This window comes from Phyllobates terribilis, unplaced genomic scaffold, assembly GCF_046119375.1.
Source record: "Phyllobates terribilis strain yellow unplaced genomic scaffold, ASM4611937v1 Scaffold_85__1_contigs__length_6476398, whole genome shotgun sequence".
Lineage (NCBI taxonomy): Eukaryota > Metazoa > Chordata > Amphibia > Anura > Dendrobatidae > Phyllobates > Phyllobates terribilis.
In genome coordinates, this window is record NW_027362845.1 from 2,142,823 (window position 1) to 2,214,911 (window position 72,089).

General features: G+C 46.3%; 1 protein-coding gene across 2 annotated transcripts; it reads left to right on the plus strand.

The window, feature by feature from the left end:
• The first annotated feature begins 2,678 nt into the window (after positions 1 to 2,678).
• LOC141197661 (uncharacterized) lies at positions 2,679 to 26,383 on the plus strand. Of its 2 annotated transcripts, XM_073662743.1 has the most exons (7): positions 2,679 to 2,745; positions 20,355 to 20,504; positions 20,634 to 20,813; positions 20,897 to 21,017; positions 21,101 to 21,198; positions 21,397 to 21,487; positions 24,726 to 26,383. In XM_073662743.1, the coding sequence occupies exons 2-7, from the start codon at positions 20,445 to 20,447 to the stop codon at positions 26,249 to 26,251; spliced, it is 2,076 nt and encodes a 691-aa protein (XP_073518844.1). In that variant the 5' UTR covers positions 2,679 to 2,745; positions 20,355 to 20,444; the 3' UTR covers positions 26,252 to 26,383. The 2 variants fall into 2 exon arrangements, with proteins under 2 accessions (XP_073518844.1, XP_073518845.1); XM_073662744.1 differs by lacking the exon at positions 2,679 to 2,745 and having other exon boundaries at positions 20,358 to 20,435.
• The last annotated feature ends 45,706 nt before the right edge of the window (positions 26,384 to 72,089 follow it).

Genomic DNA, 72,089 nt, shown 5'->3' on the forward strand with positions numbered 1-72,089 from the left:
TAAAAAAAAAAATTGCACCACTCAATTGCATAAAATGAGGGCAGAAGCCGCACGGCTATCCCGCAGCTTCGGGGCCGCAGGCGCCTCCTGAGCGTGGGCACATACCCTTAATGTGTGATTGATAAGGATGTGGTGCAGAAGTGGAGTTTTTCCAAGAGTGGGCGGTGTGACTGTGGAAGGTTCGAGGAGTGGAGGTGGAGCCTGGGCGGAGTCTCCAGGGTGCCTAAAAAGTTTTTGCCAGCATGGGGCCTGAAATTCCTGGTGCCAGCCCTGCACACATATACATACACTCATATACTAATCTTTTATGATATTGCTGTCTTCTGGAGAGGGCTGCAGAACCCACTGTGGAGGAGGAGGACACAGCAGACAGGACTGATTTCACCTTCCTGCCCTTGTGTGATGTCCAATGCTGTGGACTCTCCTCCCCAACCCTCTACTCTTAGAGGAAATTCTGCTGGGAAAGGAACAGCAGGAGACAGAAGACCCACTGTAAGACCCTGCAGGAGGACAGACACAGCAGTCAATGAGCACTCTTATCAGTCTGATGGGGAAGCGTTCATTGGCCAGCGGCCTCTCCTGCATGACATGCCCCATTTTTCAATGGCCGCACTCTGCCCAGGGTATCAAAAATCATCAAGAGCACTACCCTTCTTCCTGCATGGGCCCCCCTTCACCTCTGGGCCGGGGTGCGGCTGCATCGGCGGTGTGTCCACCCCTTGTTGAAGCCCTCGCTGCGGCTCTGAGGAAATGTAATATTATTTACACACAACCGAGTGGTAAAGAAATCAGTGAGACACCTGTGGGATAAGAACGTAAGAACGCCCATTAAACCCTCAGATGACTTCCCTCGTGGGTACAGTGTCCGAAATGGGGTCATTTTAGGGGCTCGTATGTTCATCACACCTCGAGGGCTTTGCTATTGGCCGCTCCGTACACCTTGCACATACATGGCTCCACTCCGTACACACAGTTCCGATCTGTACACCTCGTAAACACGCGGCTCTGCTTCCTACAGCTCGTACCCGCGCGGCTCCGCTCCCTACGCCTCGTACACGCGCGGCTCCGCTCCCTACGCCTTATACACGCGCGGCTCCGCTCCCTACGCCTCGTACACGCGCGGCTCCGCTCCGTACGCCTCGTACACGCACGGCTCGGCTCCGTACACACGGATCCGCACCGTACACCTCGTACACACACGGCTCTGGTCCGTACACCTCGTACACACACGGCTCTGCTCCGTACACCTCGTACACACGTGGCTCTGCTCCGTACACCTCGTACACACACGGCTCTGCTCCGTACACCTCGTACACACGCGGCTCTGCTCCGTACACCTCGTACACACGTGGCTCTGCTCCGTACACCTCGTACACACGCGGCTCCGCTCCGTACACCTCGTACACACGTGGCTCTGCTCCGTACACCTCGTACACGCGCTGCTCCACTCCGTACGCCTCGTACACACGCGGCTCCGCTCTGTACGCCTCGTACACACGTGGCTCCGTATGCCTTGTACACGCGCGGCTCCGCTCCGTACACCTCGTACACACACGGCTCTGTTCCATACACCTCATACACACACGGCTCTGCTCCGTACACCTCGTACACGCGCGGCTCCGCTCCGTACACCTCGTACACACGGCTCTGCTCCGTACACCTCGTACACACGCGGCTCTGCTCCGTACACCTCGTACACACGCGGCTCCGCTCCGTACACCTCGTACACGCGCGGCTCCGCTCCGTACACCTCGTACACGCGCGGCTCCGCTCCGTACACCTCGTACACACGCGGCTCTGCTCCGTACACCTCGTACACACGCGGCTCCGTACACCTCGTACACATGCGGCTCCGCTCCGTACACCTCGTACACACGCGGCTCTGCTCCGTACACCTCGTACACACGCGGCTCCGCTCCGTACACCTCGTACACGCGCGGCTCTGCTCCGTACACCTCGTACACGCGCGGCTCCGCTCCGTATACCTCGTACACGCGCGGCTCTGCTCCGTACACCTCGTACACGCGCGGCTCCGCTCCGTATACCTCGTACACGCGCGGCTCTGCTCCGTACACCTCGTACACACGCGGCTCCGCTCCGTACGCCTCGTACACACACGGCTCCGCTCCGTACACCTCGTACACACGCGGCTCCGCTCCGTACACCTCGTACACGCGCGGCTCCGCTCCGTACACCTCGTACACGCGCGGCTCCGCTCCGTACACCTCGTACACGCGCGGCTCCGCTCCGTACACCTCGTACACGCGCGGCTCCGCTCCGTACACCTCGTACACGCGCGGCTCCGCTCCGTACACCTCGTACACGCGCGGCTCCGCTCCGTACACCTCGTACACACGCGGCTCCGCTCCGTACACCTCGTACACACGCGGCTCCGCTCCGTACACCTCGTACACACGCGGCTCCGCTCCGTACACCTCGTACACACGCGGCTCCGCTCCGTACACCTCGTACACACGCGGCTCTGCTCCGTACACCTCGTACACACGCGGCTCTGCTCCGTACACCTCGTACACACGCGGCTCTGCTACATCCACACTGTAAACCCCTCCTGACCCCACACATAAACTTCAGCTCATCCAGCACCATGACAACCAGCACAGCAGAGTCCTGCATCCACTGAGGCCCCTGATCATGTGACCCCTGACTCCTCCCCTCCTGTGACCTCATCACAGCTCCTGTGCGCACAGAGCAGCCATATATGTGGTGGCGGCTCTGCAGGTGGAGGTATGTGGAGACCCCATTACTGGGCGCAGGGGGCATTAACCCCTTCAGCACGGAGACTCTTTTGGGGTCTTGTGTTGCCCTTTTATAAGAATCATAAGGTTTTTGTTCTGTTTCCTGTAATAGATACATACGACCCAACTATGGAGACAGGAAGGGAGGAAACGTATTGTTCTCATAGTACAGGACCCCTTTACTGCCCCCACAGTGTAATGCCCCCATTATGCCCCTTATGCAGGATGTATGATGCACCCACACAGTATAATGCCCCCATTATTCCCCTTATACAGGATGTATGATGCCCCCACACAGTGTAATGCCCCCATTATGCCCCTTATGTAGTATGTATGATGCCCCCCACAGTGTAATGTCCCCATTATGCCCCTTATGTAGTATGTATGATGCCCCCACACAGTGTAATGCCCCCATTATGCCCCTTATGCAGGATGTATGATGCCCCCACATAGTGTAATGCCCCCATTATGCCCCTTATGCAGGATGTATGATGCCCCCACACAGTGTAATGCCCCCATTATGCCCCTTACGCAGTATGTATGATGCCCCCACACAGTGTAATGCCCCCATTATGCCCCTTATGCAGGATGTATGATGCCCCCCACACAGTGTAATGCCCCCATTATGCCCCTTGTGCAGCATGTATGATGCCCTCACACAGTGTAATGCCCCCATTATGCCCCTTATGCAGGATGTATGATGCCCCCACACAGTGTAATGCCCCCATTATGCACCTTATGCAGGATGTATGATGCCCCCACACAGTGTAATGCCCCCATTATGCCCCTTATGCAGGATGTATGATGTCCCCACACAGTGTAATGCCCCCATTATGCCCCTTATGCAGGATGTATGATGCCCCCCCACAGTGTAATGCCCCCATTATGCCCCTTATGCAGGATGTATGATGCCCCTTATGCAACATGTATGATGCCCCACACAGTATGATGCCCCCATTATGCATCTTATACACACAGTGGCTTGTGAAAGTAATTGCCCCCTTGGCATTGTTCATGTTTTGCTCCCTCACAGCCTAAAATTTCACTGTTTTTTTGAGGATTTGTATCAGTTCATGTTAAGAACATGCTGACAACTGTGAACATTTGGTTTTATTTGTTATGAAGCAAACAACAAATAGGACAATGTGATGAGCCGTCCTTGTTCTAAAGACTATCAGACTTTTCCAGCATGGATCACCCGTGCCATCGATCTTGTTGTGTTTTATTAGTGATTTATTTACTTGCCAGTTCAGCCTTAGGAATCAATGCTTCCATTCAGTGACCGTATCTCAGGGGCCTTAAGCCATTATTTTCTCAGCCACTAGGCTCATTGTGTGGATGGGGAAAGTAGATCCAGGGGAGCCATCACCACAGGAAGTCGCAAATGCAGACCCATGTGATGAGTTCAGCCTGAGGAAAAATACCTCCACTAATGCACACTTAGCTTTGAGGGGGCTGATCCCAGTGAAGGACAAAAAGAAGCCACATTGTTCAGTGAGGTCTTGTAGCCCAAGGATGGATGGATGGTCTATGGAGTTTTGGAGATCAGTACCGACTGGGCTGGATAAACGTGCTACAGTTGTGGGATCTGTCGTTTGGATTTAAACTTTCTTAATGGACTGTTGCTACTAGATACCTGTGCTTCTTTCGTTTTATCTGTCGTCTGGAGGATCATGGAATATGAATACAGACTATACTGGCTGGAGATATTTAAGCTGTAGGCCAACAAAAAGTTGGGAGACAGTGGTTATCGCCTGGTACGAAGGCAATGGAACTACCGTCCCAGGGAAGGGATCTTGTGGACTGAGACAATTGTATTCTGGCCATTTACCTGGAGTTGTTGTAAAAACCTTGATGTAAGGAATACAATATTGATGAACCGTTAACCTGCCTAGATGAATCTTTACAATGCACAACCTCAAATCTTCACAAGTGGTGGCAACAGTGGGATCACCTATATCTGGACAGGATGCCAGGGAAATTTACTGAATGATGTCTTGGCAGAAGAGATGGCAGACTCAATCTACAAGAGGCTCAGGAAGGAATTGCTGAGAGCCCTTTGCTCTGAGTGAGAGCTAGAGTGGTTGCCGGAGGACAGCCGGGTGACCCTTATACAATGCTTGGACGACTGGGACCGGGAACAACCACAGGAGGAGGTCATTTCAGACGTGGAGGAGGGCATATCTGTGGAGGGACCACAGCCCAGGCCTGTCATCCAGATGGTGGAGGGTTGACTGACTGAGTTGAGGAGGATGCTGGACGTGCTAGGAGAGCGGGCCATGGAGATAGAGTGGGCGGCAGTGCTAAGCAAATATCTGGGTGTTCATTTAGCAGTACTCCCACACTCCCCAGCACAGAGGACAGTGGATAACAGGAGAGAGGGGCCTGCATCTTTAAGGTACAGGGATATACCACAGTTCAGTGAGGACACCTCGGATATTGATGAACATCTCCGGTTATTTAAGAACGTCTGCCTGCTGCATGAGGTGTCAGTTAGTGACTGGCCCAGATTTTTACACATTGAGCGCATTACTAGAGAGGTATACCGTCACACCTGAAAACTACCAGAAGGAAGTTTCAGGAGACTGAGAAGCTCGGTGCACACATGCCTCGGGAGTTTGCTAACACACTACATATGGCATGCACTCGGTGGATAGAAGGACTGAGGGCTCGGGAAGCAGAACATGTCTTGGATATATTCATGCTGGAGCAATTTGTCTAAACTCCCGGGTGACTTAAAAGAAATAGTGGCGGATTGAAAACCACTCAGCCTGGATGAGGCTGCAAGATTGGCTGATGAATGGTCTGATAATCGACAAGGGCTATGTGGAAGTACAGCCAACGAGACCCATGGATCGGCCAGAGGAGGAACTGTGGGGATTTCAAACTTCACAAAGATGAGGAAGTTTCCCAAGCCCCCAAGTACGGTCTGCGTCAAGGCGAGGGGGACTTAGTCTGCCATAATTGTGGATGTATGGGACACTTTGACAGGGAATGCCGGGAATGTTTTAGCCCACATCACAACCTAGGACAGGGGTCTCAAACACGCGGGCCGCATGCGGCCCCTGAGGCTGCTTTATGCGGCCCCCAGGCACAGACCCCTTGACGATCCCGACCTGGTCCAGGAGGAGCCGCCGACAGCAGCGCTGAATTGCCACACAGAGACTGTTTCCCAGCACTGCATTTCCAATGCCAGCCGCTGGCCAATCAGAGGCCAGCAGCTGATATCTGCGTGTCGGCGCAGCGAGTATGACGTCATTGCCATATGCAGATGTCAGCTGCTGGTCTCTGATTGGCCGGCGGCTGACATTGAGAATGCTGTGCTGGGAGACAATCTCTGTGCGGCAATGCAGCGCTGCTGTCGGCGGCTCCTCCTGGACCAGGTCGGGATCGTCAAGGGGTCGGACTCTGTGGTGCCTGCGGGCCACATCTGCAGGAAGGCCGCCGAGGGAACGGAGGACAGGTGAGAATCATCTTTTTTTTTTTTCTATTTTATGTGTGTGAAGAACAGCACAGGGGGCACAGAGCCACAACATGGGGACCGGGATGGGGCACAGAGCCACAAGAGGGGACCTGGATGGGGCACATAGGCACAAGATGGGGACCTGGATGGGGCACATAGCCACAGGATGGGGACCTGGATGGGGCACATAGCCACAAGAGGGGACCTGGATGGGGCACATAGCCACAAGATGGGGACCAGAGCCCCAACATGGGGACCTGGATGGGGCACAGAGCCCCAACATGGGGACCTGGATGGGGCACAGAGCCACAACATGGGGACCGGGATGGGGCACAGAGCCACAACATGGGGACCGGGATGGGGCACAGAGCCACAAGAGGGGACCTGGATGGGACACATAGCCACAGGATGGGGACCTGGATGGGGCACATAGCCACAAGAGGGGACCTGGATGGGGCACATAGCCACAAGATGGGGACCTGGATGGGGAACATTGCCACAGGATGGGGACCTGGATGGGGCACATAGCCCCAAGATGGGGACCTGGATGAGGCACATTAGTACAAGATGGGCACCAGGATGGGGAACGTTGCCACAGGATGGGGACCTGGATGGGGCACATAGCCACAGGATGGGGACCTGGATGGGGCACATTACTACAAGATGGGGACTTGGATGGGGAACATTACTACAAGATGTTTTCCATTATTACTATATGATCCTAATTGTAAGACAATATTACTGTATGTGGCCAATTGGGGGAAATAAAATTGTAAAAAAAATAAAAAATAAAATAAAGCATGAAAAAATATTGGGCACTAAAAATGCTGTTTTATATGTAAACTAAAGTAAACACAAAAAAGTGCACGTTTATTATCGCCACATCCATAACGACCCAAGCCATAAAAAAATAAACACGGCAAAAATGTTCAAAAGGTGTATACAAAAAAAATGGTATCACTAAAAATGTCACATTGAACAAAGAATGCGGCCCCCCAAATTCAAATTTTTTCCATGTGCGGCCCATATACCCAGCCGAGTTTGAGACCCCTGACCTAGGAGCAGGATTGGTGTGACACTGGCCCAATGTCGTAACCTGAAGCCAAGGACTGGTTCACACTTCATCAGCCAAGAATGAGCAGAGCAATCTCAACATGCAGACTAACCCCCCACCCCAGTGGTGAGTAATACACAAAATGTAATGACTGTTACCATGAAGGAATTTGACCTGGGTGAGGTAAATGACATTAGGGAGGAGGCCCAGAGACTTCGGGAAACTGACTCTCCCATCACCCTGGACAGCCCACATATTGTCCCCCCAGAACAATATTTACCTGGCCGCCAAGTGACCATCCCCCTAGCTGGTGGTCAGCACTCTGGGGTTGGTAGCAATGGATACAAATTTGGTTCTCATCGGGTACGTGTTGAGTTTCCCAGGACAAACCGGAGATCAAGGGGTGGATATGGAGGACCCTGCGGGAGGAACAGACACCTGCCCCAGCAAACTAAATACAGAATTCTTGTCTCAGGGCTTCCCCCCCCATTGGGGAGTTGGCAAGATCGGAAAGATCATTTGAGAGAAGCTGGAGATGTCTAGTATGCTGATGTACACCAGGGTGGAATGGGGATTGTGGAGTTTATTCACAAGGGTGACATGGAATATGCTTTGAGGAAACTGGATGATACAAAGTTTCATTGCCATAAAGGTGAGACCACTTACTTTCGTGTCCGTGCTGAAAATGTGGGGAAGAAGTGTGAGGAACTGGCCTTGTTCTAAACAGGGCTGTGGAGTCGGTAAGCCAAACCTCCAACTCCGACTCCTCAATTTCCATGACACTGACTCCCTCATACATGGCTCATGTTTAAGTGATAAAATTACTGTAGCACAGATTAATCTCAGCTAAAAGTCTAGACTATTATATCAGGAATAGGACAGACATTTATAGGACATTTCATAACTTTCCCAAATTCTTATGAAAAAATATTCCCCACAAAGTGCATTGAACTACTGTAACCAATTTATTATATACTTTAGGAGTCGGAGTCAGTCCATTTCATACCTACTCCGACTCCACCATTATGGGCTCCGACTCCACCACTCTGACTCCACAGCCCTGGTTCTAAAGACTATCAGACTTTTTCCCTCACGGAGCACCTGTGCCATTGATCTTATTGTTGTGTTTTATTAGTGATTTTTTTGCTCGTCAGTTCATCCTCAGGAATCAATGCTTTCATTCAGTGACCTTATCTCAGGGGCCTTAATCCATAGTTTTCTCAGCCCCTAGGCCCATTGTGTGGAAGTAGATCCAGTGGAGCAGTCACCACAGGGAGTTTCACATTCAGTCCCACGTGATGAGTTCGGCCTGAAAAAAATACCTCCACTAATGTACACTTAGCTTTGACAGGGCTGACTGATCCCAGTGAAGGAGAAAAAGAAGCCACAATGTTTAGTCAGGAGTTTTGTGGAATGTCGTCAAAGGGATAGGATCGAGACTAAGGTCTTGTCTTGTAGCCCAGGGATGGATGGATGTTCTATGCCAGTGGTTGTGAACCTATGGCACATGTACCGTAGGGGGCCCACAGAGCCCTCCCAATGGGCACACGTGCCATTTCCTCAGCAGTGCCACGGCTACCACTCTCCTGTCCTTAACAGCAATCTTCAAGTCTGACCACAGATTCTCAATTGGATTAAGGTCTTGGCTTTGACTAGAATGCTCCAAAATATATACACGTTTCCCCTTAAACCACTCGAGTGTTGCTTTAGTAGTATGTGTTGGGTCATTGTCTTGTTGGAAGGTGAGCCTCCATCCCAGTCTCAAATCACTGACAGACTGAAACAGGTTTTGCTCAATAAAATCCCTGTATTTTGCACCATCCATGTTCCCTTTGACTCGGACCATTTTCCATGTCCCTGCTGCTGAAAAACATCCCCACAGCATGATGCTGGCATCACCATGTTTCACTGTGGGGATGGTGTTCTTGGGGTGATGAGCTACAGTGAAGGAAATAATTATTTGATCCCTTGCTGTATTTGTAAGTTTGCCCACTGACAGACATGAACAGTCTATAATTTTAAGGGTAGGTTAATTTTAACATTGAGAGATAGCATATCCAAAAAAAATCAAGAAAATCACATTGTATAAATTAGATAAATGTATTTGCATTTTGCAGTAAGAAATAAGTATTTGATTCCCTACAAACCATTGAATTCAGGCTCCTACAGACCAGTTAGACGCTCCTAATCAACTCGTTATCTACATTAAAGACAATTGTCTTACATAGTCACCTGTATAATAGACTCCTGTCCACAGACTCAATTAATCAGTCAGACTCTAACCTCTGCAACATGGGCAAGATCAAAGCGCTTTCTAAGGATGTCAGGGACAAGAACGTAGACCTGCACAAAGCTGGAATGGGCTACAAAACCATAAGTAAGACACTGGGTGAGAAGGAGACAACTCTTGGTGCAATAGTAAGAAAATGGAAGCAATACAAAATGACTGTCAATCGACATTGACCTGGGGCACCATGCAAAATCTCACATCATGTGGTATCCTTGATCATGAGGAAGGAGAGAGATCAGCCTAAAACTACACTGGGGGAACTTGTTAATGATCTCAAGGTAGCTGGGACCACAGTCACCAAGAAAACCATTGGTATCACATTATGCCTTAAAGGTTTAAAATCCTGCAGTGCCCGCAAGGTCCCCCTGCTCAAGAAGGCACATGTGCAGGCCCGTCTGAAGTTTGCCAAAGAACACCTGGATGATTCTGTGAGTTATTGGGAGAAGGTGCTGTGGTCAGATGAGACAAAAATTGAGCTCTTTAGCATTAACTCAACTCGCCGTGTTTGGAGGAAGAGAAATGCTGCCTATGACCCAAAGAACACCATCCCCACTGTCAAGCATGGAGGTGGAAGTGTTTTGTTTTGAGAGTGTTTCTCTGCTAAGGGCACAGGACTACTTCACTGCATCAATGGGAGAATGGATGGAGCCATGTACCGTAAAATCCTGAGTGACAACCTCCTTCCCTTCGCCAGGACATTAAAAATTTGTCGTGGCTGGGTCTTCCAGCAAGACAATGACCCAAAACATACAGCCAAGGCAACAAAGGAGTGGCTCAAAAAGAAGCACATTAAGGTCATGGAGTGGCCTAGCCAGTCTCCAGACCATAATCCCATAGAAAACTTTATGGAGGGAGTTGAAGCTCCGAGTTGCCAAGCGACAGCCTCAAAATCTGAATGATTTTGAGAAGATCTGCAAAGAGGAGTGGACCAAAATTCCTCCCGACATGTGCGCATCCCTCATCATCAACTACAAAAAACATCTGACTGCTGTGCTTGCCAACAAGGGTTTTGCCACCAAGCATTAAGTGTTGTTTGCCAGAGGAATCGAATACTTATTTCTCACTGCAAAATGCAAATAAATTCATCTAATTTATACAATGTGATTTTCTTTCTTTATTTTTTTTTTTTGGATATTCTATTTCTCAATGTTAAAATTAACCTACCCTTAAAATGCCAGAGCCCTACAAAATGACCTCCAGCAGGCCACAAATGTGCATATGTCTGCACAAACTGTTACAAACCGACTCCATGAGGGTGGTATGAGGGCCTGACGTCCACAGATTGGGGTTGTGCAGGATGCTTGGCATTTGCCACAGAACACCAGGATTGGCAAAGTCACCACTGGCGCCCTGTGCTCTTCACAGATGAAAGCAGGTTCACACTGAGCACATGTGACAGACGTGACATAGTCGGGAGACGCCGCACAGCCCTCCATGTGCTCGCCAGAGGTAGCCTGACTGCCATTAGGTACCGAAATAAGATCCTGAGACTCCTTGTGAGACCATATGCTGGTGTGGTTGGCCCTGGGTTCCTCCTAATGCAGGACAATGCCAGACCTCATGTGGCTGGAGTGTGTCAGCAGTTCCTGCAAGATGAAGGCATTGAAGCTATGGACTGGCCCGCCCGTTCCCCAGACCTGAATCCGATTGAGCACATCTGGGACATCATATCTTGCTCTATCCACCAACGTCACGTTGCACCACAGACTGTCCAGGAGTTGGCGGATGCTTTAGTCCAGGTCTGGGAAGAGATCCCACAGGAGACCATCCACAACCTCATCAGGAGCATGCCCAGGCGTTGTAGGGAGGTCATACAAGCACGTGGAGGCCACACACAATACTCAGCCTCATCAGGAGCATGCCCAGGCGTTGTAGGGAGGTCATACAGGCACGTGGAGGACACACACAATACTGAGACTCATTTTGATTTGTTTTAAGGGCATTACATCAAAGTTGGATCAGCCTGTAGTGTGTTTTTCCACTTTAATTTTGGGGGTGACTCGAAATACAGGCTTCCATTGGTTAATAAATTTGATTTCCATTGATGATTTTTGTGTGATTTTGTTGTCAGCACATTCAACTTTGTACAGAACAAAGTATTCAATGAGAATATTTCATTCATTCAGATCTAGGATGTTATTTGAGTGTTCCCTTTATTTTTTTGAGCAGTGTATATATATGTGTGTGTGTGTGTGTGTGTGTGTGTGTGTTGTAAGCTGGACAGGTCGTGTCCTCAAGGTGCCAAGCCTCGGTGATGTAGAACTCAGAAAAGCAGGCTCCAGCACACATAGTGCTGAGAAGTTTTTAATAGGCCCGGGTTTTATGAGCAGCAGAGAGACCTGGGTGGGATCAGCTGCTCACTTACCTCCAGTCCAGATTTTGGAAGGACTGATTTAAGACAGCTGTGTCTGTCTCAGTCTGTCTGTGTGTTTTGCAAGGTGAGCAGACCTTGCATGTGCTGATCAGACTCTGCTGAAGGCAGAGAAAAGGACTTCATTTAAACGTCTGTGGCCGTTTTGTATGGACTTGTTATTTTTGAATTTTGTTTTGTTATACCTTGTTTTGTGCCAGGAAAAGGCTATTTTGTGTTTGTGTCCTGAGCTTTTTATGCAAGCAAAATAAACCATCCTGGATTTCTAATGAAAACGCTCCCTGTGCCTACCTCAACCGCAGCTGAGTGAATACTAAACCCTATAATTGGTGCTAGAAGCAAACGCACGAATCCCAAGAGGCAGTGTGACTGCTACAGGAAACCATATATGTCCTGGGTGAAGGCCGCCAGCCAGCAACAGTTATCCGGCAGCACGGAGGAGCTGTTAAGTTCTGGGAGTTGGAGGGTTCTGCGCATGATCTTACTTGTCCCCAGTACTGCGCTTTTCTGGACAGAGTGTTCAGATGTTGCTCCTGGGATCTGTTGTAGCCACTCTTCCAACTTAGGTGATGAAGTGACGAGACCCAGGTGAGGAAAACTGTGAGAGGGGCGTTGCAAAAGATGTCTCCGGGGGATGACGTTTCGTGTTCCTGGCCGTGTTTCAGAGAGTGGCGGACCGTGAGAGACTACCACCGGAGCAGTGGGCGGAGGTTCTAGCGCCATATCTGACAGGGGAACCACAGAAGGCGTACGTTGATTTGGCCCTGCAAGACGCTAAGGAATATAGCAAACTTAAGTCTGAGATCCTGGCACGGCTGGGCGTAACACTGGCAGTCAGGGCACAGCAAGTCCACCTCTGGGACTTCCACAGGGACAAACCTCCCTGGTCACAAATGTGTGACCTTCTGCACATGGTTCAGAAGTGGCTACAGCCAGAGACTTGTTCCCCAGCCTAGATAGTTGAGAGAGTGGTCATAAATTGGTTTATCCACTCTCTGCAGAAGTCGATTCAGTCCTGGGTTGCCCAGAGAGATCCCCAAAATACAGATGACCTGGTGGGCCTAGTGGAGAGGTACCGGGCGGTAGAGGGCTCCCTGACTGATCAAGCCGGGGTTAGGTCACCTTTCTGGGGTTCACAAAGGGGGGGATGGCTCCCAAAAGAAGGGGACTAAATCCTCACTGGGTGGGCGTCCAAAGTCCCAGGAGGTTGCTGAATCACAGCTGGGTAATCAGTCCCATACCATCCTCTGTTGGAGGTGTCATATCTTTGACCATATAGCTGCCCGGTGTCCCATGAACTCTTTTCCAATGGACTACAACATAGGCTGGCGTTGCTCCTATTTGGCCTACCCCGCCTGCATCGCGGTTCCTCAACATGGCGAGGGCCCTCAGGCGTGCTCAGTGTCCGTAAAAGAGGTGCAAGTGTCTGGACTGTTGGACTCAGGAAGTTTGATGACCCTGATAAGGGCCACACTCATTCATCGGTTGGTTCCTGGGAAGGTGGTGGGTGTCCAGTTTGTCCATGGGGATGCTAAAAACTACCCTGTTGCTCGGGTGGATGTAAACACGGACTGTGGCACCACAGCTCAGGAAGTGGGGGTCATTAAAGACTTGTTGCACCCGATAATAATCGGACGGGACTTTGCATTATTCTGGGACATGTAGGGGAAAGCGGGGACACCTGGTTGCTCGGACCACCGCCAGATCACCCCTGAAGAAACCTCACCACAGGCCGTAACAGACGAGTTTCCCATGTGTTTGTTTGTTGGCGATGAGGATGAGACTGCGTCCCCTGAAGCCAATATCCCTGAGCTGGAAGTGTCCGAGGGAAACTTCGGAACCGCCCAACTCAGGGACTTAACTCTGAAAGTGGCCTTCCAAAATGTTACCGTGTTAAATGGAGTGCCTCAGGAGCCGGGGGCCGACAGTCGGTTCCCTCATTTTGCTGTGAATGGGGATTTGCTGTACAGAGTAACCAAGCCAAGGGTTCAGGTAATAGAGCAGTTGTCGGTGCCAGGGCCCTATAGACGCAGTGTGTTAGACATAGCTCATTCCCATGAGTTAGGATTTTAGTTTTCAGGTGGAGCATAGGCCTGGGAAACAACATGGGAATGCTGATGCCCTATCAAGGGTCTATTGTATGTTGGCAGAAGGTGCCAAGCCCCCCGGTTTGTGCAGAAGGGGGGTATGTAAGGTTGCAGCCGGACAGGTCGTGGATGGGAGGTATATGTCCCCGAGGTGCCCAACCTCAGGGATGTAGGATTTTGAAAAGCAGGCTCCAGCACACATATTGCTGAGAAGTGTTTAATGGGCCCGGATTATGGGGCTGGGTTTTAGGAGCAGCTGAAAGAGCTGGGTGAGATCAGCTGCTAACTTACCTCCAATTCAGGTCTTGGAAGGTCTGATGCAAGCAAAATATACCAACCTGGATTTCTAATGAAAACGCGCCTTGTGCCTACCTCAACCGCAGCCGAGTGAGTACTAAACCCCACAGTTTGTATATATACATGCATGCATGCATTGGGAAAATAAGTATTTGATACACTGCCGATTTTGCAAGTTTTCCCACCTACAAAGAATAGAGAAGTCTATAATTTGTAATTTTTAACGTAGGTATACTTCAACTGTGAGAGACAGAATCTAAAAATAAAAAACAGAAAATCACATTGTATGAATTTTAAATAATTAAATTGCACTTTATTGCATGAAATAAGTATTTGATCACCTACCCACCAGAAAGAATTCTGTTTCACAGACCGGTTAGTTTTTCTTTAAGAAGCCTCCTACTCTGCACACATTACCTGTATTAATTGCACCTGTTTGAACTCTTTACCTGAATAAAAGACACCTGTCCAAACAATCAATTACACTTCAACCTCTCCTCTATGGCAAGACCGAAGAGCTGTCTAAGTACACCAAAGAAAAAATTGTACACCTGCACAAGGCTGGGATAGGCTTGAGAAAGGTCAGAAATCAGCCCAGAACTACATGGGAGTACCTGGCCAATGACCTGAAGAAAGCTGGGACCACAATCTCAAACATTACTGTTAGTAACACACTGCGCCGTCATGGATTAAAATCCTGCAGGGCACGCAAGGTCCCCCTGATAACGCACATGTCTAAGCCCGTTTGAAGTTTACCAATAACCATCTGGATAATCCAGAGGAGGCATGTGAGAAGGTCATGTGGTCAGATGAGACCAATATAGAACTTTTTGGTATCCACTCCATTCGCCATGTTTCGAGGACGATGAAGAATGAGTACAACCCCAAGAACTGTCTGATCTGTTTTGGACACACACATATCTATTAATCTCTTGATCCCTCAATCATCATATTGCTAACATACTAGATCTGTACAGCAGCCTATGTATACATTTACCTTTGATTGGTGCTATCTTAGATGTGGCCAATACTGATATTGCTATTTGAGCTATGCACATGTACTTTATAAACTGCTTTAGGACTGGATTATCCATATATAGCTATTGTGTATATCTTCTATAGCCACCTTGCGAGCATTTCTAGTGTAGGAGCTTGGGTTATATACATTACTGTCTTTATGATGCACTAAGCACGTTACATGTATTGCTGCTTCCCTGATTGATGCATTGGCACTTTATTATCTTATAGGATCGTGTTGTGTACCTATTGTGATCCTTTTGGGTGTACTGTTTGAGGAACCATGTTGCATTTGCATTAGGCTTTGCCTACTTAATATCGATTATTCTTTAGACCCTGGTTCTCCGTCTATGACACACAGTTCCCTGCCTTACTGACGTATACTCCCTGATTTATGTAGTACTTGGTGTCACCGTCTTCCTCCCTTTATTTTATTCCATTGGAAATTGCCTGTTTTTATACCTTTTCTGTAATAAAATTCTAATTTCATCTTGACACGCTCCTGATTCCTTTTCCTCTTTTGGGTTATATGGTTGTTGAAGAGCGCTTACTGAGACCAGTTCCCCCTATCTTTGGTCACTTGGGTGCGTGTTGAGGTATCACAGGGTTAGGGTTTCTATTTAAATGTCCAGGCTGGTTTATTGGTGCTTCATAAACCATGCCACAAGGAAAGGAAATAAACAGCCGTTCAGTGCAGGCAAAACAAAGTAAACAGTTCCAGCAATGGTACTTTAGAAATAGTCCAGAACACACAGGCTGTATAGCATTCAGTATACCAGCTCAGTCTTGAGACATCACACAGGATGCTCTACCATATGTGCAGGGGTATAGGACTCCAGCTGCAACCATTTTTGGGCCAGATGCAGCAGATCAAACATGTGGGAGCAAGGGGGTTTGTCTCGGTGGTACGCCCAGCGTTGAACCCGTTGTGGCCTGACAGTCATTGTCGCTCACAGGCTCACCAAAATTTCAGTTTTCAGTTTCACATATTCTTTGGCATCTTGTAAGGCTAAGTCATAGAACGCCTTCTGGGGCTCCCCTGGTAAGTAAGGTGCCAGCATTTCCACCCATTGCTCTCACTGGAGTTTCTTCCTCTCGGCGACCCTTTCAAAAACTTTCAAAAAGGTATCAATGTCGTCACCCGGGGTCATTTTCTCCAAAACTCTCCTCACAGCCTTACGGATGGAATAATTATCAGCTGACCTTGGAGTTGGAGCTGCCGCCGTGCCACAAACCGCCTCTGCGAGCAATTCAAACTGATGCTGCTGTTTTAGGTGCTGCTGTTGCTGGATCTGTTGCATAAGCAGCTTATTTGTCTCCTATTGTGCCAGCTACTGTTGTTGGTGCTACTGCTGCTGGGCTTGCACCAGGTGTTTAATCAGGTCCTCCATGCTGTCTGACATTGCTCTCTGGCTTATGACTGCCTTCACCCAGGAAATGCAGCACCTCTGTAGCAGTCACACATGTTCCCTGAGAACGCTGCCCGCAATTCTAACACCAAATGTGGTAAAACTACTCACTTGGGTGCGTGGTGAGGTATCACAGGAACAGTTTCTATTTAAACATCCAGGCTAGCTTATTGGTGCTTCATAACCCATGCCACAAGGAAAGAAAATAAACAGCCTTTCAATGCAGGCAAAACAAAGTAAACAGTTCCAACAATGGCACTTTAGAAACAGTCCAGGTCACACAGGCTGGATAGCATCCAGTATACCAGCTCAGTCTTGAGACATCACGCAGGAGGCCTTCTTACGTCCACACACAGACCATGTGTGAGAGAAACAGAATACATTTTACAATGTGAACTACACCCAGGGGTAGGGTGTGCGGGCAGCCAGACCCGCACATCTGTTCGGCTGCCCGTAAACCTGACCTGGATGCACAAACAAGCCTCTTACTACTATGTGCACTAGAGCAATGCTTATGGTTTATATCACAGAGAATAACCACCTCAGTGATACATACCTCCCATAAACTATGGGATCTGTGATTTCTATCTACACCACTGTGTATAGAATGTGTATAGGATAATTGAGTATAATATAGTTATTATGGACGTGAGTTAATTAACATAGGGATAACAGACTCATTGCACAATGTTACGGATATTTCTTGTTGCTAAAACTGATTTTTTTTTTCACTTTAAACATTTTTTAAACAACTCTGATTAGTGCAATCATACAGCATACAAGCCTCTGATTATTCAGGTGATGCACTGCACTACTGTAGTGTGGTGTATCATCACTGCCTGTCAGTGTAATACTAATTGCCCCATACACATGAGATAAGTGTTGGCTGAACCGTCATTTCGCAGTTGGCTATCTCTCCCGACTCCCCCATACACAGAAATATTCCAGCTTTCCTGTGGTCTGTATGAGAGAGTCGCCTCCAGACTCCTCTAGGTGAGGATTATCTACAGGAAGAACAAACGGATTAGCCTCTGAAATTCATGATGCCAGATCCTTCTCTACCTTGACATCATCTGTCAGGAGGCCCCCAAATACTTTATATAGTCGATCAAACCACCCAAAATCAGTGCTTTCATGCCACTTTACTCTTTGTGTGTATAGGGGTGTTAAAACGTAACTTATTGGACGCTTCCTCTTGCCCGACCTAATAGACTTTCATACATTGCAGGCCCAAACACCATTATTAGGTGCCGCTGCACCTATGCCATCTCTGCGGTGTTCATCGATATTCTGGTGCTCAAGAGTTACCGTATTTTTCAGACTATAAGACGCACCTTTTTCCACCAACATTTTGGAGGAAAGCGCGTTTTATAGTCTGAACTGTGGCCCATACTCTATACCTATGGCTGTGGGCTGTGGGGGGAGCGGCTGTGGGGGGAGCGGCAGCGGGGGATGAGCGGATCACAGGAGGCAGCAGCCGCCTGCTGCAGCCTACGCTGTGCCCGCTGCTAAAGAATATGAATATGCATTGCTCCCCACGCCCATGGGCGTGGAGAGCAATTAATATTAATTTTCCTTAATAGCGTGCACACTGTAGCCGCAGCGCGGCTCCTGCTGCCGTTCTACGGTCTGTCTGCCTGCCATTAAAGATCATGAATATTCACTAGAATCCACTCCCATGGGTTGTAGTGCATATTCATGGTCTCTAATATCGGGCACACAGACCGCAGAGTGGCAGCAGGAGCCGCGCTGCGGGTACAGTGTGCGTGCTATTAAGGAGAGTGAATGGTAACTGCTCCCCAAGCACACAGTTCTGGCGCGGGGAGCAGTGACTATTCCGGCACAGCATCTCACACTGTGTGACGGCGCATGGCAGTAATGCCATGCACGGCTCACACAGTGAGAGTGTCGGCAACCGAGCAGGACGCAGCGCTGGAGGAGAGAGGAGGTGAGTATAATTGTTTATTTTTGTGTGTGCAGCGTGATGGGAATCAGGGGGTGCCAAGCATACCAGGATGGGGATCAGAGGGTGCCAAGCATACCAGGATGGGGATCAGGGGTGCCATGCATACCAGGATGGGGATCAGAGGGTGCCATGCATACCAGGATGGGGATCAGGGGGTGCCATGCATACCAGGATGGGGATCAGGGGGTGCCATGCATACCAGGATGGGGATCAGGGGGTGCCATGCATACCAGGATGGGGATCAGGGGTGCTATGCATATCAGGAAGAGGGATGAAGGGTACCATACATACCAGGATGAGGGGTGCCATGCATATCATGAAGAGAGATGAGGGGTGCAATGCATATCAGGAAGAGTGATAAGGGGTACCATGCATACCAGGATGGGGATCAAGGGGTGCCGTGCATACCAGGATGAGGGGGGGCATGAATACAAGGATGAGGGGTGCCATGCATACCAGGATGAGGGGTGCCATGCATGCCAGGATGGGGATCAAGGGGTGCCATGCATACCAGGATGGGGGATTGGGGTGCCATGCATACCAGGATGGGGTATTTGGGTGCCTAGCCTACCAGGATATGAATCAAGGGGTGCCATGCACACCAGGATGGGGGATTGGGGTGCCATGCATATGAGGATGAGGGGTGCCATGCATATCAGGATGGGGATTAGGGGTTCCATTCATATCTGGATGGGAATGAGGAGTGCCCGGGATGGTGGCCACATATAACAGGAAGGAGGGGGCCATATATACCAGGATGGGGGATATTAACAGAATTGGGGGACATTGCCCCTATAACAGTGTCAGCAGACCCCCTTTCCTTAACAGTGCATCATGACCACATGTTTTGCTTAATTTTTTTTTTCTATATTCCTCCTCTAAAACCTAGGTGCGTCTTATTGACCAAAAAATACAGTATTTTTTAAAAATCAAATGTTTTAACGTGTTAAAAAATAAAATGTGTCTTTTGCTTTTTGCATGTTTTTTTCTTTTTACACAGAATTGTTGGTGCCAATTTTCTTTTGAAACATTTTATTATCTGCTTTTTTCTGGTGTTTTTCTTGTAATATAGGAAAGCCTAAGGCCAGAAATAAACCCCATAAACACTATACATGGAGACTTTGATATCAAATAATTTCTCTCTGTGGTGTTTGTACAAACAAAAAAGATTTAGAAATGCCTCAAACTTCTGTGTGTGAATCAGACATGAGATCTAATGTGATAGAAGATTACAGTCCGGGGAAGACGGGAAACATTCATATAGACGGGTGGTGATGTAGTCAGTGAAGAACTCTGGCCAAATATGTTTGTAGAGCCGTAGTAGAAGATGATGTCATCCTCGTTATGAAGTAGTTATTTTTCATGTCACGTGTAATGAATATCTCCTGCAGTATAGATAATGCCGATTCCAGTGTCTGTAAATGAGACGAGAATTAGCGTTATGGAAGATGAGTCTATGAGAAACGTATTCAGCTGCCGAGACGAGGAAGAACCTACTTGTTGTGTGTAGCCTAAAATATATAGGTTTTATTAGTAGATGTAAAGAAGAAAACTACTGTAAAATAATAAATCCCCTCATATGTTTCCCCTTATTATCTGCAGTAATTGTATGATGTTACAGCGACTCCCCTTCTTCTCATTCAGGTCCCTACAATATCGGATCCTCTCAGTGAAGATTTTCTATAGAAGAGAATCTTCCTGATTGTCCATGTCCATCTTTGATGGGTAAGAGACATGGTGGCAGAGAAAATATTACACCTCACCCTAGAGATCCTTTTCCGTCTTACTGGAGAGGTGAGAGCTTCTGATGACATCACATTACATCATTCTTATCTATGGGAATAACAGATGGACAGAACTGGAGAGGTGAGGACTCTGGAAATGTCTGGAGTGAGATTTATTAATGTGTCTCTCCATAACCAGGATTACACAGTAGTGAAGAAGACCTCTAGTGAGCGCTGTCAGGCCCCTGTGTCTGAGGGATGGGGAAGACCCCTGAGCCCAATCACAGGGCCTCCACCTCACCCCCTGATACATGACTACATCAATGACCAGAAGATCCTAGAACTCACCTACAAGATGATTGAGCTGCTGACTGGAGAGGTGACACTGCTGGGAATGCTGGGACATTATACATTAATGCTATGATGAGATAGGGGGGATGACAGTATCATTGTATGTGTCAGGTTCCTATAAGGTGTCAGGATGTCGCTGTCTATTTGTCCATGAAGGAGTGGGAGTATTTAGAAGGTCACAAAGATCTGTACAAGGACGTCATGATGGAGGTTCCCCAGCCCCTCACATCAGGTAATAGACAGGACTAAATACACACAGCCTATAAATATCTGTATGTAAAGAATGAATTCAGTCCCTGTATGTGTTTCCTGCAGATCTATCCAGTAAGAGGACAACACCAGAGAGATGTCCCCATCCTCTTCCTCCACAGGACTGTAAACAAGAAGATCCCAATGTTCCTCAGGATCATCAGGTAGATGGAGAGAAGGTGTCATGAGATCTCCCCTATGATGTGTAGACGACTGTGAAGGTCTTGTGTTCAGTCTTGTTTTATCCACCAGTATTATATGTTTTATACTTGTGTAATGAGAACGGTGGAGATGGCAGGATTAGAGATGATCATAGAGGTGACTTCTCCATCTGTCTGTGACTTTTACAATATTTGTTTCAGGGTGAAGATCTGCCCCATATTAATACTACAGAGACATATGTGAGGGGTGATGAGCGGTGTACAGAGGAGACTCCTACATATGACTATCCAGGTGAGTAGTAACCACTAAATGCAGAGAAGTCACAGATTCTTCTCAGTCACTGGCTGTGGCTGCTTTATTGGTGGTGTAGTCCAGCCGTATAACAATTATGTGATGACTATTTTGCCACAAGACCACAAAATTGTCCTACACCCAAAACTGTTGCAATGGCTTTGAGCATTGAAAGCCCTTTTCTATAGAACTTACAACCTGGGAGATCCACCTACCCCCTGGGATTAGAAGACACTGACCGGTACGTTCCCAGATCTGTAAACTACAAAGCTAAATGACAGCGTATGTAGAATGTGCTGACAAGTTAGAAAATCAGTTGAAGAAAAATAATGTGATGGGCCAGTAAGAGAAATCGGAGGGTAATGATGCTGTTGGCTTCCTAGAACCTTGATATCTTATTGGCTGATCTACCTTCTCTCGCTTCTGTGCTGCTGAATGTGCTCATATGGTCCCATATGAGCCACTCTCTTGTTGCCTTGGTTGTACGTTTTGGGTCATTGCCTTGCTGGAAGACTCAGCCACGACCCATCTTCATTGCTCTTACTGAGGGAAGGAGGTTTTTGGTCAAAATCTCGCAATACATGACCATATCCATCTTCCCTTCAGCACGGTGCAGTCGTCATGTCCCCTTTGCAGAAAAGCACCCACAAAGTATAATGTTTCCCCCCATGCTTCACAGTTGGGACGATGTTCTTAGAGTTGTACTCATCCTTCTTCCTCCAAACACGGCGAGTTGAGTTAATTTGTAAGAGCTCAATTTTTGTCTCATCTGACCACAGCACCTTCTCCCAATAACCCACAGAATCATCCAGGTGTTGATTGGCAAACTTCAGATGGGCCTGCACATGTGCCTTCTTGAGCAGGGGGACCTTGCGGGCGCGGCAGGATTTTAAACCTTTAAGGCATAATGTGTTACCAATGGTTTTCTTGGTGACTGTGGTCCCAGCTGACTTGAGATCATTAACAAGTTCCCCCTGTGTAGTTTTAGGCTGATCTCTCACCTTCCTCATGATCAAAGGTACCCCACGAGGCGAGATTTTGCATGGTGCCCCAGATCGATGTTGATTGACAGTCATTTTGTATTTCTTCCATTTTCTTACTATTGCACCAACAGTTGTCTCCTTCTCACCCAGCGTATTACTTATGGTTTTGTAGCCCTTTCCAGCTTTGTGCAGGTCTTTGATCTAGTCCCTGACATCCTTAGAAAGCTCTTTGGTCTTGCCCATGTTGTAGAGGTTAGAGTCTGACTGATTAATTGAGTCTGTAGACAGGAGTCTTTTAAACAGGTGACTATGTAAGACTGCTGTCTTTAATGCAGATAACGAGTTGATTAGGAGCATCTAACTGGTCTGTAGGAGCCAGAACTCATAATGATTTGTAGGGGATCAAATACTTATTTCTCACTGCAAAATGCAAAAAAAAATTATCTAATTTATACAATGTGATTTTCTTGTTTTTTTTTTTTTTGGGGGGGGGGGATATTCTATCTCTCAATGTTAAAATTAACCTACCCTTAAAATTATAGACAGCAAGGGATCAAATGCTTATTTCCCCCACTGTATGTCTAAGCTGTGCGTGGCTGATGGCTGTAATGCACATTTATTCACGCCTGCAGGAGATGTGTTGGCTCCAGCCCTGGTTTCATGGATTCACTCCACGTCATAAATTACATTATGTTTTCAATCCTAAAGAATTCAGATTACTGCACAATCTCTCCTGAAATGGGGGCACTAATACTTTCTCTACTCTTCTGCTCAGGAGTCATAGTAGCTCCAATGGTCCACCATAAACGAGTGCAACTCTGATTTAGTGTTGGACCTCTTCCCTCATACATATGTTGATATTTGGGGATGTAACATGTTTTCTTTATTCTATTTGTATGATTTGTGGTGGGATCGGCCTGCCTCACTTATGTGAGTCTGCAATTCCCTGGTAGTCTTTAAAAATAAGGTCTCCATTGCCTTTCCAAAATGTCAGAATCTAAATTTACAGGCTGTTCTGTGGTGTGAGATGGGAAGAAGAATAGTCAGGTAGCCGGGTCAGAACCAGGAGAGCAGAGAAAATACAAAATCAGAAGACACAAGAGTAGTCAGTAAACGGGCCGGGATCACAACAGGAAACAAATACACAAGCCGGGAGCTGAGCACAGAGGACTGACCCAGAGGAGAACAAGGCTGTATCTGGCAGCTTCCAGCAATATGCTTCCAGCTTTAGTAGGGTGCGGTGCTCTCCAAATGGCTGAAGCAGGGAGCAGATTACTCCAGCTGGACAGCACACACACCCATACTGCCAGACTGGATGGTACTACAGGTCCCAGGCACCCTAATCTTCCTGGTTAGTCAGAGCCTGCGCCACCTACAACTTCTGGTTCTGACGTCTCCTCCATCACCAGCGCCGCCTGCAGGATGAATAAGGCGGCTCCTGGTGACAGAAGCAGATGTCCCAAGAGCAAATCCAGATGAAATGGGACAAACCATTTGCGGAAGCTCTAATATGACAAAATGGCAGAAAACCAGAGCAGTAGAAATCCCCATAAAGTGACTCATTTTGGAAATTATAACCCTCAGTGAAATAATCTATAGGAGTAGTGACTATTTTGACTCCACAGTCGCTTTCCGGAAATTAGCACGCAGTGGATGATGGAGAGTGAAAATTACAAATATACTACTTTAACACCCATCACATAGTGCCCAGATTCTGCTCCAGGAGACACATCATAAATTAAGTGGGTTCCTCTCACTATAGTAGTGCCAAACACATGGATGCTAAATGTGGTTTGGGCACACTGCAAGGCTCAAAAGCGAGGGGGAGATCTGGCTTTTTGGAGAGTGGATATTGCTGGATTGGTTTATGGAAGCCATGTTGCTTTTCAAAAGCCTTTGAGCCACTAATAATGTGGAAACATCTGTTTTTCCATTGACAGATGATGGACCTGAGTGGGGACTTGTTTTTTGTGAGATGAGTAGAAGTTTTTATTGGTATTATTTTTGACTACATAACATTGTTTGGTGGCTTTTTATTCCATATTTGGGAGACAGAATGAACAAACAGTTTTACACATCATACTCCACTGGTTCATCCTATGAGGTTTTCTATTAGACTGTGAACTGTTATTGTTTTGGTGAATAATTCAATATTTTACATAACTTGCCATTTCACAGACGTTAAGTAGAAATTTTCAAAAATATAATATTGAAGGATATTTTTATTCATAAATAATTGTTTTTATTCTTGGCAGATGACTGTACCAGGAGATCAGAGGAACAGCTGACATCTTCAAATTTTACATCAAATGATCTTGAGATCCCACAGGATACAAATGAAGTGAATTCCATTACTCCAAATGTACAATCATCCCTTCACAGCAAAGATCTGTCATCTGATCCTTTGAAACAGGTCCTGTCTTCTGATTCATTGCTGACTACTAAGGAAAATCATAGTCACAAAATAAGCATTAAAAAACAAATTGCTCCTAAAGCAAAGAAGCCATTTTCACTTTCAGAATATGGAAATAGTTTTCCCTTCGAAAAGTCTTTTCTTAAATATCAAAACCTTTACCCAGCAGAGAATAGATTTTCTTGTTCCAAATGTGGGGAATGTTTTAACCAGAAAACAGATCTTGTTAGCCACCAGAGAATTCACACAGGGAAGAAGCCATTTTCATGTTCAGAATGTGGGAAATGTTTTGTGAAGAAATCATCTCTTCTTAGTCACCAAAGAACTCACACAGGGGAGAAGCCATTTTCATGTTCAGAATGTGGGAAATGTTTTAACCGGAAAGCACATCTTGTTATCCACCAAAGAAATCACACAGGGGATAAGTCATTTTCATGTTCAGAATGTGGGAAATGTTTTAGCCATAAATCAGCTCTTGTTAGTCACCAAAGAACTCACACAGGGGAGAAGCCTTTTTTATGTTCAGAATGTGGGAAATGTTTTAACCGGAAGGCACATCTTGTTAGCCACCAGAGAACTCACACAGGGGAGAGGCCTTTTTCATGTTCAGAATGTGGGAAATGTTTTGTAGATAAATCAAATTTAGTTGGGCACCAGAGAATTCACAAAGGGGAGAGGCCTTTTTCCTGTTCAGAATGTGGAAAATGTTTTACCCTGAAATTAACTCTCAATAAACATCAAAGAACTCACACAGGGGAAAAGCCTTTTTCATGTTCAGAATGCGGGAAATGTTTTGTGAAGAAATCATCTCTTTTTAGTCACCAAAGAACTCACACAGGGGAGAAGCCTTTTTCATGTTCAGAATGTGGGAAATGTTTTAACCGGAAAGCACAGCTTGTTATCCACCAAAGAAATCACACAGGGTATAAGTCATTTTCATGTGCAGAATGTGGGAAATTTTTTAGCCAGAAATCAGATTTTGTTATGCATCAGAGAACTCACACAGGGGAGAAGCCATTTTCATGTTCAGAATGTGGAAAATGTTTTACCCGGAAAACAAATCTAGTTAGCCACCAGAGAACTCACACAGGGGAGAAGCCTTTTTTCTGCTCAGAATGCGGAAAATATTTTAACCACAAATCAAGCTTTAATAAGCACCAAAGAACCCACACAGGGGAGAAGCCTTTTTCCTGTTCAGTATGTGGAAAATATTTTACCCTGAAATTAACTCTCAATAAACATCAAAGAACTCACACAGGGGAGAAGCCTTTTTCATGTTCAGAATGTGGGAAATGTTTTGTAGATAAATCAAATTTAGTTAGGCACCAGAGAACTCACACAGGGGAGAAGCCTTTTTCCTGTTCATAATGAGGTATGTTGTGTGAAGGAATAATCTCTTAGTCACCAGAGCAGTCACACAGGGGAGAAGCCTTTTTTATGTTCTTAATGTGGGAAATGTTTTACTTGGAAATCAACTCTTAATAAACATCAGAGAACCCATACACTGGAGAAGCCTTTTTCATATTCAGAATTTTGGAAATGTTTTAACTGAAAATTGCACCATGTTTGGCCTCATTGAAATGAAAACACTCATACTCAGATCCCGTGCCAGCGCCGTTCCAGCGGTGTCGGGACTCGCGTTCCCGCGGTGTCAGGACTCACGTTCCCGGAGCTCACATGAGGTTGTTACATCACTTGAGCCCTGCGCAAAATCAGTGCCAGTTTCACTGTCCCCGCCTTCAGACGTATTGAACATCAACAGGAAGCCTTTGGTTGTGGCTGCTCTCTGGCTCCTTTGTGATGTTCGATTTGTCTGGAGGTGGGGACTGTGACAACAGCGTTGATTGGGGTATGTTATTGACAAATTGTACAAAAACATATACCAGACAGTCATATAATTAAATGAGAAAGGGAATTACTTCAGAACTTACCATAATTTGTGGACTATAAGACACACTATTAGCAAGAAAAACATCTTGCTAACAAATGAGTACTTCTTATAGACTGGAGGCAGCTTCCAGTGACAGAGGAAAAAATCAGGCAGTGTCCTTCCTGGTCACTGAGAGAACTGCTCTCTGTCTCCTCCAGCACCACACTTCTCTAACCGATTGGTGTAGAGCAGAAGAGGAAGGTACCGGGACCTGCACATCCTGAGGACCTTCCACCTGACTAGCTCAAGGATCTTTCAGATGTAACACTGTTTTTTACATATTTTCAAAAGTTGTCAGGTTCATTTATGAAATGAGCCATTTCTTAATGATTTTGAACTCGTGAATTCAAATCTGACAAAGAATTTTTTTAGTTGTCTCTTGTTTCTATGATATCCGAGAGTTTTCCTTGTACTGCTACATATAATTAATGCATAAAAGTTTCAGGACTTTGAAACATAATTACTTTTGCAAATATAAAGATGCAGAATATTTTGTTATGCCATTTTTCTGATATTTATTTAGAGGAAACTTGGCAACAATTCAAGTAACTAAAATCTGTGTAAACACTATTGTGAATTATAAACAGTTACAGAAATTGCATTACAAAATTTGCTCCTCATTCAGTGACAACTCTTTTGTTTGTCTCTTGTACTTCTGCATCCGATCAACTCTTACAATTGTCCAACTCTAATCTGCAAGCATTGATGGATTCCATTTTCCTTGATATCTTTTCTCCATAGCTGCAATATCTGGGTGAAATCTCTAACCATTCTCGTCCCTCACTGCTCCACAGTTTGATGGAAAAAAGTCTAGAAGCGAATGTAAGAAATTAATCTTTAAAGGACATGTTACAACCCAGATCCTTATAGGTTTTGAGGAGACTTTCCACCAACGCTTCATAGTTATCTGCTTTTGAGTTTCCCAAAAAATTAGTTACCACTAATGCAAATGCTACCCATGCAGCCTTTTCCTTTCTCCGCAACAGAGAAACTCATTATCTTGGAGAAGCATATGAATCAATTAAGACTCTTTCCTTTATCCTTTCTTCGCTCAACTTTGGAAATTTATCAATGAGATACTTGAAAGCTCTTTAGGGAGGAGTAAGCACTGAAATACTCGGATGCTTGTTACTCACTGAGCAATTCCTAATTCTTGGTTGCTCGTCTATGGGAAATTTTAGCCGAAAGAGTTACAATACAAACAATTGTTACCGTCCACCTTTCGTGTCTCCCCTATCTCCTCATAGATAGTAAGCTTGCGAGCAGGTCCATCACTCCTCTTGACATCTGTAGATTTATGTGATTGTTATTCTGTAATGTCTTTTATTGTCTGTACAATTCTCCTCTACAATTAAAAGTGCTGTGAAATACAGTACAGACCAAAAGTTTGGACATACCTTCTCATTTAAAGATTTTTCTGTATTTTCATGACTATGAAAATTGTACATTCACACTGAAGGCATTAAAACTATGAATTAACACATGTGGAATTATATACTTAACAAAAAAGTGTGAAACAACTGAAAATATGTCTTATATTCTAGGTTCTTCAAAAGTAGCCACCTTTTGCTTTGATGACCTATTTGCACACTCTTGGCATTCTCTTGATGAGCTTCAAGAGGTAGTCACCGGAAATGGTTTTCACTTCACAGGTGTGCCCTGTCAGGTTTAATAAGTGGGATTTCTTGCCTTATAAATGGGGTTGGGACCATCAGTTGTGTTGTGCAGAAGTCTGGTGGATACACAGCTGATAGTCCTACTGAATAGACTGTTAGCTGTTTTTTTCTTGCCATAATACAAATTCTAAGTAAAGAAAAACGAGTGGCCATCATTACTTTAAGAAATGAAGGTCAGTCAGTGCGAAAAATTGGGAAAACTTGGAAAGTGTCCCCAAGTGCAGTTACAAAAACCATCAAGCGCTACAAAGAAACTGGCTCACATGAGGACCGCCCCAGGAAAGGAAGACCAAGAGTCACCTCTGCTTCTGAGGATAAGTTTATCCGAATCACCAGCCTCAGAAATCTCAGGTTAACAGCAGCTCAGATTAGAGACCAGGTCAATGCCACACAGAGTTCTAGCAGCAGACACATCTCTTCAACAACTGTTAAGAGGAGACTTTGTGCAGCAATCCTTCATGGTAAAAATAGCTGCTAGGAAACCACTGCTAAGAACAGGCAACAAGCAGAAGAGACTTGTTTGGGCTAAAGAACAGAAGGAATGGACATTAGACCAGTAGAAATCTGTGCTTTGGTCTGATAAGTCCAAATTTGAGATCTTTGGTTCCAACCACGGTGTCTTTTTGCGACGCAGAAAAGGTGAACGGATGGACTCTAGATGCCTGTTTCCCACCGTGAAGCATGGAGGAGGTGTGATGGTGTGGGGGTGCTTTGCTGGTGACACTGTTGGGGATTTATTCAAAATTGAAGGCATACTGAACCGGCATGGCTACCACCGCATCTTGCAGCGGCATGCTATTCCATCCAGTTTGCGTTTAGTTGGACCATCATTTATTTTTCAACAGGACAATGACCCCAAACACACCTCCAGGCTGTGTAAGGGCTATTTGACCAAGAGGGAGAGTGATGGGGTGCTACGTCAGATGACCTGGCCTCCACAGTCACCAGACCTGAACCCAATCAATATGGTTTGGGGTGAGCAGGACCGCAGAGTGAAGGCAAAAGGGCCAACAAGTGCTAAGCATCTCTGGGAACTTCTTCAAGATTGTTGGAAGACCATTTCCGGTGACTACCTCTTGAAGCTCATCAAGAGAATGCCAAGAGTGTGCAAAGCAGTCATCAAAGCAAAAGGTGGCTACTTTGAAGAACCTAGAATATAAGACATATTTTCAGTTGTTTCACACTTTTTTGTTAAGTATATAATTCCACATGTGTTAATTCATAGTTTTGATGCTTTCAGTGTGAATGTACAATTTTCACAGTCATGAAAATACAGAAAAATCTTTAAACTTTTGGTCTGTACTGTATGTTGGCGCTATAGAAATAAAATTATTATATTATAAAGGAGGGCCTCATACACATTCTGTTCAAATTGCGATGTCGTGGTACTCCTAGACTCATAAAGGCTATGCCCTAAGTGCAAATCCTGCCCAAAATTACAAGCAGGGTCATCCATACACCCTTGAAGGCACCAATTGTAGTGCCTCATTAAAATATTGTGAACAAAGTGTAGTGGCACTTCTACACTCAAAGTGCAAAGAAAGGAAAAAACTACTATAAGCAGGGTCATTCATTGACTCTAGAAGGCAACAACTGGCAGGCCTCATTCAAATATTGAAGATTAAAAATTCTTTATGTGCTGCTGTCATCTGGTGGTGTGGAAAAGTCAGGGCTAATCCTGGCTTTGTTCATTTTTATCAGAGTGAGCCTGTCAGCCAGGTACTGCTTGATCATCTTTAAAAACCTTTCCCTCCTTGTCATAAATACCCGGTCATCAGGGCATGGACACTGGTAGGGTGTCATGAAATTGGCCCAGGCCTTTGACAGTGTACCCCTGCCTCATCTGTACCTGGTGTGTGTGTGTGTGTGTCTCCCTTGCCTTTCCTCCTTGGTTGGGCAAGGAAGCTTGCCCCCTGTTACTAGCATTGTCTGATGGGAATTTTTTCAACATATTTTCCACAATGGCCTTCTGATAAAGCACCATTTTAGTAGGCCTCTCTACCTCAGGAAGGAGAAATGCAAGGTTCTCCTTGTACCATTTGTCTATCAGGGTGAACACCCAGTTCTCTCTTTTGGCCAAGATGAATGTAACACGAGGGTCACGGTAAAGGCCGAAGTACATAAAGTCTGCCATATGTGCCAAGCTCCCTACAATCAACATTCCCCTGTCTCCACCATGATGACTACTCTCCATTAAAGATGAGCGAATACTTCAATATTCGGTTCCGGTTACGATCACCGATTTTGCAATATTCACCGATTTATTCATCTAATATTCGCCGAACATAGCTGAACACCATTGGATTCAAGGGGAGGCAAAACCAAACGCATACACAACACTTTCAAACGGGCCCAAAAGCTGCCAAAACAGATCAAATTAGGCGCAGACACCAGGAAAGTGGCCTCAATTGACCCACAGTGCAAATTTTATAATGACACAGCAGCAATCAGTCATGGGCCATGCATGAGGTATCAGGGTCTGGGCCAGCATTTACAGCTTTGAATTGAACTTCAAATTCAGACAAGGTGGGTGAGGAATCGGTGTAGGCCTGCTGTGCTGAGAGCCCTGATAACACATGCAACAGCTCAACCTGCTTTTATGCTCAGCCACACTCAGAAGGCAGAAATATGAATTTCATAGATTAGTATTGGTACAAAAATTTAAGGAAGGCAGTTGACTGAAAGTAAGTGGAAGCCTGATGGTCTGGAAGGCCTACTGCGACAGGCAACACACATGAAGGAGACCCAAGCAGAAGTTTCCCCATTTCCAAAAATTAAAGGCTGACACCACCAAAGTGGCATCAATTTCACCAGAGTAAAAATGTTATAATTAGGACCGACACCTCTTCCACTTCAGCCAACCCAGCAGATGGAGACCCAATCAGGAGTCTTCAAATTAAAAAAATTAGGGCCTGACACCACCAAAGTGGCATCAATTTCAGTAGAGTAGAACTAGTATAATGGGGACCTACAGCCAACCCAGCAGATGGAGACCCAATAAGGAGTGTTCACATTTCCCTAAATTAGGGGCTGACACCACCAAAGTGGCATCAATTGCAGAAGAGTAGAAATAGTATAACGAGTACCGACACCTCTTCCACTACAGCCAACACAGCAGATGGAGACCCAACCAGGAGTCTCCACATTTCCAAAAATAAAGGGCTGACACCACCAACGTGGCATCAATTTCACCAGAGTAGAAATAGTATAATTAGGACCGACACCTCTTTCACTGCAGCCAGCACAGCAGATGGAGACCCAATCAGGAGTGTTCACATTTCCCTAAATTAGAGGCTGACACCACCAAAGTGGCATCAATTTCACCAGGTTACAAATATAATGGGGAGCGACATCTCTCCCACTACAGCCAACCCAGCAGATGGAGACCCAACCAGGAGTGTTCACATTTCCCTAAATTCAGGCCTGACACCACCGAAGTGGCATCAATTTCAGTAGAGTAGAAATAGTATAATGGGGACCGACACCTCTTCCACTACAGCCAACCCAGCAGATGGAGACCCAATCAGGACTGTTCACACTTCCCTAAATTAGGGGCTGACACCACCAAAGTGGCATCAATTTCAGTAAAGTTGAAATAGTAAAATTGGGACCGACATCTCTTCCATTACAGCCAACCAGCAGATGGAGACCCAATCAGGACTGTTCACATTTCCCTAAATTAGGGGCTGACACCACCAAAGTGGCATCAATTTCAGTGAAGTTGAAATAGTAAAATTGGGACCGACATCTCTTCCATTACAGCCAACCAGCAGATGGAGACACAATCAGGCGTCTTCAAATTTAAAAAAATGAGTGGCAGACGCCACCAAAGTGGCATCAATTTCACTAGAGTAGAAATAGTATAATGGGGACTGACACCTCTTCCACTACAGCCAACACAGCAGATTGGAGACCCAACCAGGAGTCTCCACATTTCCAAAAATTAAGGGCTGACACCACCAAAGTTGCATCAATTTCACCAGAGTAGAAATAGTATAATTAGGACCGACAACTCTTTCACTACAGCCAACCCAGTAGATGGAGACCCAATCTGGAGTGTTTACATTTCCCTAAATTAGGGGCTGACACCACCAAAGTGGCATCAATTTCAGTAGAGTGGAAATAGTATAATGGGGACCGACACCTCTTCCACTACAGCCAACCCAGCAGATGGAGACCCAACCAGGAGTGTTCACATTTCCAAAAATTAGTGTTAACATCTGCAGCAGCAACAGCAGGCACAGAAGCCATGCTAAAGATATCACAGACTGCAATTACACGAGATCAATGCAGCACACTAAAAACTAGAACATCGCCTACTCTGTACAGTCTGTGATTGGGGTGCAAAAGTCCTTGGAGATCCATGACTTGTTCATCTTGATGAAAGTTAGGCGGCCTACACTTTCATGGGACAGCTGGCTGCGTTTATCCGTCAGGACACCACCAGCAGCACTGAAGACACGTTCTGAGAGAACTCTGGCTGTTGGGCATAATAAAACCTCCAAGGCGTGACAGGCGAGCTCAGGCCACTCATCCATTTTTGAAGACCAAAATGTAAAAGGGTCCAAACCCTCCCTAATAGTATTGATATTGAGCACTAGATACTCCTGCACCATCCTCTCCAGTAGTTCACCAAGTGTCAGACTTGGATTCTGTTGTGCTGGTGCCCAAGCTGGTGCAAAAAATGTGTGAAATGATTCACAGAAATTGCTACTGCTACTTACACTGCTGCTGCTATTGTTTTGGCATTGCTGAATTGACATGCCGGAGGTTGAAAGTCTACAGGTGCGATGCACACAGTACGCCTCACTGCTGTCTTGGGGAAAACCTCTCTTAAGGTTGTGTAAAAGTGTGTTTCGATACTCCAGCATTCATGGGTCCATTTCCAGGGTGGGAAGCATCTGGCAAAATTTACACTTATAGCGTGGATTGAACAACCCAGTAGTCAGCACTATTTTGAATCATAACTATATGGGGATCCTGTTGCAGATAGTGGCACTCATATGTTGGGCTCTTCATTGAGGTCCAAGGCCATGCTGTGTTGGTGGCTGGGTAACACTGATGCTTGTTTCCTCCGTCGCCTCCCGCCAACCACGAACAACAGAGAGGAGATGATTATCCTCTTCATCTCCTGACTGTTGCTCGCCCATCACCTCTTCCTCCTCCATTTCTTCCTCGCCTCTTGCACCTTCACTAACAGTTTGACTTGTATCACCAGCCCCCCTCGATAGCAGTAATCCATCCACCCTTGGCACCCCCCTGTGTGATGACAGTCTGGATCTTTGAGACATTGTTATACCTTTTGCATCCTCCTCTTCTTCTGGGAAAACCACCTCCTGCCACAAGCTATTCAAAGTCTGCTCCAGCATGTAGATGACCAGAATAGTAATGCTGATGACGGTATCGTCAACGCTAACCATCTTAGTAGCCATTTCAAAACTGTGCAGAAGGGTGTACAGGTCCTTAATCTGTGCCCACTCCATGAATGTGATATGCCCCACGTCCGTACTGTGTTGGCTCTCGCTATACAACATGAAATACTGCGTCAGGACTCATTGCTGCTGCCACAGTCTTTGCAACATGTGCAGAGTGGAATTTCACCGTGTCGGCACATTGTATATCAACCTGTTAACTGGCATGGACAAAGACCTCTGTATCGATGCAAGTCGATGACCTGAGGGGTGCGAACGGCATAAGTGAGCACACAGCTTCCGTGCTTTCTGCAGCAGCTCATTCTGGCCAGGATAGTAGCGGAGAAATCTGTGTACCACCAGGTTGAGGATGTGAGGCATGCAAGGCACGTGTGTGAGCTTGCCTTGGCGTAGGGCCGCCACCAGGTTCGCACCTTTATCGCACACGGCCTTCCCTGGCTCAAGGTTCAGCGGAGACAGCCATTGCTCAAACTCAGCTCCTTAACTGTATGATGGCGATCTCCAAGGCATATTAATTTTATCTCTGCCTGACTGCAGTGAGCCCTGGCTGCGCAGTACAGAGGTGGTTTGGATACGCTCTGCACTGTTGGAACGTGTGTCTCATTAAGGCAGAGGTTGAGTGCGCAGGGGGAGGCCTTAGAGGAAGTGGAGGAAGCAGAAGCAGTGGAGGAAGTGGGAAATACAGAGATTTGTTCTGCAAGCCTTGGGGATTCCAAGACTTGCGGAGCAGCCCCTTCCCCGTCTGCCCTCACAGCCACCAGCGTCACCCAGCGCCCAGTCAGCGAGATGTAACGCCCTTGGCTATGCTTACTCGTCCAGGTGTCTATGGTGAAATGCACCCTGGCAGACATAGATTTAGTCAAGTAACGGGTGATGTTGTCTGCGGCATGCTGGTGTAGTGCAGGCACAGCTTTCTTAGAGAAGTAATGGCGACTGGGCAACGGGTACTGGGGGAGTGCGACGGCCATCAGCTTTCGGAAACCGTCTGTATCTACCAGGCGGAAAAGCAGTATTTCCGTGGCCAACAGTTTGGAGATGGTAGAGTTCAACCTCTTAGCTTTGTCATGTGTAGGAGGAAACAATCTTTTACGTGACCACAACTGTGGGACAGAGGGCTGGCTGCAGTGCTAATAGAGGGCAGAGTACGGTGAACCAGACAAACTGCTGGACCATGAGTGAGGTGCAGGCGGAGATGTTACAGTGGATTGAGAAATATGTGATGCGCTTGTTCTCTGAGATCTGTCAAAAACAGCAGGCATGTCCGCTTCCGTTACAGCTGACGGGTTCTCACTCAGCCTGACTGGAGTGGGTAAAGAACCAGAGGTTATAAAATCCTAAAATGGATAGTTAATGATAAAACTAATTTTGCATCTACCAGCAAGCCCCCTACATATGAGAGCAAGAGTCGTCCACAAAGGGAGAAATACTCTCAGAAATATGCATCCTAATCGGTCATAGGTAATTCCAATAATATAGTCAGAAATATAAGTCCTCCAGGAATTAAATCTGGAAAAAATAAAAGTAATTCTGAGAAAAAAACTGATTCTTCCAAAACAATGATTCCAACTAATCAGAGAGAAATTTAAAGAATCTAAGACTATCTCGGAGAATCCAAAAATAGCTAAAGACGCAAATGAGAATACAACTAGCAGCAACATTAGGCAACCAATTTTTACTTTTCCAACTTTTGATACAACTGGTTTTATGCAAATGGATGCGACTAATCCTCCAAACAACAAGCGCAAAGAACCAGAATCTTAGAGTATAAAGGGAATAGCTACTTTGTCCGAATCTGATAATGAATCTATCATTAATAATTCTTCTTTCTCTAAGGCTGTGTGCCCACGATGCATTTTTTAAGCGTTTCTGCAGCGGCAAAAACGCTGCAGAACCGCTTAAAAAACGCATGGTAGAAGGCCTGCAATGTTCCCCAATGATAATCCGCATGTGCTGTGCACATGCTGCGGAAATTTCCGCTGCGGATTATCATTGCGGAAATAAACGCAGGACTACCAATTATTTTGCGGAAGCGCGGCGTTTTCGCCGCCATTGACTTGCATTAGAACGCATGTATTCAGCTTCACTAGATAAGCACATGTGGAATGCATGCATTCAATGTGCGGATGGTACCCAGGTCTAGAGGAGAGGAGACTCTCATCCAGACCCGGGTACCATAGAAACTGTAAAAATAAAAAAGAATAAAAGGAAAAATAAATGTTATATTTACCTTCTGATGGCCCCTGCTGCGCTCGTCCTCCCTTGCCGGCAGATCGCGAAAGACTGGAGGACCTGCACTGACGTCCTAGTCATGTGACAGGTCACGCGACGCTGATGTCGGCAGGTCCTTCAGTGTACCGCGATCTGCCGGCAGCCAGGACGGAGCGAAGCAAGACTGCTGGGGCCATCAGAAGGTAAGTATAGATTTATTTTTTATTTTTAAACATTCTTTCAGTCACACTATATAAATCCATGCCAATTGTATGGATTTATATAGTGTGACCAAGTTGTCAAGCACTTTCCAAGTGATGCTAAAATCGCTTGGAAAGCGCTTGTCAACCCGCATGCGGAAATGCATGTGAAGAACGCTTCACATCCGCTTGTCCCTGGAAGGAAAAACGCATGTAAAATCCGCATGTACAATCCACATGTACAATCCGCATGTACAAGCCGCATGTACAATCCGCATGTACAATCCGCATGCATTTTTTTCTGCGAGGGAGATGCCGAAACGCTCAGGAAAAATCCAGAGCATTTCTGCATCGTGGGCACATAACCAAACAGTGTGAACTGAGGTCTAAGATGGTAGACATGCAAGAAATAGGAGCATGTTCACACTAGCAAAAAGAAGCAAAACCTACAAAAGACAAAAATATATCTCATACCCTACCATCATTATATATAAATGTAAAGCAAAGTTGCATAATAAATATAGGGTACTTAGTGAACTATTTTTGATCAAAAAAAGTATACAAGCCGTCCCACCAGCGGCAAGGTGACCCTAAATTGGGACGGTACCTATACTGCCTATATTAAAAACCTTACTGTATATCAAAGTTGAAGTAATGCATATAAAAGGGTAGACAAATAGGACCGGGTCCCAACTCCAGACCACCCAGGCCCGTGGTAAGCTACATATATACTAATCAGCTCAACAAAGGGGATGCCACACCCTTAAATTGCACAGAATGCAAACAAGACAAGAAACCAAACAATGTGAACTGAGGTCTAAGATGGTAGACATGCAAGAAATAGGAGCATGTTCACACTAGCAAAAAGAAGCAAAACCTACAAAAGACAAAAATATATCTCATACCCTACCATCATTAAATATAAATGTAAAGCAAAGTTGCATAATAAATATAGGGTACTTAGTGAACTATTTTTGATCAAAAAAAGTATACAAGCCGTCCCACCAGCGGCAAGGTGACCCTAAATTGGGACGGTACCTATACTGCCTATATTAAAAACCTTACTGTATATCAAAGTTGAAGTAATGCATATAAAAGGGTAGACAAATAGGACCGGGTCCCAACTCCAGACCACCCAGGCCCGTGGTAAGCTACATATATACTAATCAGCTCAACAAAGGGGATGCCACACCCTTAAATTGCACAGAATGCAAACAAGACAAGAAACCAAACAATGTGAACTGAGGTCTAAGATGGTAGACATGCAAGAAATAGGAGCATGTTCACACTAGCAAAAAGAAGCAAAACCTACAAAAGACAAAAATATATCTCATACCCTACCATCATTAAATATAAATGTAAAGCAAAGTTGCATAATAAATATAGGGTACTTAGTGAACTATTTTTGATCAAAAAAAGTATACAAGCCGTCCCACCAGCGGCAAGGTGACCCTAAATTGGGACGGTACCTATACTGCCTATATTAAAAACCTTACTGTATATCAAAGTTGAAGTAATGCATATAAAAGGGTAGACAAATAGGACCGGGTCCCAACTCCAGACCACCCAGGCCCGTGGTAAGCTACATATATACTAATCAGCTCAACAAAGGGGATGCCACACCCTTAAATTGCACAGAATGCAAACAAGACAAGAAACCAAACAATGTGAACTGAGGTCTAAGATGGTAGACATGCAAGAAATAGGAGCATGTTCACACTAGCAAAAAGAAGCAAAACCTACAAAAGACAAAAATATATCTCATACCCTACCATCATTAAATATAAATGTAAAGCAAAGTTGCATAATAAATATAGGGTACTTAGTGAACTATTTTTGATCAAAAAAAGTATACAAGCCGTCCCACCAGCGGCAAGGTGACCCTAAATTGGGACGGTACCTATACTGCCTATATTAAAAACCTTACTGTATATCAAAGTTGAAGTAATGCATATAAAAGGGTAGACAAATAGGACCGGGTCCCAACTCCAGACCACCCAGGCCCGTGGTAAGCTACATATATACTAATCAGCTCAACAAAGGGGATGCCACACCCTTAAATTGCACAGAATGCAAACAAGACAAGAAACCAAACAATGTGAACTGAGGTCTAAGATGGTAGACATGCAAGAAATAGGAGCATGTTCACACTAGCAAAAAGAAGCAAAACCTACAAAAGACAAAAATATATCTCATACCCTACCATCATTAAATATAAATGTAAAGCAAAGTTGCATAATAAATATAGGGTACTTAGTGAACTATTTTTGATCAAAAAAAGTATATGACTTTAGACAATCAGCAGCAGGACACACAAAAGAAATTCACTACCTTCGTACCAAACTAGCAGATATCGAAGATAGGAATAGAAGGAATAACATTAAGCTGAGAGGGATCTCTGAAAAAGTTACTCAGAACAATCTTCCTGACTATGTTAAAAACCTTCTTTCCAAGTCCATCCCATCCCTTACAGAACTTGACTTAACAATTAATAGGATCCATCGCTTGCCTCGCCCATCGTCAATTTTTTCTGAAGTGCCAAAAGACACAATTCTTCGCCTACACTTTTATAATGCTAAAGAAAAAGTGTAAAACTATCTAAAAGAAAAGAGTTTCCTGAGCCATACAATCATATTAAACTTTTTGCGGATTTATCAAAGGACACAATTCAACTCAGAAAGTCCTTTAAAGATATCATCAGTGATTTGCGCCAAAGGGGGATAACTTACAGATGAGGATTCCCTACAAAACTTTTGGTCTCCTATAAAGGGAAAATAGTCCCAATATTTTTGCATGAAGAAGGAAGAAACTTTTTATTATAAATTGGAGACAGCGAACATCCTTCCTCCAGTCGTTATTCTCCAGTCTGACTTAAGAGGGAAAAGATCATCTACATTTTCTTCTTTAGGTTTCCAGTTGTTACCATTACGCATCTTATTGAAGGTTTATTTTTTATTTTTTTTTATTTTCTTCGCAAGACTGTCTCCTTTCACGGAATTCTAACTGTTTTTCTTTTTGGTTTAAAAATATATCTTCTTTTTTTTTTTTGGAGATGTGACTTGGGAGTTTAATCCCACAAACTTTTTTTCCCAATTAGGAAGGAACTTCCTGAAGAGTAAAGCCCCCGTCTCACATAGCGAGATCGCTAGCGAGATCGCTGCTGTGTCACGGTTTTGGTGATGCAACAGCGACCTCACCAACGATGTCGCTATGTGTGACACTTTGCAACGATCAGGCCCCTGCTGTGAGGTCGCTGAACGCTGCAAAGTGTCCTGGATCATTTTTTGGTCGTTGCCCTCCCGCTGGTCAGCACACATCGCTGTGTGTGACCAGCGGGAGCAGCGATCAGGCTGGTAACCATGATAAACATCGGGTTACTAGGGGCACACGCGCACCTAGTAACCCGTTGTTTATCATGGTTACGAGCCTGCTAAAGTGAGCGGTAACCTCCCCCTCACCGTGGCAGAGTGGTAACCATGATAAACAACGGGTTACTAGGTGCGCGTGTGCCCCTAGTAACCCGCTGTTAATCATGGTTACCAGCCTGTTCCTGCTTCAGCAGGCTGGTAACCAGGAGCAGGACATCGTGGAAAGATTCTTTCCACGATGTCGCTGCTCCCCTGATCGTTGGTGAGCCTGCCTGTTTGACAGCTCACCAGCGACCACATAGCGACGCAGCAACGATCCCCGACAGGTCATATCGTTGTCGGATTCGTTGCAGCGTCGCTAAGTGTGACGGGGCCTTAAGTTTCCTCCTGGAGAACTTTTATGTGTTTATGTATTTTATTTAGGTAGACTTCAATCGTATATTTTACTGCATTTCTTCTATATTTGTGTACTATAAGTGATAGGTAAATATATATAGTATAAGTAAGTTTAATAGTAAATTTATTACAATCTAACCTTTCAAGAATAACTCTTTAACATCCTAACATACTTTTTAATATATTAATCAGTGGTTTAATATTATTCTCTTTCAATATGGACATAAAACTGCTTACATTAAATGTGAAAGGTCTTAACAGTCCTAAGAGACGATTTTTAACCTGGAGGGAAATAAAAGATAGTAAAGTCAACATAATTTGTTTAACACAACTAACCAAGAATACTATACCATATATATAATGGAATATTAATTTATCATAAATACAAAACACACTCAATAAACAATGAATAACCATAAAATTATTTTAAAATATTTATTTAATAGATTTAAAAAAAAAAAAAATACAAATATAAATAAAAATACACATAAATTAGAAAACAGACTCAAGAATATATAATAAATACCCAAATTCATTAACTGTGGGGCATAAATCAATAGGAATCAGATTGAAGTCAAATCCAGACTATGTTTTGAAGTGAATAGTGCAATAAATATGTATAGCAGCAGCTAGAATTATAAATAAGTAAATCTCAGTGGATATATATAAATTAGAGTGCTAAACTAAATACTTAATATGACTAAATAGACACATAGAAGGGAATAAATACCATATAAATAGGCCCCACAACCTATTTATGGTATTTATATGGTATTTATTCCCTTCTTCATATTGTGCCGGCTATGAAGGAGAGTGAAGTCACTGCTCCCCGCGCACACAGACCCGGCGTGGGGAGCAGTGACTTCCGGCAGCTGATCTCTCCTTGTGAGCCGCGCATGGCAGTGACGTAATGTGCGACTCACATGGAGAGATCAGTGCAGGCAGACAGGACGCAGCGCTGGAGGAGAGAGAAGAAAGGGGAGTAGGAGTGTTTATTTTTTTTTTAATGTGCAGCCTGATGGGGATTAGGGGGACCATGCATACTAGGACAGGGATTAGGGGTGCCATGCATACCAGGACAGGGATTAGGGGTGCCATGCATACCAGGACAGGGATTAGGGGTGTCATGCATAGCAGGACAGGGATTAGGGGTGCCATGCATACCAGGACAGAGATTAGGGGTGCCAAGAATACCAGGACAGGGATGAGGGGTGCCATGCATACCAGGACGGGGATGAAGGGTGTCATGCATACCAGGATAGGGACGATGGGTGCCATGCATACCAGGATAGGGATTAGGGGTGCCTGCATACCAGGACAGAGATGAGGGATGCCATGCATACCAGGACAGGGATTAGGGGTGCCATGCATACCAGGATAGGGATTAGGGGTGCCATGCATACCAGGACAGGGATTAGGGGTGCCATGCATACCAGGATAGGGATGAGGGGTGCCATGCATACCAGGACAGGGATGATGGGTGCCATGAATATCAGGATAGGTATGAGGGGTGCCATGCATACCAGGATAGGTATGAGAGGTGCCATGCATACCAGGATAAGGATAAGGGGTGCCATGCATACCAGGATGGAGGGATGCCAGGCACACCAGGATGGGGATGGGGACCACATATAAAAGGAAGGGGGGCGGCATATATACCAGGATGGGGGATATTGTCAGAATTGGGGGACATTACCCCTATACCAGTGTCAGCAGAAGACCCCCTCCCCCTTAAAAGTGCATCATGACCACATTTTTTGCTTAAATTTTTATTTTTTTATTTTCCCCCTCTAAAACCTAGGTGCGTCTTATGGTCCGGTGCGTCTTACAGTCCGAAAAATACGGTAATTCTTTTCTCCAACATTCCCCTAAATATAAAAAATATATTGAAAACAACATTGAGAATTACTTTAAAGAAAATAACGTAGAAAACATATGCCCATTTATGTTATGGAATGCACATAAGGCAGTTCTGAGGGGAATACTAATACAAATTTCACCCAAAAATAAAAAAGAGAATAGGGGAAAAAAAAATTCAGTCAAAGCTTTTTGAGAAAGAAAAAATTCAGCAAAATCTCACTACCCCATCCTCAACGATTCATAAGGAAATCCTCAAGATTAGACTAGACCTAAGAAATGCATTATTTTCTCAATATGACAGCTTTACAAAAAGAATAACAGCAAATTTTTACACTTCTTATAACAAACCTACAAGAATTATGGCACAAAGTGTTAAAACTGCCAGATTCAAACATAGAATCAACAAAATGAAAAAACTAAATGGCTCTACAGCTATTCATCCAAAAGACATTGTTGACTCTCTTGCCGATTACTATGATAATCTATACAATTTAAACTTTGACCCACAGACATTCCAACCTTCCAAAGAAATAATAAGTGCATTCTTATCACAAATTAATCTCCCTTCAGTAACTCAGACACAATTGACTAATCTTAACAATAGTTTCACAGAAGAGGAGATACATGAGGTAATTAATTCACTTAAACCAAAAAAATCCCCTGGACCAAATGGGTATATTAATGAGTACTACAAACTCTTTGCTCCTTTATTAACGCCATATTTACAGTGCATTATGAAAGTATTTGACCCCCTTGAACTTTTCTACCTTTTGCCACATTTCTGGCTTCAAACATAAAGATATAAAATTCTAATTTTTTTGACAAGAATCAACAACAAGTGGGGCACAATTGTGAAGTGTAGCGAAATTTATTGGATATTGTAAACTTTTTTTAACAAATTAAAAACTGAAAAGTGGGGCGTGCAATATTATTCGGCCCCCTTGAGTTAATACTTTGTAGCGCCACCTTTTGCTGTGATTACAGCTGCAAGTCGCTTGGGGTATGTCTCTATCAGTTTTGCACATCGAGAGGCTGAAATTCTTGCCCATTCTTCCTTGCAAAACAGCTCGAGCTCATTGAGGTTGGATGGAGGGCGTTTGTGAACAGCAGTTTTCAGCTCTTTCCACAGATTCTCGATTGGATTCAGGTCTGGACTTTGACTTGGCCATTCTAACACCTGGATACGTTTATTTTTGAACCATTCCATTGTAGATTTTGCTTTATGTTTGGGATCATTGTCTTGTTGGAAGATAAATCTCCATCCCAGTCTCAGGTCTTTTGCAGACTTCAACAGGTTTTCTTCCAGAATGGTCCTGTATTTGGCTCCGTCCATCTTCCCATCAATTTTAACCATCTTCCCTGTTCCTGCTGAAGAAAAGCAGGCCCAAACCATGATGCTGCCACCACCATGTTTGACAGTGGAGATGGTGTTTTGAGGGTGATGAGCTGTGTTGCTTTTACGCCAAACATAACATTTTGCATTGTGGCAAAAAAGTTCGATTTTGGTTTCATCTGACCAGAGCACCTTATTCCACATGTTTGGTGTGTCTCCCAGGTGGCTTGTGGCAAACTTCAAATGAGACTTTTTATGGATGTCTTTGAGAAATGGCTTTCTTTTTGCCACTCTTCCATAAATGCCAGATTTGTGCAGTGTATGACTGATTGTTGTCCTATGGACAGACTCTCCCACCTCAGCTGTAGATCTCTGCAGTTCATCCAGAGTCATCATGGGCCTTTTGGCTGCATCTCTGATCAGTCTTCTCCTTGTTTGAGTTGAAAGTTTAGAGGGACGGACAAGTCTTGGTAGATTTGCAGTGGTCTGATACGCCTTCCATTTCAATATGATCGCTTGCACAGTGCTCCTTGAGATGTTTAAAACTTGGGAAATCTTTTTGTATCCAAATCCGCTTTAAACTTCGCCACAACAGTATCTCGGACCTGCTAGGTGTGTTCCTTGGTCTTCATGATGCTCTCTGCACTTGGAACAGAACCCTGAGACTATCACAGAGCAGGTGCATTTATACGGAGACCTGATTACACGCAGGTGGATTCTATTCATAGAATCATAGAATGGTAGAGTTGGAAGGGACCTCCTGGGTCATCTGGTCCAACCCCCTGCTCAAAGCAGGATTCACTAAATCATCTCAGACAGATGTCTGTCCAGCCTCTGTTTGAAGACGTCCATTGAAGGGGAACTCACCACCTCTCGTGGCAGCCTGTTCCACTCATCAATCACCCTAACTGTCAAAAAGTTTTTTCTAATATCTAATCTGTGTCTCCTCCCATTTAGTTTCATCCCATTGCTTCTAGTCTTTCCTTGTGCAAATGAGAATAAAGATGATCCTTCTACAATGTGACAGCCCTTGACATATTTGTAGACAGCTATTAAGTCTCCTCTCAGTCTTCTTTTTTGCAAGCTAAACATTCTCAAATCCTGCAACCGTTCCTCATAGGACATGGTTTGCAGACCAGTCACCATTCTGGTCGCTCTTCTCTGAACTTGCTCCAGTTTGTCTATGTCTTTTTTAAAATGTGGTGCCCAAAACTGTACACAGTATTCCAGATGAGGTCTGACCAAAGAGGAGTAAAGACCGATAATGACTTCACGTGATCTAGACTGTATGCTTCTGTTAATACATCCCAGAATTGTATTTGCCTTTTTTGCTGCTGCATCACACTGTTGACTCATGTTCAGTCTATGATCTATTAGTATACCTAAGTCTTTTTCACATGTACTGTTGCTTAGCTCTATTCCTCCCATTCTGTATATGCTTTTTTTATTTTTATTGCCCAGATGTAGTACTTTGCATTTTTCCCTGTTAAAAACCATTCTGTTGGTTGCTGCCCACTGCTCCAGTTTATTTAGGTCTTTTTGAATCCTCTCTCTTTCTTCTCTAGTATTAGCTATCCCTCCTAGCTTTGTGTCATCAGCAAATTTAATCAGTTTACCCTCAATTCCTTCCACTAAATCATTGATAAAGATGTTGAACAATACAGGTCCCAGGACCTATTTATCATTACCAGTCATTTAGGACAACATTGGATCATTCAGAGATACTCACTGAACTTCTGGAGTGAGTTTGCTGCACTGAAAGTAAAGGGGCCGAATAGTATTGCACGCCCCACTTTTCAGTTTTGAATTTGTTAAAAAAGTTTAAAATATCCAATAAATTTCGTTCCACTTCACGATTGTGTCCCAGTAGTTGTTGATTCTTCCCCAAAAATTAGAATTTTATATCTTTATGTTTGAAGCCAGAAATGTCGCAAGAGGTAGAAAAGTTCAAGGGGGCCAAATACTTTCACAATGCACTGTAGCTAAGATCTTTAATAAAGCATCTATAAACAGAATTTCCTCCAGAAATGCTACAGGCTACTATTTCCCTAATTCCTAAGCCCAAAGGAGATCTAGAATTAGTAACAAATTATAGACCCATTTCACTCATTAATTGTGATTAGTGTTGAGCGATACCTTCCGATATCAGGAAATATCGGATCGGATTGGATCGGGCCGATACTCAAAAAGTATCGGATATCGCCGATTCCAATACCGGAAACCAATGCAAGTCAATGGGCACAAATATCGGAATGAAAATAAACCCTTTCTTTCGTTGTAGGTAGTGTTGAGCGATACCTTCCGATATCGGGAAATATCGGATCGGATTGGATCGGACCGATACCGAAAAAGTATCGGATATCGCCGATTCCGATACCGGAAACCAATGCAAGTCAATGGGACATAAATATCGGAATTAAAATAAACCCTTTCTTTCCTTGTAGGTTAATTCTACATGAAGGAAAACAACTAAGAATAATGTAGAATGTATTGGGGGAGGTAGGGGAGACAATAAAGGCATAGAGGTTTAGCCCAATCAAATGGAATAGCAGGAATTACTATTTTTTTAAGATGTTCTGAGTTACGGAAATATTAACTATGTTAAGTATTTTTATATTTTGTCAGATATTTATGTTTCACTACTTCCATGCTCTTCACCTTCTTTTTTACTTCTCCCACACTTTCTCCTTCATCATCCTCAGCATCTTTTTCATCCACTTCTTCTTCACCTTCTTCTTCTTCACCTTCTTCGTATTATTCTTTTTTTTTACATTCTTCATATTCTACTTCTTCATCTTCTTCATATTCTTCTTCTTCATCATATTCTTATTTGTGACAGGCATTCCTGTAGTTGTTATCTATAAAAGGTTGGACATTACACCTTTCGTTCTGCCCGTCACAAAAGATTCACAACAGGATTTGTCCGCGTTCAGTTTGGCCTGCAGCAGCAGGTCTTTTCCAGGGGCACCACGAGGAGGAACGGACTCACCCCCATACACTGCTTAGTCATATTCTGCTTATAATTTAGATATTATCTTTTGCTCTGAATTTTAATCTTATGCTTAATGTTCTTCCGCTTTTTGTTCTGCAGCTTCTTGTATTTCTGCTTCTTGGTTTTCTGTCTCTTGTTCTTCTGTATCTTGGTACTTGTCTTCTCTTCTTTGTCCTCTTGGTCAACTTCTTCAGGGTCATCTTCTTGGTCTTCTTCAGGGTGGTCTTCAGGGTGGTCGTCTTCCGGGTCCTCGTCTTCGGGGTCCTCGTCTTCTTCGGGTTGGTCTTCTGGGTCCTCGTCTTCGGGGTCCTCGTCTTCTTCGGGGTGGTCTTCAGGGTCCTCGTCTTCTTCGGGGTGGTCTTCAGGGTCCTCGTCTTCAGGGTCGTCGTCTTCGGGGTCATCGTCTTCTTCGGGTTGGTCTTCAGGGTCCTCGTCAGGGAGATCCAGAGTGATTACCAAGAACCATTTCAAAAAGCTTGAACTTGGAAATGTAGCAGAAAGTACAAGAAGGCTGAGGAACTACCGAGGACCAGCTGACGGTACTGGAACCCGGATGGGTAGCAGAAGGTACAAGAGCCAATGGAACTACCGAAGACCAGCTGATGTTACTGGAACTCGGTTACTAAGCAGGAGGTACCTGTGCCAGAAAGCACAACCAAGGACCAGCAGACGTTGGTGGAACTTGGATACCGAGAAGGAGGCACCTAATCCAAAGGCACTGCCGAGAACCAGCTGACGGTACTGGAACCCGGATGGGTAGCAGAAGGTACCCATGTAAAAAAAAGTTCAAGTCCGCGAGCCGGCCGCAGTTACCAAAACCCACAGTCCTACAGGGGGTGCTTGTCCTATTGGCACTATGGAACCAGCCTTCATTGCCAGATCCCGCAGCCCACATAGGAGTCACCTAAACTGCAGGCACCATAGAGTCGGCTAACCCGACCGCATCACGACAGGACAACGCATTGGAGGCAAAGTGACGTTGACACTACCCGGAAACAGCTGGCGTGCTGGAACCAGCCTGGGCAGGAGGGAGTACCCGTGCCAAAGACACTGCCGAGAACCAGCTGACGGTACTGGAACCCGGATGGGTAGCAGAAGATACAAGAGCAAATGGAACTACCGAGGACCAGCTGACGGTACTGGAACCCGGATGGGTAGCAGAAGGTACAAGAGCCAATGGAACTACCGAGGATCAGCTGATGTTACTGGAACTCGGTTACTAAGCAGGAGGTACCTGTGCCAGAAAGCACTACCAAGGACCAGCAGACGTTGGTGGAACTTGGATACCGAGAAGGAGGCACCTAATCCAAAGGCACTGCCGAGAACCAGCTGACGGTACTGGAACCCGGACGGGTAGCAGAAGGTACCCATGTAAAAAAAAGTTCAAGTCCGCGAGCCGGCCGCAGTTACCAAAACCCACAGTCCTACAGGGGGTGCTTGTCCTATTGGCACTATGGAACCAGCCTTCATTGCCAGATCCCGCAGCCCACATAGGAGTCACCTAAACTGCAGGCACCATAGAGTCGGCTAACCCGACCGCAACACGACAGGACAACGCATTGGAGGCAAAGTGACGTTGACACTACCCGGAAACAGCTGGCGTGCTGGAACCAGGCTGGGCAGGAGGGAGTACCCGTGCCAAAGACACTGCCGAGAACCAGCTGGCTGTGCTGGAACCCAGGGTAAATAATAAAAACAGAGTGGAGACAGAGGCCTAATTGGAGCAAGTTTTAAATAAGTAGCACAGTGAATGTGGACAGAGCAGGAGAAATTGCCGTGAACACAGCAGGGGAACAGCTGACGTTACTGAACCCCAATAACACCGCAGCAAGTGTTGACTGTGCAGACGGCACTTCCGAGCTCCAACTGGCGGTGTTGGAGCTCAGGGATAATACTGAAAACAGAGGAGCCAGAGGTGTAATTGGAGAAACTTTCAAATCAGTAGTAGTGAGAATGTGGACAGAGCAGGAGAAATTGCCGTCCGCACAGCAGGGGAACAGCTGACGTTACTGAACCCCAATAACACGGCAGCAAGTGTTGACTGTGCAGACGACACTTCCGAGCGCCAACTGGCGGTGTTGGAGCTCAGGGATAATACTGAAAACAGAGGAGCCAGAGGTGTAATTGGAGAAACTTTCAAATCTGTAGTAGTGAGAATGTGGACAGAGCAGGAGAAATTGCCGTCCGCACAGCAGGGGAACAGCTGACGTTACTGAACCCCAATAACACGGCAGCAAGTGTTGACTGTGCAGACGGCACTTCCGAGCGCCAACTGGCGGTGTTGGAGCTCAGGGATTACAGTTCAGGTGGTAGAAACATGAACAGAACAGGAGACCTGGATACTGTTGCCAACCAATTATTTATTCTGGAAGAGGACTGGCAAATTCATGAGAGATCCAGGCCTTGTTCATTTTGAGAAAAGTAAGCCGGTCAACGTTATCGGAGAATAGTCGCATGCGACGGTCTGTTAGTACACCACCTGCGGCACTAAAGACGCGTTCCGATAATACACTAGCAGCAGGGCAAGCTAGCACCTCCAATGCATACTGACTAAGCTCTGGCCATGTATCCAGCTTACAGACCCAAAACTTGAAGGGAGAAGAGCCGTCTGGGAGTACACTAAGAGGGCAAGACATGTAGTCTGTCACCATCTGACGGAAACGTTGCCTCCTGCTGACTGGAGCCGTCTGTGATGGTGTAGACATTTGTGGCGGCGGGGACACAAAACTTTGCCACATTTCGGCCATACTGGTCTTGCCTTGTGCTGAGGCGCTGCTTCTGCTCCCTCTTTGTGCAGAGCTTCCTCCACTGCCTCGACGCACTGAGCTGCTTTGTAAAGCACTAGCAGCACTGCTCTCGGTTGGAATGGAGAACATGATGGAATGCACCAGTGCGTCTTGGTACTCCCGCATTTTACGCTCCCGGTTCAACGGTGTTATGAGGCTTTGTAAGTTGTCCCGGTAGCGAGGATCTAGGAGGGTGGACACCCAATAATCAGCCGTGTTGAGAATGTGGGCGATGCGGCGGTCGTTTCTCAGGCACTGCAGCATGAAATCAACCATGTGCTGCAGACTGCCAACTGGCCAAGAAACGCTGTCCCCTGCTTGAGGCGTGATCTCTGCCTGCTCTGCATCACCCCACCCTCGCTCTAGATACTGACTACTAGAGCATTGTGTACCTCCCTCCTCTGGACAGATGTCTTCCTCATCCATTGACTCCTCCTCATCCTCCTCACAAAGTGTCCCCTGCCTAGGCCTTTGTGAGGAACCACGTTGCGCAGACTGTAGAGAAGCAGATGGCATTTGTGACTCCTCATCCTCCACCTCTTCCAAAACCTCGTCCCTTAGTGCTTGCAGTGTTTTTTCAAGCAGGCAGATAAGGGGGATAGTCATGCTGACTAGTGCATCATCTGCACTCGCCATCCGCGTGGAATAATCGAAGGCACGCAAAACGTGGCAAATGTCCTTCATAGAGGCCCACTCAGTGGTGGTGAAGTGTGAACGGCGCGCACTGCGACTTGTTTGCGCCTGCTGCAGCTGGTACTCCATTACTGCTGCCTGCTGCTCACACAACCTCTCCAACATATGTAACGTTGAATTCCACCTGGTGGGTAGGTCACATATGATGCGATGTTCCGGAAGACGTAATCGGCGCTGCAGAGCTGCAATGCGTGATCTTGCATTGCTCGAACGCCGCAAGTGAGCGCACTCTATGCGGACCTTGTGAAGCAATGCATCAAGATCCGGATAGTCGCTCAAAAAACTCTGCACGACCAAGTTGAGCACAAGTGCCAGACATGGGATGTGAGTGAGGTTGCCTAGGCCCAGAGCTGCCACCAGATTTCGGCCATTGTCACACACTACCATGCCTGGCTGGAGATTCGCTGGCACAAACCACACGTCACTCTGCTGCTTGATGGCATTCCAGAGCTCCTGCGCTGTGTGGCTTCGATTCCCCAAAGAAATTAATTTTAATACGGCCTGTTGACGTTTGGCCACGGCTGTGCTCATATCGGTCATCATAACAGGTAACCGTTCACGGGTCGATGTGGAGGTAGACCGTGACGGCTCCTGCAGCGCTGATTCAGAGGAACTGGAGCATGAGGAGGAGTCAATGTGTACAGACTGGATTCCTGCAATCCTTGGAGTTGGCAGAACACGTACAGCGCCACTCTCAAGATTTGTACCCGGCTCCACAACATTTACCCAATGGGCAGTGAGGGAAAGGTATCGTCCCTGTCCATGCTTACTGGTCCACGCATCGGTGGTCAGGTGGACCTTGCTACTGACGGCGTTTTGTAGCGCATGTTTAATTTTTCCCTCCACATGATGTTGCAGGGCAGGGACGGCTTGCCTGCTGAAATAAAAGCGGCTGGGCACGTTGTATTGTGGGACTGCCAATGCCATAAAGTTACGGAATGTGTCAGTCTCCACCAGCCTGAATGATAGCATTTCAAGGGCCAGTAGTTTAGCAATGCCAGCATTCAGAGCCTTTGCTCGGGGGTGGTTTGCCGAGTATGGGCGCCTTTTCTCCCATGCCTGTGCTAACGATGGCTGTAGACTGGCCTGGGAGTGTGAGGATGACTGGGAAAGTGGTGCTGTGGGTGGAATTACACTGTGTCTCTGTACAACAGTGCCAGAGATTCTTCCATGGCGATCCTGTGAGGAAGCCGAACCAGCTGTGTGTGAGCTGGAGGAAGAGGCTACAACACGAGCTGAAGAGGTGGTAGGTGGCGCTGTAGGTTGGCCTAGGTCTTCAGTGTGTTTTTGTAACTCCACCACGTGCTTGGTCCGCACATGTTTCCACATATTTGTGGTATTGAGGTTGCTGACACTTTTCCCTCTTTTCACCTTCTGATTACACAGCTTGCATTTGACAAAGCAAATGTCATCTGCAACTGTGTCAAAAAAGGACCAGGCACTGCAAGTCTTGGGAGCGCCCGCTTTGGATTTTGGAAGAGCCATGCTCCTAATGGGTGCCGAAGTGGAGGCTACAGGCAACCAAGTCTGCCCCCTCCCTCTCCCTCCTTTTTGGGCCGTTCGGGGAATCTCTTCCTCAGAGCTGCTCCCACCACCTTCCTGTCCCTCACGCCATGATGGGTCAAGGACCTCATCATCTACACCACCCTCTTCAAACAACTGCTTCTCCTGGGTAGTCTCGATAGCACAGTACGCACCAGTTGAGCCGACAATGAACTCAGCTCACCTCATGCACGTCACTGACAGCGTGGGAGAATTCTCCTGCGCATGCGGTGAGCGTGAGAGACTCGGCTCATCTGGATGCCGTCACAGCCTGACAATGAAGAGCGCAAGCATGCCTGCGCTTCTCAGTGTGTGCGGGATGACAGGCTGGATGGCAGCTTTCTGCTGCGATCCTGTCACGGGTGTGTCGCCACGAAGATCGTCACGATTACACAGCCTGACTTCTCGCAGCATTTCATACAGACTTACAGAGCGGATCGTGGTATTTGGAGTTTCTGAGATAAGTGTATTTGGAGTGTATTTTCCCTTCCTCGCTTTAGCATTTATCTCCTTTCCCGTTCGTGTTCCCTCTGTTGTAGTTGTGTAGTTTTTGTATGCAAGGTGGTTTTGGTTTTTCCCTTGTACTGTCTCGTTCGTCTAAGTACTGTGTGTGGGCATATTATTACTTGTCCTCTTTTGTTGTGATCGGGGTCCTTCTCAGGACTAGATTACTTAGGTGCAGGGATCCTCAGGAGGTAGGGGTTACGCTGGCGGCCTGGACCTCTGCACCTTTAACAGTACCTCCAGGTTGAGGGATTAGTCAGGGCCCCAGCTTAGGGTCAGCTTAGGCCCCCTACCTCCAGTATACAGAGACAGCGTGACATTTTCACCGACCCACTTAGTTTTTCTCCAGCTACCATGGATCCAGTAGCCGGTCTAGCTCGGCAGTTGCAGAGTTTGTCCATGGAGCTGGCGGACGTTAGGTCCAAGGTTTTGCATCCTCAGGAGCAAGCCGGACCAGAACCTAAAGTAGCTCTCCCTGACAGGTTCACTGGGGGGCGGGACAAGTTTTTTGTTTTCCGGGAGGCATGCAAATTGTACTTTCGGCTGCGGCCTCGGTCATCGGGGAGTGAAGAACAAAGGGTGGGAATTGTCATCTCGCTCCTACAAGGGGACCCACAATCTTGGGCGTTCTCTCTTCCCCCGGGCTCCCTGGCTCTCCAGTCAGTGGATAGGTTTTTCGCTGCTCTGGGACTCGTATATGATGACCCAGATCGGATCTCCCTTGCTGAGTCTAAGTTACGTAGGATCCAGCAGGGAGATCGTCCGGCGGAGGAATTCTGTTCGGAGTTCCGTAGGTGGGCCACGGACACCCAGTGGAATGACCCGGCTCTTAGGAGCCAGTTTTGTCAAGGTTTATCCGACAAATTACAGGATGTGTTGGCACAGTATGACTCTCCCGCGTCACTGGAAGCCGCTATGGCCCTGGCTATTCGCGTTGACAGACGGCTTCGGGAGAGGTGCGGGATAACTCGACCACCTGTGATGACTCCACCTCTTACAAGGTCCCCTCATATGGTGGTTCCCCTGGTCAGGCAGAGGAGCCTATGCAATTAGGAGGGACATCATTTCGGGGGAGGGGACCGGTGGTGCGCCATAAGACAGGAAGGTGTTTCTTCTGCGGGAGAAAGGGACATTTTATTGGGGGGTGTCCATCCCGTCCCTTGCAAAGTGAAGAATCGTCGGAAAACTGTTGATCCCAGGTTGTGTGGTGGACGGCAATCTGGGAGTAGGTATTTCGTCCCTAGGTTCGTCTCAGTTTCTCGTACCGGCGGAGGTGGTGGTGGGTACGAGAACTGAGAGGATATCTGTTCTTCTGGATAGTGGGGCCGGGGCTAATCTGGTTGATGCTCGGTTTGCCCGGGTTCAAGGTATGCGATTGAGTGAGTTGGCTAAACCCATCCCCATATTCTCGATCGATGCCAGGCCTCTCGGTCAGGGAAGTTTTTTGCAAGCTGTGCATGACGTAAAACTTCAAGTGGGGGCGATACATAAAGAACTGTTGTCTTGCTACGTGTTGGAGGGTCTTCCCACTCCTATAGTGTTGGGCCTTCCTTGGTTAACTAAGCATAACCCGGTTATTAATTGGCAAACCAGAGAGATAAGCCAATGGAGTAAATTCTGTAATAAAAACTGCATGAACACGGTCATCGGTGCGGTTACTCCTTGGGTCTTACCTCCATTTCTGGCGGACTTTGAGGATGTATTCTCGGAGAAAGGGTGTCAGGAACTACCTCCTCATCGCGAGTATGACTGTTCTGTAAAACTGCTCCCTGAGGCCAAGTTACCTAAAGCTAGGTTGTATAACCTTTCTGGTCCTGAGAGGCAGGCCATGAAGGATTATATTTCAGAAAGTCTGGCTAAGGGGCATATTAGACCTTCATCTTCACCGGTGGCTGCGGGGTTCTTCTTTGTTAAGAAGAAAGATGGAGGCCTACGCCCTTGCCTGGATTTCCGTGAACTTAATCGGATTACGGTCCGAGATCCGTATCCACTCCCACTTATTCCCGATCTCTTTAATCAGATCGTGGGCGCCAAATGGTTCTCTAAGTTGGATCTCAGGGGGGCGTACAATCTGATTAGGATGAAGGAGGGGGATGAGTGGAAGACGGCGTTTAACACTCCGGAGGGGCATTATGAGAACCTTGTCATGCCATTCGGTCTGACTAATGCCCCGGCGGTGTTCCAACACTTTGTTAATGACATTTTTCGCCGCCTGGTGGGACAGTTTGTTGTCATATATCTGGATGATATCTTAATTTACTCGCCGGATCTGGTGTCTCATCAGGAGCACGTTAGGCAGGTGTTACAGATCTTGCGGGATAATAAACTGTATGCCAAATGGGAAAAGTGTGTGTTCGCCGTACAGGAACTCCAGTTTTTAGGCTTCCTGGTTTCAGCGTCCGGTTTTCGTATGGACCCTGGGAAAGTGCGGGCAGTTCTTGAGTGGGATCGGCCAGAGAATCTTAAGGCACTACAACGTTTCCTGGGGTTTGCTAATTATTACCGGAAGTTCATTCGTAATTTCTCGTCCATGGTTAAGCCTCTCACAGACATGACTAAAAAGGGGACGGATTTTTCTAGGTGGTCTGACAAGGCATGTCAAGCTTTCTCCTGCTTGAAAAAATGTTTTGCCTCGGCACCCATACTCATTCAACCTGATGCGTCACAGCCATTCATTGTAGAGGTAGACGCTTCCGAGGTAGGGGTGGGAGCAGTATTGTCACAAGGTTCGTCCCCTGGTAAGTGGCATCCGTGCGCCTTTTTCTCTAAAAAATTGTCGTCCGCTGAGAGGAATTACGATGTCGGCAATAGGGAACTCTTGGCCATTAAGTTAGCTTTTGAGGAGTGGCGCCATTTTTTGGAGGGGGCAGTCCATCCAGTCACCGTCATCACCGATCACAAGAACCTGCTATATCTGGAGTCCGCGAAACGTCTGAATCCCAGACAAGCTAGGTGGTCATTGTTTTTTACCAGGTTTAATTTTGTCGTTACATATCGTCCTGGGTCAAAAAATGTAAAGGCGGATGCCTTATCTCGTAGTTTCCCTGGGGCCGGGAATACGGACGACCCGATTCCTATCCTTCAGGAGGGGGTGGTGGTTTCGGCAGTATGCTCTGAGCTGGAGGAGGAGGTATTGGAGGCTCAGGGGGACGCCCCTGTTGGACCTCCGGGGAGACTGTTTGTTCCAGATCAGTTGCGACAAAAGGTGATCGAGGCACACCATAACTCAGTTTTGGCAGGACACCCGGGGAGTAAAGCAACTGTGGATCTTCTCTCGCGTCGGTTTTGGTGGCCTAACTTACATAAGGAGGTGGTAACTTTTGTCGCGTCCTGTGGGGTTTGTGCGCGCTCTAAGACCTCACATACCCGTCCGTCTGGGGCCCTCTTACCTTTGAAGATCCCGGAGCGTCCTTGGACTCATCTGTCTATGGACTTTATTACGGACCTCCCTCCGTCTTCGGGTAAAACGGTCATACTCGTTGTAGTGGACAGGTTCAGCAAGATGGCACATTTTATCGCTCTTCCGGCTCTCCCTAATGCTAAAACTCTTGCGCAGGTGTTCATTGGGGAGATTGTGAGGCTTCACGGGGTACCCTCCGATGTGGTGTCTGATCGGGGGTCTCAGTTTGTGTCCAAGTTCTGGAAGGCGTTTTGTGCACGGCGGGGGATGCATTTGTCATTCTCATCGGCTTTTCACCCTCAGACCAATGGTCAGACGGAACGTATGAACCAGAGCTTGGAGACATATCTCCGGTGTTTTGTGTCAGAGAACCAGGAGGACTGGGCTTCTTTCTTACCTCTGGCAGAGTTTGCTCTTAATAATAGGCGGAGCGAGTCCACTGGTAAGTCCCCGTTTTTTGGGGCATATGGTTTTCACCCCCAGTTTTGTACTTTCAGTAGGGGGGGCTCTTCGGGGGTTCCTGAGGAGGAACGATTTTCCTCATCACTCGCTTCAGTATGGAGAGGGGTGCTGAAGAATCTGAATACTATGGGGAACCGATACAAACGTATGGCTGATAGGAGGAGAGTGTCTGGTCCGGACCTAAGTGTGAACGATCGGGTATGGTTGTCTACCAGGAATATTAAACTTAAGGTTCCCTCCTGGAAACTGGGTCCCAGGTTCATCGGGCCATACAGAATCAGTTCTATTATTAATCCGGTGGCATTCCGTCTTGACCTCCCCCCTACGTTTAAAATTCACAACGTGTTCCACAGATCGTTGCTTAAGAGGTATGTGGCTCCGGTGGTACCGTCACCTTTACCTCCCCCTCCAGTGGTGGTCAATGGTAACTTGGAGTTCCAGGTATCAAGGGTCATCGATTCACGTTTTAATCGCCGGTCCCTTCAGTACCTGGTTCATTGGAAAGGGTATGGTCCTGAGGAGAGGATGTGGGTTCCTGCGTCGGATATTAACGCAGACCGATTAGTTCGGGCCTTCCACACGACTCACCCGGATAAACCTGGCCCTGAGGGTCCGGAGGCCCCTCGTAGAAGGGGGGGTACTGTCATGGGTGTGTCGCCACGAAGATCGTCACGATTACACAGCCTGACTTCTCGCAGCATTTCATACAGACTTACAGAGCGGATCGTGGTATTTGGAGTTTCTGAGATAAGTGTATTTGGAGTGTATTTTCCCTTCCTCGCTTTAGCATTTATCTCCTTTCCCGTTCGTGTTCCCTCTGTTGTAGTTGTGTAGTTTTTGTATGCAAGGTGGTTTTGGTTTTTCCCTTGTACTGTCTCGTTCGTCTAAGTACTGTGTGTGGGCATATTATTACTTGTCCTCTTTTGTTGTGATCGGGGTCCTTCTCAGGACTAGATTACTTAGGTGCAGGGATCCTCAGGAGGTAGGGGTTACGCTGGCGGCCTGGACCTCTGTACCTTTAACAGTACCTCCAGGTTGAGGGATTAGTCAGGGCCCCAGCTTAGGGTCAGCTTAGGCCCCCTACCTCCAGTATACAGAGAGAGCGTGACAGATCCAGCCTGTCATCTCGATGTAGCAGAGCTGGAGCTGTCCTGGGAACCATCGAAAGGTAAGGATGATGTTGCTTTATTATTTTTCTTTTATTGCAGGAGATCGTTGGCTTCAGCTGGAATGGGCGTGATGGTAAGTATGGTTTAATTTAGAACAATAAAGAATTGTGTGTTTATTTCAATTAAAGGACTTTATTTTGGGTGTTGTGTTTTTTTTTAAATACTTTACTAGAAATTCATGGCGGTCATGTCTAATATTGGCGTGACCCCATGAATTTCGGGCTTAGGGCCAGCTGATAATACCAAGCAGGCCCTAACCCCTTTATTACCCAGTGAGCCACCGCACCAGGGCCCTGGAATAGGCGTGATGGTAAGTATGGTTTAATTTAGAACAATAAAGAATTGTGTCTTTATTTCAATTAAAGGACTTTATTCTGGGTGTTTGTGTTTTTTTTTAACTTTGACTATGGGGTTAGTAATGGGGGTGTCTTATAGACGCCTCTCCATTACTAACCTGGGCTTGATGTCAGCTGGCATTATAAGCTGACATCAACCCCAACCCTATTACCCCACTGCCACCGCTACAGGGCAGTGGGAAGAGCGAGGCTAAGTGCCAGAATTGGCGCATCCTATGGATGCGCCATTTCTGGGGCGGCTGACGGCTGGTGTTTCTAGCCTGGGAGGGGGCCAATATTCATGGCACCCTTCCTGGGCTGTTAATATCAGCCCCCAGCTGTCTGCCTAGCCTTTGCTAGCTATTAAAATAGGGGGGACCCCACGTCATTTTTTGGGGGGGTCCCCCATTTTAATAGCTAGTAAAGGCTAGGTATTCAGCTGGGGGCTGATATTAGTAGCCTGGGAAGCTCCATGGGTATTACCCCCTTCCCAGGCTTCAAATATCTGCCACAGCCGTCTGCTTAACCTCCGCTAGAGACTAAATCCTTTATTTTAACAGTAAATGACAAGTACAGTAACCAACACTGTCACTGTACTTCATATATATGTGACTGACATGTTTATATCTTTCTAATCTATGTGTGAATCTCTATTCTTTCTGTTGTAAATTGTCGGGTACCGCTGCTGAATTGCCGGTCGGCTTTTTTAAAGAGACGGTGCATGAAAACACTAATATTTTTTTTAATAAATCCTTTACACTAAATGACAAGTACAGTAACCAACACTGTCACTGTACTTCATATATATGTGACTGACATGTTTCTATCTATCTAATCTATGTGTGATGCTCTATTCCTTCTTGTCTAAATTGTCGGGTACCGGTGTATGCCGCTGCTGAATTGCCGGCCGGCTTTTTTAAAGAGAGCGTCTTCTGAGCAGTTTGTCAGCTTTTGGACACCTTTGAAGGTGTTTTCTATGTGTTTCTATGTGTTTTTGTTTGCCTGCCATTGGTTTTAACGGTGTTCGACGGTGTTCTAAGGTGTTTGACGAACAGTTCGACGAACAGTTCCTCGAACATCCCGGTGTTCGACGAACCGAACCCGAACACTACGGGGGTGGCTCAACACTAGAGCAGACCTGTATTCCACCAGATGGAGCCATGGTGTTTTGGACTGTTACTGAAGAGACCCTCTGGAGTGGGAGTCAGAGACTTTATACCCACAGTTTCCATTCAGGACATTCCTCCACAGGATTGGAGAAGTTGGGGGGAGGTGATACTTCACTGTTCAACTAACCAGCATATTTGTCCTAAATTGTGTAATTAGTAAACTGCAGTGGGCTGATGCAATATATACTCAGCAGGCATTTACAAATGAACATACCACAAGAGTGAACGTACAGTCTCATATGAAACAATGACTCAATTGAGGCCTCTGAGAGACTAACAAGAGTAATGGATTGATTGATTTACCTGATTACCAATTTTGTGTCTGGCCTTATGGATACATAAGATCCAGCTTGCATGTCTTTCTCTGCTTACTATTACTGAATGGAAACAGTGATTCCCGATGCTGAACGCTCTCCAGGAGAGACCCGTGCACCTCAATCTCATGAGCAAGCAAATCTCCAATAAAACACAACAATAAGACTGACATAACCAGTGCTCAGTGCTGGAAAAAGTCTGTATCCCTTAGAGACGTGCTCTCTGCTCTACGTCCATTGGTCCAATAGTCTTTAGTCCGTGGCTAGCTCCTCACACTGATGAAACTGGTGTAACGCCTGTACAAGAGATAGCAGCCACAACACTTATTACTCACATCTTCATCTGTTTTACATAGAGGCAGAATCATTTTATATCCTGGTGGTGGTGCTTCACTTGTAAATGACTTTAAAGCAGTACAGTTGCTGGGCCTGAAAACTCCATTACTTTTTTTCTGCCCTTCACTGACCACTGCTCTTCCAGTAATTCCCCTGCCCCAGCCTGGAAAGTCCAGTATTTACTCACTATGACTCCCAGGTGTAGCCTACACGTTACCTTCTCTTCAGTCATACTGTCCATTGACAATATGGAAAGGAGTCTGCTGCTCACTGAGCAGCTGCTCACTGGGGTAGATGTGGGGGAGGGTGGTAGTAGGGAGCAGCAGGTGTCACGCTGTCTCTGTATACTGGAGGTAGGGGGCCTAAGCTGACCCTAAGCTGGGGCCCTGACTAATCCCTCAACCTGGAGGTACTGTTAAAGGTACAGAGGTCCAGGCCGCCAGCGTAACCCCTACCTCCTGAGGATCCCTGCACCTAAGTAATCTAGTCCTGAGAAGGACCCCGATCACAACAAAAGGGGACAAGTAATAATATGCCCACACACAGTACTTAGACGAACGAGACAGTACAAGGGAAAAACCAAAACCACCTTGCATACAAAAACTACACAACTACAACAGAGGGAACAACAACAGATTAGGAGATAACTGATAAAGCGAGGAAGGGAAAAAACTCTCCGAATACACTTATCTCTGAAACTCCAAATACCACGATCCGCTCTGTTAGTCTGCATGAAATGCTTTCACCGACACTTCCCTAACAGACCAGCAGGCATTTGAAGGAGTCTCACTACAGCAGCATTGATTGCAGCTGGGCGAGGCTGGACCTCGTCTAGCACAGAGAGAGAGAGAATTAACTCCCTCACTGCCGAAAAACACAAAGCACCAAAAAGTCAGCTGCGAGAAGTCAGGCTGTGTAATCATGACGATCTTCGTGGCGACACACCCGTGACAGTACCCCCCCTTCTACGAGGGGCCTCCGGACCCTCAGGGCTAGGTTTATCCGGGTGAGTCGTGTGGAAGGCCCGAACTAATCGGTCTGCGTTAATATCTGACGCAGGAACCCACATCCTCTCTTCAGGACCATACCCTTTCCAATGAACCAGGTACTGAAGGGACCGGCGATTAAAGCGTGAATCGATGACCCTCGATACCTGGAACTCCAAGTTACCCTTGACCACCACTGGAGGGGGAGGTAAAGGTGACGGTACCACCGGCGCCACATACCTCTTAAGCAACGATCTGTGGAACACGTTGTGAATTTTAAACGTAGGGGGGAGGTCAAGACGGAATGCCACCGGATTAATAATAGAACTGATTCTGTACGGCCCGATGAACCTGGGACCCAGTTTCCAGGAGGGAACCTTAAGTTTTATATTCCTGGTAGACAACCATACCCGATCGTTCACACTTAGGTCCGGACCAGACACTCTCCTCCTATCAGCCATACGTTTGTATCGGTTCCCCATAGTATTCAGATTCTTCAGCACCCCTCTCCATACTGAAGCGAGTGATGAGGAAAATCGTTCCTCCTCAGGAACCCCCGAAGAGCCCCCCCAACTGAAAGTACAAAACTGGGGATGAAAACCATATGCCCCAAAAAACGGGGACTTACCAGTGGACTCGCTCCGCCTATTATTAAGAGCAAACTCTGCCAGAGGTAAGAAAGAAGCCCAGTCCTCCTGGTTCTCTGACACAAAACACCGGAGATATGTCTCCAAGCTTTGGTTCATACGTTCCGTCTGACCATTGGTCTGAGGATGAAAAGCCGATGAGAACGACAAATGCATGCCCCACCGTGCACAAAACGCCTTCCAGAACTTGGACACAAACTGAGACCCCCGATCAGACACCACCTCGGAGGGTACCCCGTGAAGCCTCACAATCTCCCCAATGAACACCTGCGCAAGAGTTTTAGCATTAGGGAGAGCCGGAAGAGCGATAAAATGTGCCATCTTGCTGAACCTGTCCACTACAACGAGTATGACCGTTTTACCCGAAGACGGAGGGAGGTCCGTAATAAAGTCCATAGACAGATGAGTCCAAGGACGCTCCGGGATCTTCAAAGGTAAGAGGGCCCCAGACGGACGGGTATGTGAGGTCTTAGAGCGCGCACAAACCCCACAGGACGCGACAAAAGTTACCACCTCCTTATGTAAGTTAGGCCACCAAAACCGACGCGAGAGGAGATCCACAGTTGCTCTACTCCCCGGGTGTCCTGCCAAAACTGAGTTATGGTGTGCCTCGATCACCTTTTGTCGCAACTGATCTGGAACAAACAGTCTCCCCGGAGGTCCAAGAGGGGCGTCCCCCTGAGCCTCCAATACCTCCTCCTCCAGCTCAGAGCATACTGCCGAAACCACCACCCCCTCCTGAAGGATAGGAATCGGGTCGTCCGTATTCCCGGCCCCAGGGAAACTACGAGATAAGGCATCCGCCTTTACATTTTTTGACCCAGGACGATATGTAACGACAAAATTAAACCTGGTAAAAAACAATGACCACCTAGCTTGTCTGGGATTCAGACGTTTCGCGGACTCCAGATATAGCAGGTTCTTGTGATCGGTGATGACGGTGACCGGATGGACTGCTCCCTCCAAAAAATGGCGCCACTCCTCAAAAGCTAACTTAATGGCCAAGAGTTCCCTATTGCCGACATCGTAATTCCTCTCAGCGGACGACAATTTTTTAGAGAAAAAGGCGCACGGATGCCACTTACCAGGGGACGAACCTTGTGACAATACTGCTCCCACCCCTACCTCGGAAGCGTCTACCTCTACAATGAACGGCTGTGACGCATCAGGTTGAATGATTATGGGTGCCGAGGCAAAACATTTTTTCAAGGAGGAGAATGCTTGACAAGCCTTGTCAGACCACCTAGAGAAATCCGTCCCCTTTTTAGTCATGTCTGTGAGAGGCTTAACCATGGACGAGAAATTACGAATGAACTTCCGGTAATAATTAGCAAACCCCAGGAAACGTTGTAGTGCCTTAAGATTCTCTGGCCGATCCCACTCAAGAACTGCCCGCACTTTCCCAGGGTCCATACGAAAACCGGACGCTGAAACCAGGAAGCCTAAAAACTGGAGTTCCTGTACGGCGAACACACACTTTTCCCATTTGGCATACAGTTTATTATCCCGCAAGATCTGTAACACCTGCCTAACGTGCTCCTGATGAGACACCAGATCCAGCGAGTAAATTAAGATATCATCCAGATATATGACAACAAACTGTCCCACCAGGCGGCGAAAAATGTCATTAACAAAGTGTTGGAACACCGCCGGGGCATTAGTCAGACCGAATGGCATGACAAGGTTCTCATAATGCCCCTCCGGAGTGTTAAACGCCGTCTTCCACTCATCCCCCTCCTTCATCCTAATCAGATTGTACGCCCCCCTGAGATCCAACTTAGAGAACCATTTGGCGCCCACGATCTGATTAAAGAGATCGGGAATAAGTGGGAGCGGATACGGATCTCGGACCGTAATCCGATTAAGTTCACGGAAATCCAGGCAAGGGCGTAGGCCTCCATCTTTCTTCTTAACAAAGAAGAACCCCGCAGCCACCGGTGAAGATGAAGGTCTAATATGCCCCTTAGCCAGACTTTCTGAAATATAATCCTTCATGGCCTGCCTCTCAGGACCAGAAAGGTTATACAACCTAGCTTTAGGTAACTTGGCCTCAGGGAGCAGTTTTACAGAACAGTCATACTCGCGATGAGGAGGTAGTTCCTGACACCCTTTCTCCGAGAATACATCCTCAAAGTCCGCCAGAAATGGAGGTAAGACCCAAGGAGTAACCGCACTGATGACCGTGTTCATGCAGTTTTTATTACAGAATTTACTCCATTGGCTTATCTCTCTGGTTTGCCAATTAATAACCGGGTTATGCTTAGTTAACCAAGAAAGGCCCAACACTATAGGAGAGGGAAGACCCTCCAACACGTAGCAAGACAACAGTTCTTTATGTATCGCCCCCATTTGAAGTTTTACGTCATGCACAGCTTGCAAAAAACTTCCCTGACCGAGAGGCCTGGCATCGATCGAGAATATGGGGATGGGTTTAGCCAACTCACTCAATCGCATACCTTAAACCCGGGCAAACCGAGCATCAACCAGATTAGCCCCGGCCCCACTATCCAGAAGAACAGATATCCTCTCAGTTCTCGTACCCACCACCACCTCCGCCGGTACGAGAAACTGAGACGAACCTAGGGACGAAATACCTACTCCCAGATTGCCGTCCACCACACAACCTGGGATCAACAGTTTTCCGACGACTCTTCACTCTGCAAGGGACGGGATGGACACCCCCCAATAAAATGTCCCTTTCTCCCGCAGAAGAAACACCTTCCTGTCTTATGGCGCACCACCGGTCCCCTCCCCCGAAATGATGTCCCTCCTAATTGCATAGGCTCCTCTGGACTGACCAGGGGAACCACCATATGAGGGGACCTTGTAGGAGGTGGAGTCATCACAGGGGGTAGAGTTATCCCGCACCTCTCCCGAAGCCGTCTGTCAAAGCGAATAGCAAGGGCCATAGCGGCTTCCAGTGACGCGGGAGAGTCATACTGTGCCAACACATCCTGTAATTTTTCGGATAAACCTTGACAAAACTGGCTACTAAGAGCCGGGTCATTCCACTGGGTGTCCGTGGCCCACCTACGGAACTCCAAACAGAATTCCTCCGCCGGACGATCTCCCTGCTGAATCCTACGTAACTTAGACTCAGCAAGGGAGATCCGATCTGGGTCATCATATACGAGTCCCAGAGCAGCGAAAAACCTATCCACTGACTGGAGAGCCGGGGAGCCCGGGGGAAGAGAGAACGCCCAAGATTGTGGGTCCCCTTGTAGGAGCGAGATGACAATTCCCACCCTTTGTTCTTCACTCCCCGATGACCGAGGCCGCAGCCGAAAGTACAACTTGCATGCCTCCCGGAAAACAAAAAACTTGTCCCGCCCCCCAGTGAACCTGTCAGGGAGAGCTACTTTAGGTTCTGGTCCGGCTTGCTCCTGAGGATACAAAACCTTGGACCTAACGTCCGCCAGCTCCATGGACAAACTCTGCAACTGCCGAGCTAGACCGGCTACTGGATCCATGGTAGCTGGAGAAAAACTAAGTGGTCGGTGAAAATGTCACGCTGTCTCTGTATACTGGAGGTAGGGGGCCTAAGCTGACCCTAAGCTGGGGCCCTGACTAATCCCTCAACCTGGAGGTACTGTTAAAGGTACAGAGGTCCAGGCCGCCAGCGTAACCCCTACCTCCTGAGGATCCCTGCACCTAAGTAATCTAGTCCTGAGAAGGACCCCGATCACAACAAAAGGGGACAAGTAATAATATGCCCACACACAGTACTTAGACGAACGAGACAGTACAAGGGAAAAACCAAAACCACCTTGCATACAAAAACTACACAACTACAACAGAGGGAACAACAACAGATTAGGAGATAACTGATAAAGCGAGGAAGGGAAAAATCTCTCCGAATACACTTATCTCTGAAACTCCAAATACCACGATCCGCTCTGTTAGTCTGCATGAAATGCTTTCACCGACACTTCCCTAACAGACCAGCAGGCATTTGAAGGAGTCTCACTACAGCAGCATTGATTGCAGCTGGGCGAGGCTGGACCTCGTCTAGCACAGAGAGAGAGAGAATTAACTCCCTCACTGCCGAAAAACACAAAGCACCAAAAAGTCAGCTGCGAGAAGTCAGGCTGTGTAATCGTGACGATCTTCGTGGCGACACACCCGTGACAGCAGGACAGTGAGGGGGGGGTAGAGGGAAGAGTACCAGAGAGGCTAGTCCTGATCTGGCACACCCCAATAAGTTTGCAAAGTTGGTATATGAGGGGGGTGACGGTACAGGGGTAGCACTGCTGCAGCAAGACATGTCCCCTGAAAGCCAGAGGAGTGTCAGCTCCATTAAGGAGGGAAATAGGAGAGCAGGGCAGGCCAGGCAGGTGCTGGTAGTGGGGGACTGAATTATTAGGGAAACAGATAGGGCAATCTGACACAAAGACAGGGATCGTCGAACAGTGTGCTGCCTACCTGGCACTCGAGTCCGGCACATCGCTGATCGGGTTGACAGATTACTGGGAGGGGCTGGTGAGGACCCAGCGGTCATGGTGCACATTGGAACAAATGACAAAGTTAGAGGTAGGTGGAAGGTCCTTGAAGATGATTTCATGGAATTAGGCTGCAAGCTGAAAGCAAGGACCTCCAAGGTGGTATTCTCTGAAATACTACCAGTACCACGTGCCACGCCAGAGAAGCAACCGGAGATTAGGAAGATAAATAAGTGGCTCAAGAACTGGTGTAGGAAGAAGGGATTTGGGTTCCTAGAGAACTGGGCTGACTTCTCAGTTGGCTACAGACTCTACGCTAGGTACCGGCTGCACCTCAATGGGTGCTGGGGGAGAAAATGGCTAGAAGGTTGGAGGAGTGTTTAAACTAGGGATTGGGGGGAGGGTATTCCTTTTATAGGTGGGGAAGATAGTGCAGATAGTGACGTGGGCACAAAAAAAGAAATTGGGGGTGGGGTTAGAACAGTCAATAAAGTAAGAAGGAATAGAGGTACAGAGAGATACATAAAATGCATGTACACTAATGCCAGAAGCATCACCAACAAAATGGAGGAATTAGAATTAATTTTGTTGGAAAATAATTATGACATGGTGGGGATATCTGAGACGTGGCTGGACGAGAACCATGACTGGGCAGTTAATTTACAGGGCTATAGTGTGTTCAGAAATAACTGTACAAACAATCGAGGGGGGGTGTTTATATGTAAAATCATCCTTAAAACCCATCTTGCGGGAGGATATATGTGAATCTAATGGAAATGTAGAGTCCCTGTGGGTGGAGATAAGGGGAGGGGGAAAAAATCATAAATTACTGATAGGGGTTTGTTATAAGTCTCCAAAAATAATGGAAGCAGCGGAGAATATCCTCGTAAAGCAAATAGATGAAGCAGCGACTCAAGGAGAAGTCATTATTATGGGGGACTTCAACTACCCTGAAATACATTGGGGGACAGAAACCTGTAGTTCAAGCAAAGGTAATAGGTTTTTGACAACTATGAGAGACAATTACCTTTCACAACTGGTTCAGGACCCAACAAGAAGGGGGGCACTGCAAGACCTAATATTAACCAACAGGCCAGACCGCATATCAAATATACGAGTTGGGGGTCACTTGGGTAATAGTGATCACAAAATAATACATTTTCATGTAACCTTTAATAAGATGTGTAGTAGAGAGGTTTCAAGGACACTAAACTTCAGGAAGGCAAATTTCCAACGGTTTAGAGATGATCTTAGTGCAATAAACTGGGACGATATCCTGAGACATAAAGCTACACAAAGCAAATGGGAGACATTTATTAGCATCTTGAATAGGACCTGTGCACAATATATACCCTATGGGAATAAACATGCTAGAAATAGGAGGAAACCACTATGGCTAAATAGAGCTGTAAGGGGCGCAATATATGACAAAAAGAAAGCATTTAGAGAACTAAAGCAAGTAGGTAGTGATGAGGCATTAAATAAATATAGAAAATTAAATAAATTCTGTAAAAACCAAATCAAGGCAGCAAAGATTGAGGCAGAGAGAATCATTGCCAGAGAAAGTAAAAATAACCCCAAAATATTTTTTAGCTACATAAATAGTAAAAAACTAAAAAATGATAGTGTTGGCCCCCTTAAAAATAGTCTGGGGGAAATGGTGGATGAGGATGAGGAAAAAGCCAATATGCTAAATGATTTTTTTTCAACCGTATTTACACAAGAAAATCGCATGACAGAAAACATGATCAGTGATAACAAAAATTCTCCATTAAATGTCACTTGCTTAACCCAGCAGGAAGTACGGCGGCGTTTAAAAATCACTAAAGTTGACAAATCCCGGGCCCCAATGGGATACACCCGCGAGTACTGCAGGAATTAAGTAACGTCATATATAGACCATTATTTTTAATCTTTAAAGATTCCATAATAACAGGGTCTGTACCATAGGACTGGCGTATAGCAAATGTGGTGCCAATATTCAAAAAGGGGACAAAAACTGAACTTGGAAATTATAGGCCAGTAAGCTTAACCTCTACTGTGGGTAAAATCCTGGAGGGTTTCCTAAGAGATGCTATACTAGAGTATCTGAAGAAGAATAACCTCATGACCCAATATCAACATGGGTTTACGAGGGACCGCTTCTGTCAAACTAATCTGATCAGCTTTTATGAGGAGGCAAGTTCCGGACTGGACCGAGGAAATGTAGTGGATGTTGTGTATATGGACTTTTCAAAAGCTTTTGATACGGTTCCACAGAAAAGGTTGATACATAAAATGAGAACAATGGGGATAGGGGAAAATATAAGTATGTGGGTTAAGAATTGGCTCAGTGATAGGAAACAAAGGATGGTTATTAATGGAAAACGCTCAGACTGGGTCTCAGTTAACAGTGGGGTACCACAGGGGTCAGTATTGGACCCCCTTCTTTTTAACATATTTATTAATGACCTTGTAGGGGGCATACAGAGTAATATTTCAATATTTGCAGATGACTAAACTAAACTCTGCAGGGTAATCAATACAGAGGAGGACAATTTTATATTACAGGAGGATCTATGTAAACTAGAAGCTTGGGCTGATAAATGGCAAATGAACTTCAATGGGAATAAATGTAAGGTAATGCACTTGGGCAGAGGAAATAAAATGTAGAATTATATGCTTAATTGTAAAACACTGGGCAAAACTGTAACTGAAAAAGACCTGGGTGTATTGGTGGACGACATGCTCACGTTTAGTGGCCAGTGTCAGGCAGCTGCTGCAAAGGCAAATAAAATAATGGAATGCATTAAAAGAAGCATAGATGCTCATGAGGAGAACATAATTTTACCTCTATATAAGTCACTAGTGCAACCACACTTAGAATACTGTGTTCAGTTCTGGTCTCCGGCGTATAAGAAAGACATAGCTGAACTAGAAAGGATGCAGAGAAGAGCGACAAAGCTTATTAGAGGACTGGGGGGGTCTGCAATACCAAGACAGGTTATTACACTTGGGGTTATTTACTGTGGAAAAACGAAGGCTTAGGGGTGATCTTATTACTATGTACAAGTATATGAGGGGACAGTACAAAGACCAGTCTACTGATCTTTTTACTCTGAGGCCAGAGACGGGGACAAGGGGGCATCTTCTACGTCTGGAGGAAAGAAAGTTTAATCATAATCACAGACGGGGATTCTTTACTGTAAGAGCAGTGAGACTATGGAGCTCTCTGCCGCATGATGTTGTAATGAGTGATTCACTAATAAAATTTAAGAAGGGCCTGGATGCCTTTCTTGAAAAGTATAATATTACAGGTTATATATACTAGATACCTTGATAGGGCGTTGATCCAGGAAACTAGTCTGATTGTCGTATGGAGTCGGGAAGGAATTTTTTTCCCCAATGTGGAGCTTAGTGTTTGCCACATGTTTTTTTTTTGCCTTCCTCTGGATCAACATGTTAGGCTATGGGTTGAACTAGATGGACTTAGTCTTCCTTCAACCTTAAAAACTATGTTACTATGTTGCTTTGCCTGTGCTGTATCAGGGTTACCTGCTAACCCACAGCTCTACCCCCTGAAGCTCCTGGTCGTATCCAGTGCAGCTGACCTCTTTCTGTCTATAGTCCACTTCACCACACAGGGTACAGGCTGCTCTGGCCATATTACTCTGCCACTGGATCCAGTTACAGAATCTTGCTATCTCTGTTCTGCTTCCTTCCAGTCTCACACTCCTCACTATGCGGCCTCATCTGTCACACTCTCTGTATTTGGTGTCACCTCACTACTCATTCCAGTGCTGACTTCTCTAAGCAGGAAGAAACTCTCTTCTTACTTCCAAACACTCCTCCCATCTGTAGGGCCAGCTGACTGTTAAGTCTTCCTTACCCAGTTGTCCAATCTACTATAGCTCTGATGGGAGATATTACATTAAATTCAGCATTAAACATTGCTCAACCATTATACATGTTATAATGACACAAACTGTAAAAGTCTTCTGGGACGGTGTCCGACATCTTCACACACTTTTACTGTATAACCACGAGTCACTTAAATGTCAGGGACATCGATCTGTCTAGTTAGGGGCAGAAGTGATTGTGAATCAATGTCACCTCTTCTGGTGCAGATGAAAGTGACAACAGGAGCCCGGGAGAGGAACAGCGAGACACCCCGAAAGAGGGAATGGTGCAGATAGTGGCCTATTATGACTGCACAAGCCCATGTACATTGGTAGCGTACAAACAAGGGGAACAAATACCTGAACCTGGCAGATCCAAATTCAGACTGGTAGAAGCACTACTCTGAGCCTGGTCTGTCCCTACATGATGGTGGAGGTTGGCACCCTAAGATAACGCAATGGCGCCCCCTATCAATGGTGGCTCACCCTGAATGCTCCTAACAACTCCTAGTTTATCTATGCTTGTGTAGCAACTTACTTGGGAAAATAGGTTAAACACTAAAAACTACAACTGACCCTGCTTGCTCCTGTACAGACTAGATACCTTGACTACACAGTCCCCAGCGGTACCTGCGGGTGAAGAGATAGACCTAACCACAGACTAGGAGATGGCAACTATGGCCTAAACTGCCTAAAACGCAGACAAGTTGCTTCACATTCCTCCTAAAGAACAAGAGGGCAGAGCAGAGTGTGAATTATCTAAAAGAAGAGAAGTGTGCTGAACAAAGGAATAATCCCAAAGCAAGTAAAGTAAGAAACAAAATACCAAACAAAGAATGCAGCAAGTACTGTTAACAAATATACTGCCTATTTTCAAATGATAAAAAGAAGAAAAGTGCAAAGTATAGCAAATAAACAGCAAAGCGAAAAACCCTAGCTCCAAATATCAACAGAATGTCAGAATATCCAAATGAATCTATCACCAGCAGGAAACGCAGGCTATAAAGCTGCACCCAAAATGTGATAGGCATCCAAATAAAAATACAAATGTGTAAAGCTAAGCAGGCTGCAGCCAGAAAAGCAGAACAAAACAACCAGTGAAAAGGTGTGGCTCGGCAGAAAGAGAAGCCGACCACAGAACACAAACTGAAGGGATCAAATCCTGGAGCATGACATTGCCACAGACAATTCCTCTCTCTTCCTCCTCCCTGACTTCTCTAGTTTTCCATTTCTGTTGTGTCTTGGTAATTGTGGGTAACATGAGGCGGCCCATTCAGGTTGTACAGGTGGTCTGGCTCTGCCAGGACGGCATCCATACGTGCCGTCACAAGAAGGTTTGCTATATCTCGCAGCACAGTCTCAAGAGAACGGAAACAAACTCCATGTGGACGGCATGAGGGGCCAATATCCTGTAGTGTACAAGGGACAAATACCGCCACACCATGACCAGATCACATATTACCACCACATAGTGACCGAATACTACCATACTGAACATTAATACAAAAACAGAATACTAATATTACCATTACTAATAGTGCCATTATTCACAGGAGCTCTGTGTATAGTATACAGTGTATAGTGTCAGTGTACAGATAACACACTGACTCACTGGTGATGTCTCTAGTTGAAGTCCTTCATCTCCACTTTTCCTCTTCATCCATCGCAGACCGCCATCACTTCTTCTCGCCAGGACTCATCTCTGCATAAAATAACACAGTTATCTAGAGCAGCTTACAGAGCACAATCCCCAATATTTCCCCAACTTCTACACTACACCAGATGAAGAAAAAAAGTGATATAGTGCCGCCCTGCACAGTAACATGAACCCCCCATAGAAAACAGTATCCTCAAAAATAAAATACATTACAGCAGTAATAATATCCTTTAATTAGCCCCTACAGTAATAATGTCCCACATCCTACTCCCATTGTCTTCATCATGCCCCCATTGTCTCCATCCTGTCCCCAATGTCTCTCCATCCTGCTCCCAATGTCTCTCCATTCTGCCCCAATGTCTCTCCATTCTGCCCCAATGTCATTCCATTCTGCCCCAATGTCTCTCCATTCTGCCCCCATTTCTTTCCATTCTGCCAATGTCTCTCCATTCTGCCCACGTCTCCATTCTGCCTCCATGTGTCTATTTTGCCCCATGTCTCCATTCTGCCCCAACGTCTCTCCATTCTGCCCCCAATGTCTCTCCATCCTGCCCCCAATGTCTCTCCATTCTGCCTCAATGTCTTTCCATTCTGCCCCAATGTATCTCCATTCTGCCCCCATTTCTTTCCATTCTTCCAATGTCTCTCCATTCTGCCCACGTCTCCATTCTGCCTCCATGTGTCTATTTTGCCCCTTGTCTCCATTCTGCCCCCCAATGTCTCCATACTGTCCCCATGTCTCCATTCTGCCCCCTATCTCCATTCTGCCCCCCGGTCTCTATTCTGCCCCGTCTCCATTCTGCCCCCCTGTCTCCATTCTTCTGCCCTGTCTCCATTCTGCCCCGTCTCCATTCTGCCCCCCATGTCTCCATTCTGCCCTCAATGTGTTTCCATTCTGCCTCCAATATGACTCCATTCTCCCCAATGTGACTCCATTCTGCCCACCTGTCTCCATTCTGCCCCCCTTGTCTCCATACTACCCCCTGGTTTCTATTCTGCCCCCAATGTCTCCATTCTGCCCCCCATGTTTCTATTCTTCCCTCCATGTCTCCATTCTGTCCCCCTTGTCTCCATTCTGCCCCCATGTTTCTATCCTGCCACCCTTGTCTCCATCCATACTGCCCTCTGGTTTCTATTCTGCCCCCAATGTCTCCATACTGTGCCCATGTCTCCATTCTGCCCCCTATCTCCATTCTGTCCCCCGGTCTCTATTCTGCCCCGTCTCCATTCTGCCCCCCTGTCTCCATTCTTCCCCCATGTTTCTATTCTGCCACCCTTGTCTCCATCCATACTGCCCTCTGGTTTCTATTCTGCCCCCAATGTCTCCATACTGTCCCCATGTCTCCATTCTGCCCCCTATCTCCATTCTGCCCCCCGGACTCTATTCTGCCCCATCTCCATTCTGCCCCCCTGTCTCCATTCTTCCCCCATGTTTCTATTCTGCCACCCTTGTCTCCATCCATACTGCCCCCTGGTTTCTATTCTGCCCCCAAT

Coding starts and splice junctions, on each gene's coding strand:
- LOC141197661 (XM_073662743.1), top strand. CDS start 20,445: ATGGTGGCAGAGAAAATATTACACCTCACCCTAGAGATCCTTTTCCGT. Junction 20,505..20,633: donor TTTTCCGTCTTACTGGAGAG/GTGAGAGCTTCT, acceptor CTCCATAACCAG/GATTACACAGTAGTGAAGAA. Junction 20,814..20,896: donor TTGAGCTGCTGACTGGAGAG/GTGACACTGCTG, acceptor TGTATGTGTCAG/GTTCCTATAAGGTGTCAGGA.